This window comes from Oncorhynchus masou, unplaced genomic scaffold (assembly GCF_036934945.1).
Source record: "Oncorhynchus masou masou isolate Uvic2021 unplaced genomic scaffold, UVic_Omas_1.1 unplaced_scaffold_2706, whole genome shotgun sequence".
In the NCBI taxonomy this organism is placed as follows: Eukaryota; Metazoa; Chordata; class Actinopteri; order Salmoniformes; family Salmonidae; genus Oncorhynchus; species Oncorhynchus masou.
Genome location: NW_027009140.1, coordinates 1 through 53,557, shown reverse-complemented (window position 1 = coordinate 53,557; position 53,557 = coordinate 1). Strand labels below are relative to the sequence as shown.

Here is a 53,557-nt window from a genome sequence, read left to right as displayed (position 1 = left end):
GGGTATGAGAGGTAGATATGTACATAAAGGCAGGGCAAAGTGACTCGGCATCCGGATAGATAATAATTAGGTATTCGAGGTAGATATGTACATAAAGACAGGGTAAAGTGACTAGACGTCAGGATAGATAATAATGAGGTAGATATATACATAAAGACAGGGTAAAGTGACTAGACATCGGCAGGATAGATAATGAGGTAGATATGTACTTAGGGTAAAGTGACTAGGCATCCGGATAGATAATGAGGTAGATATGTACATAAAGACAGGGTAAAGTGACTAGATGTCGTCAGGATAGATAATAATGAGGTAGATATGTACATAAAGACAGGGTAAAGTGACTAGACGTCAGGATAGAGGATAGATAATGAGGTAGATATGTACATAAAGACAGGGTAAAAGTGACTAGATGTCGTAGGATAGATAATAATGAGGTAGATATGTAAATAAAGACAGGTAAGGACTAGACGTCGCAGGATAGATAATGAGGTAGATATGTACATAAAGACAGGGTAAAGTGACTAGATGTCGTCAGGATAGATAATAATGAGGTAGATATGTAAATAAAGACAGGGTAAAGTGACTAGACATCGGCAGGATAGATAATGAGGTAGATATGTACTTAGGGTAAAGTGACTAGGCATCCGGATAGATAATGAGGTAGATATGTACATAAAGACAGGGTAAAGTGACTAGATGTCGTCAGGATAGATAATAATGAGGTAGATATGTAAATAAAGACAGGGTAAAGTGACTAGGCATCAGGATAGATAATAATAAGAGTAAGGACAAAGAGTAGCAACATTTGCCTGTGCTCCGGTACCGTTGCCGGACGGATTTTGCAGAGTGAACAGTCTATGTCTTGGGTGACTGAAGTCTTTGGACATGGTTGGACAGCTTGATATAAAGGTCCTGGATATGATTCACTACTCTTCATTTCATTGGAACATTAGTCAGCCAATCATATGTGGGTGTGTTTCCAGGGCCAGAATGATTTCCAGAAGGGTCTGGCTGTGGTTCGTTGCCCCCAGAGTGAGGCAGAGCAGCATGAGATAGAGAATGAGTGCCTGGGCATGGCTGTACTGGCCATCACTCACTATGCTATGACCAGAGAGATTCCCTGTCTACTGCCTCCAATGAGATCAGGTAGAGATGTACACAGATATACACACACAAACACACAACATAGACACACACAACCAGATTACTCTGTAATCTATACACACATATTTCTCAAATGGAAAGGAATGACAATGTTCCTAATTCCTCCACTGCCTCCATCTCTGCTCCCTCGCTCTCCATCTCTGCTCTCTCTCCATCTCTGCTCCTCGCTCTCCATCTCTGCTCTCTCTCTCTCCATCTCTGCTCCTCGCTCTCCATCTCTGCTCTCTCTCTCCATCCCTGCTCCATCTCTGCCCCCCCTCTCTTCTCCATCTCTGCCCCTCTTTCTCTCTCCATCTCTCCTTCTCTCTCTCTCCTTCTCTGCCCCCTCTCTTCTCCTTCTCTGCCCCCTCTCTGCTCCTTCTCTGCCCCCTCTCTGCTCCTTCTCTGCCCCCTCTCTGCTCCTTCTCCATCTCTGCCCCCTCTCTGCTCCATCTCTGCCCCCTCTCTTCTCCATCTCTGCCCCCTCTCTTCTCCATCTCTGCCCCCTCTCTTCTCCATCTCTGCCCCCCTCTCTTCTCCATCTCTGCCCCCTCTCTTCTCCTTCTCTGCCCCCTCTCTTCTCCTTCTCTGCCCCCTCTCTGCCCCCTCTCTCTTCTCCCTCTCTGCCCCCTCTCTCTCTCCCTCTCTGCCCCCTGCCCCCTCTTTTCTCAATCTCTGCCCCCTCTCTTCCCTTCTCTTCTCCATCTCTGCCCCCTCTCTTCTCCATCTCTGCCCCCTCTCTCTTCTCCATCTCTGCCCCCTCTCTTCTCCATCTCTGCCCCCTCTCTTCTCCATCTCTGCCCCCTCTCTACTCCCTCTCTGCCTCTCTTCGCCATCACTCCTCCCTCTCTCTCCAGCTACAAGCGTTTCATCCCGGAGAAACTGAACAGGCAAATCAAACAGCGGAACATTCTCACCCGGCTCCGCATCAACAACGTCTTCAAGAACTTCCTGAATGAGTTCAACAGTCGCACTGTTCAGGACAGTAACATCACACTGTACGACCTGAAGATCAAGTACCTGTCCACCCTGGAAGGCCTGACCCGGGGCCTGGGGAGGGAGATGCTGGAGCCCAGGGCCCTGGTAGTTACCCAAGAGGTAGAGACCAATGGGGAGCTGAGCCACGGGCCTGAGTCCTCCCTGGCCATGGAGGTCCAGGTTACTGGCACCACAGGGATATCATACAGGAGGAAGCCCCCTAATGTGAGTGGTCACTGGGTCCTTTTTTTATGTTAAGGAGGATGTGTGGGATTTGAGTTGGTGTGAGATGTTTGGAGATTTTCAAATGTTTTTTTGTGGATTTGAATGTGTAGAACGTGGTATTTGTGTGGGTGTGATTTTGAGTTGGCTTGAGAAACTGTATATTATCTCTGAAGTTGGAGTGAATTTGGAAGGTATTGATGAAGTATCTGAATGTATTTTGAAACTCATCTAAGAGAAATCTCTTGACAATGTATTTTTCCTTTCATTGGCAATAGAATACCTTGATCCTGAAAGAGAAGAACAAGTCCAAAAAGAACAAGTTTGAGGGCAAACAGACCAAGAAGAAAGACGCCAGCGAAGGCTGGGTGACATTCTGTGACTTCCACGAGATCACACACATTGTCATCAAAGAGTCCACTGTCACCATCTTCAGACAGGATAACAAGAAGATGGTGAGACACACGCATCTCTCCAAACACTACCTGAGCTTGGATTACTAGATTAAGCAGTGACCGTAGCATATTAATGAGTGATTAATGAACGTTGTCTCTACTGTATCGTCTTCGCTCCAGCCAGCCAGAGTTCAAATGTCACCAGGCCTAACAGCCAGCCAACATAGCTAAGGGACAAATAATGTGATTAGTAGTCTGTGTTTAGATTATCGACCAGTTTCTACTGTGAAATGCTTTGTCGATACAGGTCCAGGACACTAAGGAATGGACACAAGAAAGGAAACTAGTGCATTGTTTTGGAACAGACTAAAGGCAACAGCTAATGGGGATCTAAATAAAGAAAAAATAATCAAATGTTTTGATTTCTAAAGTATTTCTTACTATTGTTTAATGCTCCTATTGTCCCACAGGAGGTGCAGCTGGAGTTTAAAGGAGAGGCGCTGGCGTTCGCTGCCCTGGTGGATGGGTATTTCCGTCTGACGGTCGATGCCCATCACTACCTGTGTACAGAGGTGGCCCCTTCCTCTGTGGTGCAGAACCTACAGAACTGCTGTCATGGACCTATCTGGTCAGTACTCACTCTCTCTCGGTGTGTCCATTTCTTTTTCTCTAGCTCGCTCTCTCTCTGACTATTTCTCTCTCTCTTTTCTGTCTTTTGTTCTCTCTCTTCATACCCATTTTTATCTTCCATCACTTCTATCTGTTTAACTTCTTAATCTAGCGTTGAGTTTTGTGTTGTTGACCGTTGGTTCTGTTTGTTCATCCTGCAGTACGGAGTATGCCAACCAGAAGCTTCGTCAGGAGGGCAACGAGGAGGGAACCTACGTCCTGCGCTGGTCCTGTACTGACTACCATCACATCATCATGACCGTGGTCTGCAGCGAGGTAACACACACACATACACACTGAGAACTAGGTCTGGGACGATACCATTATCGCGATACTCGTTAGTATTGTGGCAAGGAAATAAAAACTAAGCTTATTTAACTTCTTTAGGAAAATGGCTCTAATGTTGGAAACAAACATCATTATGTTGTCTTCCAGAGTCAAATGTATTTATTTCTAACCTATAACACACAATATTTAACATACAGCAAGTTATTAAAGGACCAAAGAGTTTGGTCTGCTTTGTGTTTTCATTTTTTGCCATGGAAAAATATTGCGATACTGATATCGTCACAGCCCTACTGAGAACACAAACAATGTATTTCTGCAGGCAGGGAGAGTGGGGTGGAAATGACTGAAGTGGGCGAGGTGGAACAAGTGGAGAAGTCAGATAAAAGGCCAAAGTTCAGAGATCATTACACAAGGAAGTGACTAAGAACAGATATAACACAGATGATGTCTGACACACATGACACACACACACACACACTGCTCATTGTCTGACTGTTTCGTTATTGTCTGATAAAGAGTACTGAAAACCATGATGATGATAGAAGAGCAATTAAAGTCCTTTTCAGACAATGTGTGGTTACTGTCAAAACAAGCACATACCAGGTGACACACCAGAGTAGATTTTGAGCAGAGCCTGGTGGTCTGGTGTCTGTATCACATCATCATGGTAAGATGTCCTACATTAGTAAACACTGTTGTTCAGTGTCAACACTCTGACTGAGCAGCCTCACATGCATGCACAACACATGGTCAAACAGGCTCCAAGTGTGCGTGCGCGCGAGAGAGAGTATGTGTGTGTGTTGTTTGAGGCATCCATTCTCAATTAAATGAATTCTGTTCCAGTCAATAGCATGTGACTTAATGTACAGGCTGATTGGGATGTGGTGTTCCAGTGGACAGTTGGTTTTATCCAGCTAACTCGGGTCTAATCTAAACAGTAGTGAAAACGGACTTAAAAGACCTGCTAGCTTTGTTCAAAGTATTGATTAGCCTTTTATTGACAGTAGTTGTAACATCTTTCACTACCAGCTAAACTCTGTGGTTGTTGTAACATCTTTCACTACCAGCTGAACTCTGTGGTTGTTGTAACATCTTTCACTACCAGCTGAACTCTGTGTGGTTGTTGTAACATCTTTCACTTCCTCTCTCCCTCTTCTTTTCTTCTCCTCTCTTTTGATTCCCCCAAACTGACCACTCACCTCTCCCTATGTCTCTCCCTCTATCTCCACCTCCCTTTCTTCAGTTGGATCTGTGTGAGTCGAGACAGGTGCGTCAGTATAAGAACTTCCAGATCGAGGTGGGTTCAGAGGGTTTTCGTCTGTACGGGACAGAGACCTACAGGTCATCTCTCAGAGAGCTGCTAGACCACCTGTCTGGACAGAACCTCCGTACCGACAACCTCCGCTTCCAGCTCAGCCGCTGCTGCCCCCCACAGCCCAGAGGTAGGGGGAGAGAGAGACACACACACAGACACACATACGTACACACACCTTGGTCAGTATGAAACTCTCACTTCAGTTGTTAGTATTTTTGTTGCAGTCCCTCAATGTGTTTTGTATACGTGTCAAACACACACATTGCCCTGAACCCTTAGTGTGATTTGGCTCTGGTCTGCTGAAAGGATGTTCCTTTGAAAGCCTGTTTACACCACGAGTTCTAGTTTCTCTTAGCGACACTGCCTCACCATGGTTACCACTCGCTTAACCATCTCAATACCTCAGCTCTGTTTTGTAGCTGTGTGCAACCGTGTGTGGATTTGGCTATGTGTTGTTGTATGTGTACACTGTAAAACCAAGTGTTTAGGATCTGAACACAACTAAACACTTTTCTGGAACACTTTCTAAACGCATCGAGGCGTTTCGAATTTCAGTGAAAATGTGTCAGTGTTTAGATTGTAAATATTTTTATTCACTGAAACACTTTTTAAACACGAGCACAATTATTCAGTACAAGGCGTTTAGGTTTTAAACAGTGTAGGGTGTAAAGCTCTATTTGCATACTTCCCAGCGTGCCTTTTGAGTGAATGTGAGAGAGACCCACCCATGACTGTATTTGTTAGTGATATACATGGTTGTTGCGTTCAATAAGGGAATGTGTTTCAAGTAATATTTTACTTTAGATAAATAACTTGCATTGTTCAAAATTATCTTTGTATAGTATAACATTGGTTGATTTCAATGTGCATGAGGAAACATAGATATTAAAACAAACTATTGTAAAAATCTACCTGCAGCAAAACATGCTGGGAAATATGATAACAGAAATGAACTCACACAGTTGATTAACAAACATTTTAAAAGATGTATTGACTCAAATGTCCTGTTTAGTTGACACATTCCTAACACTGATCTAAATAAAAGGCATGGAATGTCACATCAATATCGAATGACTAAATGCACTCTAAACAAGTTGATAGGAAAGTCAAATCTGAACACTTAGGAGAAGTAGTTGTTCTCCTGGTTGGAAACTGACTGGAAATAGATGACTAACGTGTTTAATCCTGCATTCTAAATGCCCGTTTTTCAGGTTTTGTTTAGGTTATGAACTTGTCAAATGTTTTCATTATTTTGCTGTGTGTGTACAAGGCGTTTAGGTTTTAAACAGTGTAGGGTGTGTTCATAACCTAAAGTGTTCCAGAAAAGTGTGTGTGTGTGTGCTTTTCAGTGAGAGGGAGGGACAGTATCTACATGTGGGTGTTTTTGCAATCGTGTGTGTGTGCATGTACTGTGTGTCTGTAAGCACCCCGTCTTGTTTATCCCCTCTCTCTCTCTCTCGCTCTGTGTGTGTGTCTGTAAGCACCCTGTCTTGTTTATCCTCTCTCTCTCTCTCTCTCTCTCTCTCTCTCTCTCTCGCTCTCTCTCGCTCTGTGTGTGTGTGTCTGTAAGCACCCTGTCTTGTTTATCCCCTCTCTCTCTCTCTCGCTCTGTGTGTGTGTGTCTGTAAGCACCCTGTCTTGTTTATCCTCTCTCTGTGTGTGTCTGTAAGCACCCTGTCTTGTTTATCCTCTCTCTGTGTGTGTGTGTCTGTAAGCACTCTGTCTTGTTTATCCCCTCTCTCTCTCTCTCTCTCTCTCTCGCTCTGTGTGTGTGTCTGTAAGCACTCTGTCTTGTTTATCCTCTCTCTTTCTGTGTGTGTGTCTGTAAGCACTCTGTCTTGTTTATCCCCTCTCTCTCTCTCGCTCTGTGTGTGTGTGTGTGTGTCTGTAAGCACCCTGTCTTGTTTATCCTCTCTCTTTCTGTGTGTGTGTGTGTGTCTGTAAGCACTCTGTCTTGTTTATCCCCTCTCTCTCTCGCTCTGTGTGTGTGTCTGTAAGCACCCTGTCTTGTTTATCCTCTCTCTCTCTCTCTCTCTCTCTGTCTCTCTCTGTGTGTGTGTGTGTGTCTGTAAGCACCCTGTATTGTTTATCCTTTCTCTCTCTGTGTGTCTGTAAGCACTCTGTCTTGTTTATCCCCTCTCTCTGTGTGTGTGTCTGTAAGCACCCTGTCTTGTTTATCCTCTCTCTCTCTCTCTCTGTGTGTGTGTCTGTAAGCACCCTGTCTTGTTTATCCTCTCTCTCTCTCTCTCTCTCTCTCTCTCTCTCTCTCTCTCTCTCTCTCTCTCTCTCTCTCTCTGTGTGTCTGTAAGCACCATGTCTTGCTTATCCCTCTCTCTCTCTCTGTGTGTGTGTGTGTCTTGTTTATCACCCTGTCTTCTCTCTCTCTCTCTCTCTCTCTCTCTCTCTCTCTCTCTCTCTCTCTCTCTCTCTCTCTCTCTCTCTCTCTCTCTCTCTCTCTCTCTCTCTCTCTCTCTCTCTCTCTGTGTGTGTGTCTGTAAGCATCCTGTCTTGTTTATCCCCTCTCTCTCTCTCTCTCTCTCTCTCTCTGTGTGTGTGTCTGTAAGCATCCTGTCTTGTTTATCCCCTCTCTCTCTCTCTCTCTCTCTGTGTGTGTGTGTCTGTAAGCACCATGTCTTGCTTATCCCCTCTCTCTCTCTCTGTGTGTGTCTGTAAGCACCCTGTCTTGCTTATCCCCTCTCTCTCTCTCTGTGCGTGTGTCTGTAAGCATCCTGTCTTGCTTATCCCCTCTCTCTCTCTCTGTGCGTGTGTCTGTAAGCACCCTGTCTTGTTTATCCTTTCTCTCTCTGTGTGCGTGTGTCTGTAAGCACTCTGTCTTGTTTATCCCCTCTCTCTGTGTGTGCGTGTGTCTGTAAGCACCCTGTCTTGTTTATCCTCTCTCTCTCTGTGTGCGTGTGTCTGTAAGCACTCTGTCTTGTTTATCCTCTCTCTCTCTGTGTGCGTGTGTCTGTAAGCACCCTGTCTTGTTTATCCTCTCTCTCTCTGTGTGCGTGTGTCTGTAAGCACCCTGTCTTGTTTATCCTCTCTCTCTCTCTCTCTCTCTGTGTGTGTCTGTAAGCACCCTGTCTTGTTTATCCCCTCTCTCTCTCTGTGTGTGTGTGTGTCTGTAAGCACCCTGTCTTGTTTATCCCCTCTCTCTCTCTGTGTGTCTGTAAGCACCCTGTCTTGTTTATCCTCTCTCTCTGTGTGTGTGCGCATGCATCAGGAGAAGGAAGACTGTGTAGTACTGTGGTTTCCACACTCACAGCTCTCTTCTGTTTACAGTGTGAGTGGGTTACCTGCTATGAGGGGCCCATCACAAGGGTGGAACATCATTTGTGTTTTTATGGTAGGGGTGTTCGGTACGGGGACCTCGTTTCGGTCTGCACTGTGAATGAAAACATAATAGTATATTTACTAAATAAAAACACTGGCCCTATATGCTATGCCTATGCTGCTTTATAGGCCTACGCCTCTTGAGTAAATCTGAGCTCAAAAACAACTAGAGCTTATGCTCTTTGGTTTTTACTAGAGCTTATTTATTTTTTTACTAGAGCTTATGCTTTTTTTTAACAAGTAGAGCTTATGTTTTTTTTTTAAACAAGTAAAGCTTATGCTTTTTTTTAAACAAGTAGAGCTTATGCTTTTTTTAAACAAGTAGAGCTTATGCTTTTTTTAAAACAAGTAGAGCTTATGTTTTTTTTAAACAAGTAAAGCTTATGCTTTTTTTTAAAACAAGTAGAGCTTATGCTTTTTTTAAAAACAAGTAGAGCTTATGCTTTTTTTTAAAAAAAAGTAGAGCTTATGCTTTTTTTAAAAAAACAAGTAGAGCTTATGCTTTTTTTTAAAAACAAGTAGAGCTTATGCTTTTTTTTAAACAAGTAGAGCTTATGCTTGTTTTTAAACAAGTAGAGCTTATGCTTGTTTTTAAACAAGTAGAGCTTATGCTTTTTTTAAACAAGTAAAGCTTATGCTTTTTTTAAAAACAAGTAAAGCTTATGCTTTTTTTAAAAACAAGTAGAGCTTATGCTTTTTTTAAAAACAAGTAGAGCTTATGCTTTTTTACAAAAACAAGTAGAGCTTATGCTTTTTTTAAAAAAACAAGTAGAGCTTATGCTTTTTTTTAAAAACAAGTAGAGCTTATGCTTTTTTTTTAAAACAAGTAGAGCTTATGCTTTTTTTTAAACAAGTAGAGCTTATGCTTGTTTTTAAACAAGTAGAGCTTATGCTTGTTTTTAAACAAGTAGAGCTTATGCTTTTTTTAAACAAGTAAAGCTTATGCTTTTTTTAAAAACAAGTAAAGCTTATGCTTTTTTTAAAAACAAGTAGAGCTTATGCTTTTTTTAAAAACAAGTAGAGCTTATGCTTTTTTACAAAAACAAGTAGAGCTTATGCTTTTTTACAAAAACAAGTAGAGCTTATGCTTTTTTACAAAAACAAGTCGAGCTTATGCTTTTTTACAAAAACAAGTCGAGTTTATGCGCATGTTGCAATCAAAATTTGAATCTTAATTTGGGGCATTTCAAGCTGTTCTTTTGTGAGAGGCAGCTGGGCAATAGTTATGTACGACGGTGAGTGGTGGGGTCGATAAACCAGGAGGATTCTCCATCATTGTTTAATGATGGAGAAACCCTGTCGGTTGATGGATGGAGAATCCCAGTTTCCCAGTAGATTACGATGGACAGAGAGTTGCCTGCCCCGGTCTGCTAGCCCCTGCTAACTGCTTGCTTGCTAACCCGGTCTGCTAACTGCTAGCTTGCCAGCCCCGGTCTGCTAACTGCTAGCTTGTTTAGCCCAGCCTACTAACTGTTAGCGTGTTAGCATCGGCCTGCTAACTGTCTGAATCGCCGTGTCCCCAGTCAGCCCAACCACTCACTAGACCCATATGTTCACTTGGCTACGCATGCCTCTCTCTAATATCAATATGCCTTGTCCATTACTGTCCTGGTTAGTGATTACTGTCTTATTTCACTGTAGAGCCTCTAGCCCTGCTCAATATGCCTTAACCAACCATGATGTTCCACCTCTAACATATTTTTTTTATTTTTATTTCACCTTTATTTAACCAGGTAGGAAAGTTGAGAACAAGTTCTCATTTACAATTGCAACCTGGCCAAGATAAAGCAAAGCAGTTCGACACATACAACGACACAGAGTTACACATGGAGTAAAACAAACATACAGTATCAAGAAGTCTATATACGATGTGAGCAAATGAGGTGAGATAAGGGAGCTAAAGGCAATAAAAGGCCATGGTGGCAAAGTAAATACAATATAGCAAGTAAAACACTGGAATGGTAGATTTGCAATGGAAGAATGTGCAAAGTAGAAATAAAAATAATGGGGTGCAAAGGAGCAAAATAAATAAATAAAATTAAATACAGTAGGGAAAGAGGTAGTTGTTTGGGCTAAAATATAGGTGGGCTATGTACAGGTGCAGTAATCTGTGAGCTGCTCTGACAGTTGGTGCTTAAAGCTAGTGAGTGAGGGAGATAAGTGTTTCCAGTTTCAGAGATTTTTGTAGTTCGTTCCAGTCATTGGCAGCAGAGAACTGGAAGGAGAGGCGGCCAAAGAAATAATTGGTTTTGGGGGTGACTAGAGATATACCCGCTGGAGCGTGTGCTACAGGTGGGTGATGCTATGGTGACCAGCGAGCTGAGATAAGGGGGGACTTTACCTAGCAGGGTCTTGTAGATGACATGGAGCCAGTGGGTTTGGCGACGAGTATGAAGCGAGGGCCAGCCAACGAGAGCGTACAGGTCGCAATGGTGGGTAGTATATGGGGCTTTGGTGACAAAACGGATTGCATCCATTTTGTTGAGTAGGGTATTGGAGGCTATTTTGTAAATGACATCGCCAAAGTCGAGGATTGGTAGGATGGTCAGTTTTACAAGGGTATGTTTGGCAGCATGAGTGAAGGATGCTTTGTTGCGAAATAGGAAGCCAATTCTAGATTTAAGTTTGGATTGGAGATGTTTGATGTGGGTCTGGAAGGAGAGTTTACAGTCGAACCAGACACCGAAGTATTTGTAGTTGTCCACGTATTCTAAGTCAGAGCCGTCCAGAGTAGTGATGTTGGACAGGCGGGCAGGTGCAGGTAGCGATCGGTTGAAGAGCATGCATTTAGTTTTACTTGTATTTAAGAGCAATTGGAGGCCACGGAAGGAGTGTTGTATGGCATTGAAGCTTGCCTGGAGGGTTGTTAACACAGTGTCCAAAGAAGGGCCAGAAGTATACAGAATGGTGTTGTCTGCATAGAGGTGGATCAGAGACACACCAGCAGCAAGAGCGACCTCATTGATGTATACAGAGAAGAGAGTCGGTCCAAGAATTGAACCCTGTGGCACCCCCATAGAGACTGCCAGAGGTCCGGACAGCAGACCCTCCGATTTGACACACTGAACTCTATCAGAGAAGTAGTTGGTGAACCAGGCGAGGCAATCATTTGAGAAACCAAGGCTGTCGAGTCTGCCGATGAGGATGTGGTGATTGACAGAGTCAAAAGCCTTGGCCAGATCAATGAACACGGCTGCACAGTAATGTTTCTTATCGATGGCGGTTAAGATATCGTTAAGGACCTTGAGCGTGGCTGAGGTGCACCCATGACCAGCTCTGAAACCAGATTGCATAGCAGAGAAGGTATGGTGAGATTCGAAATGGTCGGTAATCTGTTTGTTGACTTGGCTTTCGAAGACCTTAGAAAGGCATGGTAGGATAGATATAGGTCTGTAGCAGTTTGGGTCAAGAGTGTCCCCCCCTTTGAAGAGGGGGATGACCGCAGCTGCTTTCCAATCTTTGGGAATCTCAGACGACATGAAAGAGAGGTTGAACAGGCTAGTAATAGGGGTGGCAACAATTTCGGCAGATAATTTTAGAAAGAAAGGGTCCAGATCGTCAAGCACGGCTGATTTGTAGGGGTCCAGATTTTGCAGCTCTTTCAGAACATCAGCTGAACGGATTTGGGAGAAGGAGAAATGGGGAAGGCTTGGGCGAGTTGCTGTGGGGGGTGCAGTGCTGTTGACCGGGGTAGGAGTAGCCAGGTGGAAAGCATGGCCAGCCGTAGAAAAATGCTTATTGAAATTCTCAATTATAGTGGATTTATTGGTGGTGACAGTGTTTCCTAGCAGTGGGCAGTTGGGAGGAGGTGCTCTTATTCTCCATGGACTTTACAGGTGTCCCAGAATATTGACCTCATCCCGTCAGTAGATGATGCCTGGCTATTCTTTAAAAGTGCCTTCCTCACCATCTTAAATAAGCGTCTCCAATCCAAAATTAAATCTAGAATCGCAACAAAGCATCCTTCACTCATGCTGACAAACATACCCTCGTAAGACTGACCATCATACCGATCCTCGACTTCGGTGATGTCATCTATTGAATAGCCTCCTACACTCTACTCAACAAACTGGATGCAGTCTATCACAGTGCCATCCGTTTTGTCACCAAAGCCCCATACACTACCCACCATTGCGACCTGTATGCTCTCGTTGCTTTGACCTCGCTTCATACTCGTCGCCAAAACCACTGGCTTCAGGTTATCTCCAAGTCTCTGCTAGGTAAAGCCCCGCCTTATCTCAGCTCCCTGGTCACCATAGCAGCACCCACCCGTTGCACAAGCTCCAGCAGGTATATCTCACTGGTCAACCCCAAAGCCAATTCCTCCTTTGGTCATCTTTCCTTCCAGTTCTCTGCTGCCAATGACTGGAACGAACTGCAAAAATCTCTGAAGCTGGAGACTCACATCTCCCTCACTAGCTTTAAGCACCAGCTGTCAGAGCAGCTTACAGATCACCACACCTGTACATAGCCCATCTATCTACCTACCTCATCCCAATACTGTATTTATTTATCTTGCTCCTTTGCACCCCAGTATCTCTACTTGCACATTCTTCTGCACATCTACCATTCCAGTGTTTAATTGCTATATTGTAATTACTTCGCCACTATGGCCTATTTATTGCCTTAATTTACCTCATTTGCTCTCACTGTATATAGACTTTTTGTTTTCTTTTGTTCTACTGTATTATTGACTATGTTTTGTTTATTCCATGTGTAACTCTGTTGTTGTATGTGCTTTATCTTGGCCAGGTCGCAGTTGCAAATGAGAACTTGCTATGCTTTATCTTGGTTAAATAAAGGTGTTCTCAGGACCTGGTTAAATAAAGGTGTTCTCAACTAGCAGATTAAATAAAGCAAATGAGAACTTGTTCTCAACTAGCCAACCTGGTTAAATAAAGGTGTTCTCAACTAGCCGAGCTGGTTAAATAAAGGTGTTCTCAACTAGCCGACCTGGTTAAATAAAGGTGTTCTCAACTAGCCTACCTGATTAAATAAAGGTGTTCTCAACTAGCCTACCTGATTAAAGGAAGGTTAAATAAAACAATAAAATTGTAAAACAAGGAATAATCACACAAATGTGGATATTTTTCCAGTCCCCACAAGGAAAAAGTATATTTTAGGGGTAGAATTCAGGTTAGGATTTTGAATGGGAATCAATTGTTTGGTCCCCACAAGGTTAGTAAAACAAGTGTGTGTGTGTGTGTGTTGTCAACCACAGAGTTCGTATTGTCAGAACATCACTTCCTCCTCTTCACCCAGCCACATACTGCGGGGGCGTTCAAACTCCACACACACACCAACGTGCATATACTCATGTGTACTACTCGCATATACACACCCATTTTGCTTATGCAAGCAGACATACTTGTTGTTTTCAAGCCGAACCCCCCCCCCCTTGCCCCATCCCCACCAAATAATAAAGACGTCAGACCAAACTCAACAGCACGTGTCACAGTCAACAAATTGCGTACCTTGACCTGCATTTTGTTTGTTAACATAGGCTACATTGTCTCTTGGGTTGATATGTAAACAATGTTGCTTCATCTCCACATGGTATAAGCCATTCATAGTCTTTGTTCATTCTTTACCAGCTGATAGGGAGACTGGTGTTTTGTTGCAGAAGCGTGGGTGGTGTTCATTAGGTACCAGAACTGAAAAGTTTAAAGGTCCCATGCAGCTGTTTTTATCTCCAACAATTAAGTACCTTATTATGATTGTTTTCAATTAAAATGGTCAAAAAGAAACAAAAAATAGCTTCTTTGCAAATAGCAATTTCTCAGGCAATAATTTAGCTAGGACTGTCTTGGAGTGATCTGAATGGGGAGGGGACAATGGACAACTTGCTGAGGTTTAGAACTCTCTTTGTTATTAACTAAAGGGACATTTCTATTTTTTTCTACATATTCATCAACTCTAGCATCACCCCAACATCAACATACAGTAGCATTCAAAATTGTGGACACACCGACTCATTCAAGAGTTTTTCTTTATTTGTACTGTTTTCTACATTGTAGAATAGTAGTGAAGACACAAACTATGAAATAACACACATGGAATCATGTAGTAACCAAAAAAGTGTTAAAGAAATTAAAATATATTTTAGATTTTAGAATCTTCAAAGTAGCCACTCTTTGCCTTGATGACAGCTTTGTACACTCTTGGCATTCACTCAACTAGCTTCACGAGGTAGTCACCTGGAATGCATTTCAATTAACAGGTGTGCCTTGTTAAAAGTTCATTTGAGGAAGTTCTTTCCTCCTTAATGTGTTTGAGCCAAGCAGTTGTGTTGTGACAAGGTAGGGGTAGTAAACAGAAGGTAGCCCTATTTGGTAAAAGACCAAGTCCATATTATGGCAAGAACAGCTCAAATAAGCAAAGAGAAACGACAGTCCATCATTACTTTAAGACATGAAGGTCAGTCAATCCAGAAAATGTCAAGAACTTTCTAAGTATCTTCAAGTGCAGTCGCAACCATCAAGAGCTATGATGAAACTGGCTCTCATGAAGACCGCCACAAGAAAGGAAGACCCAGAGTTAACTCTGCTGCAGAGGATAAGTTCATTAGAGTTACCAGCCTCAGTAACAGACACATCTCAACATCAACTGTTCAGAGGAGACTGCGTGAATCAGGCCTTCATGGTCGAATTGCTGCAAAGAAACCATTACTAAAGGACACCAATAATAAGAAGAGACTTGCTTGGGCCAAGAAACACCAGCAAGAGACGTTAGACCGGTGGAAATCTGTCTTTGGTCTGATTAGTCCAAATTTGAGATTTTTGGTTCCAACCTCCTTCTCTTTGTGAGACGCAGAGTAGGTGAATGGATGATATCTGCATGTGTGGTTCCCGCTGTGAAGCATGGAGGAGAAGGTGAGGGGTGCTTTTCTGGTGACACTGTCAGTGATTTATTTAAAATTCAAGGCACACTTAACCAGCATGGCAACCACAGCATTCTGCAGTGATAAGCCATCCCATCTGGTTTGCGCTTAGTGAGACAAACATTTGTTTTTCAACAGGACAATGACCCAACACACCTCCAGGCTGAGTAAGAGCTATTTGACCAAGAATGAGAGTGATGGAGTGCTACATCAGATGATCTGGCCTCCACAATCATCCGACCTCAACCCAATTGAGATGGTTTGGGATGAGTTGGACCGCAGAGTGAAGGAAATGAAGCCAACAAACCATTCCAGGTGAAGCTGGTTGCTAGAATGCCAAGCTGCCATCAAGGCAAAGGGTGGCTACTTTGAAGAATCTCATATATATTTAGCTTTGTTTTAACACATTTTTTGGTTACTACATGATTCCATATGTGTTATTTCATAGATTTTATGTCTTCACTATTATTCTACAATGTAGAGAATAGTAAAATAAAGAAAAACCCTTGAATGAATAGGTGTGTCCAAACATTTGACTGGTTCTGTATGTGTCATGGAGTTGTTTTGTATTAAAAAAAGACAGGAAGTTAAGTGTTTCCAATGACATCATTAACCAATTAGTAGGCAATGCCTCATCATTTGTTAAAAGCCACTTTGCGGGCTCTACTGTTGTTGCTACGAGACGTTTCCACTTCACAATAACAACACTTGATCAGGGCAGCTCTAGCAGGGCAGAAATTTGACGAACTGACTTGTTGGAAAGATGGCATCCTATGACTGTGTCATGTTGAAAGTCACTGAGCACTTCAGTAAAGCCATTCTACTACCAATGTTTGTCTATGGAGATTGCATGGCTGTGCGCTCAATTTTATATACCTGTCAGCAACGGGCGTGGCCACACTATATAGTTGAAATCAGAAGTTTACATACACCTTAGCCAAATACATTTAAATTAAGTTTTTCACAATTCTGGACATTTTAATCCTAGTATAAATTCCCTGTCTTAGGTCAGTTAGGATCACCACTTTATTTTAAGAATGTGAAATGTCAGAATAATAGTAAAGAGAATTTATTTAAGCTTTTATTTCTTTCATCACATTCCCAGTGGGTCAGAAGTTTACATATGCTCAATTAGTATTTGGTAGCATTTCCTTTAAATTGTTTAACTTGGGTCAAACATTTCAGGTAGCCTTCCACAAGCTTCCCACAATAAGTTTGGCCCATTCCTTCTGACAGAGCTTGTGTAACTGAGTCAGGTTTGAAAGCCTCCTTGCTCGCACACAATTTTTCAGTTATACCCACATATTTTCTAAGATTTAGGTCATGGCTTAGTGATGGCCTCTCCAATACCTTGTCTTTGTTGTCCTTAAGGCATTTTGCCACAACTTTGAAAGTATGCTTGAGGTCATTGTCCATTTGGAAGACCCATTTGCGACCAAGCTTTAACTTCCTGACTGATGTCTTGAGATGTTGCTTCAACATATCCACATAATTTTCCCACCCCATGATGCCATCTATTTTGTGAAGTGCACCAGTCCCTCCTGCAGCAAAGCACCCCCACAACATGATGCTGCCACCCACATGCTTCAAGGTTGGGATGGTGTTCTTCGGCATGCAAGCCTCCACATATTTCCTCCAAACATAATGATGGTCATTAATGTTTCATCAGACCAGAGGACATTTCTCCAAAAAAGTACGATCTTTGTCCCCATGTGCAGTTGCAAACCGTAGTTTGGCTTTTTTAATGGCGGATTTGGAGCAGTGGCTTCTTCCTTGCTGAGCAGCCTTTCAGGTTATGTAGATATAGGACTCATTTTACTGTGCATATAGATACTTTTGTACCTGTTTCCTAAAGCATCTTCACAAGGTCCTTTGCTGCTGTTCTGGGATTGATTTGCACTTTTCTCACCAAAGTACGGTCATCTCTAGGAGACAGAATGTGTCTCCTTTCTAAGAGGTATGATGGCTGTGTGGTCCCATGGTGTTTATACTTGCGTACTATTGTTTGTACAGATGAGTGTGGTACCTTCAGGTACCTTTGGAAATTGCTCTCAAGGATGAACCAGACTTGTGGAGGTCTACAATTTCTTTTTCTGAGGTCTTGGCTGATTTTCTTTTGATTTTCCCATGATGTCAATCAAAGAGGTACTGAGTTTGAAGGGAGGCCTTGAAATACAGGTACACCTCCAATTGACTCAAATGACATCAATTAGCCTATCAAAAGTCATGACATCATTTTCTTGAATTTCCCAAGCTGTTTAAAGCCACAGTTAAAGTAGTGTATGTACACTTCTGACCCAACTGGAATTGTGATACAGTGAATAAGTGAAATAATCTGTCTGTAAACAATTGTTGGAAAAATTACTTGCGTCATGAACCAAGTAGATGTCCTAACCGACTTGCCAAACCTATAGTTTGTTAACAAGACATTTTTGGAGTGGTTGAAAAACGAGTTTTAATGACTCCTACCTAGGTGGTTATACACTTCCAACTTCAACTGTATATATACAAACGTAAGTTGATGTTGGGGTGGTTCTGGAGATGATGAATATGAAGTTGAAAATGTTTTCCCTTTAACTAATTTACCACATGGCGATGTCACCATGGAAGGCCAAATCTCCATCCCACCACAACCGGCTGAAATATCAGGCGGTCTTTTCAAACAGCTCTTATACTAAAGGGGCATTATCATCATTTTCACAATATTATTCCAACCAAATATTGTGGACGTACATATAAAACCGGAAAATCACGTTTTGACTGCACTGGGCCTGTTGTGTGCTGCACTGGGCCTGGTGTGTGCTGCACTGGGCCTGGTGTGTGCTGCACTGGGCCTGGTGTGTGCTGCACTGGGCCTGGTGTATGCTGCACTGGGCCTGGTGTGTGCTGCACTGGGCCTGGTGTGTGCTGCACTGGGCCTGGTGTGTGCTGCACTGGGCCTGGTGTGTGCCCTGGTGTGTGCTGCACTGGGCCTGTTGTGTGCCCTGGTGTGTGCTGCACTGGGCCTTGAAAAGCTTTTTGTTGTTGTTGTGTGCCCTGGTGTGTGCTGCACTGGCTAATGTGTGTGCGTGTGTGTTTCAGAGGTGTCCAACCTGCTGGTGGTAACTAAGGACAGAGTGCTGGTTCCCCAGACAACCCTGCAGGAGAGTCAACTCAGCTTCCACAGGATTCTCAAGGAGGAGATCATGCAGGTGCTGTATCACAAACACACACACTGCGACACACACACCTCTACACACACTGCGACACACACACACTCTTCGCACACTGCTACGCACACACACTCTATACACACACACACCTCTACATACACTGCGACACACTGCTACACACACACACTGCTGGAACCACGTAGGTTTTTTTTAATTTTTCTCAAGAATGCGTAGCAGTGCAGACGTGGTTTGTCGTCCTCTTGTTTACTTTTTGTATTTTTTTGTATATATTCCAATTTATTTTTCAATCTCTTTTTCCCTTTTTAAATTAAATATACCTTCCAGTAACCCGCCTCACTCAATGTGACACGGATCCGCTATTTTTTAGACCTAATACCGTGTGGCGGACTGCAATAGCATCAAATAGTCCCCGCTATATGCAACTGTTCAGGGAAGTCAGGAACCAATTCACACAGTCAAGAAAGCAAAGGCTAGCTTTTTCAAACAGAAATTTGCATCCTGTAGCTCTAACTCCCAAAAGTTTTGGGACACTGTAAAGTCAATGGAGAACAAGAGCACCTCCTCCCAGCTGCCCACTGTACTGAGGGTAGGCAACACGGTCACCAGCGTTAAAACCATGATAATTGAACATTTCAATAAGCATTTCTCTACGGCTGGCCATGCTTTCCTCCTGGCTACTCCAACCCCGGCCAACAGCTCCGCACCCCCCGCAGCTACTTGCTCGAGCTTCTCCTTCACCCAAATACAGATCGTAGATGTTCTGAAAGAGCTGCAAAACCTGGACCCGTACAAATCAGCTGGGCTAGACAATCTGGACCCTCTCTTTCTAAAATTATCCGCCGTCATTGTTGCAACCCCTATTACCAGTCTGTTCAACCTCTTTCGTATCCTCCGAGATCCCTAAAGATTGGAAAGTTGCCGCGGTCATCCCCCTCTTCAAAGGGAGTTACACTCTAGACCCAAACTGTTAGACAGTTTGGCCCTGCCTTTCTAAAGTCTTTGAAAGCCAAGTAAATAAACAGATCCCTGACCATTTCAAATCTCACCGTACCTTCTCCGCTGTGCAATCCGATTTCAGAGCTGGTCATGGGTGCACCTCAGACACACTCAAGGTACTAAACAATATCATAACCGCCATTGATAAAAGACAGTACTGTGCAGCCGCTTCATCAACCTGGCCAAGGCTTTCGACTGTCACTCATATTCTTATCGGCAGACTCAATAGCCTTGGTTTCTCAAATGACTGCCTCGCCTAGTTCACCAACTACTTCACAGACAAAGTTCAGTGTGTCAAATCGGAGGGCCTATTGTCCGGACCTCTGGCAGTCTCTATGGGGATTCCACAGGGTACAATTCTCTGGCCGACTCTTTTCTCTGTATACATCAATGATGTTGCTCTTGCTGCTGGTGATTCTCTGATCCACCTCTACGCAGACGAAACCATTCTGTATACATCTGACCATTCTTTGGACACTGTGTTAACAAACCTCCAAACGAGCTTCAATGCCACACAACACTCCTTCCGTGGCCTCCAACTGCTCTTAAACGCTAGCAAAACTAAATGCATGCTTTTCAAACTTTCACTGCCCGCACCTGCCCGCCCGACTAGCATCACTACTCTGGACGGTTCTGACCTTGAATACGTGGACAACTACAAATACCTAGGTGTCTGGCTCGACTGTAAACTCTCCTTCCAGACTCATATTAAACATCTCCAATCCAAAATGAAATCTAGAATCGTCTTTCTATTTAGCAAAAAAAGCCTCCTTCACTCACGCCGACAAACTTACCCTAGTAAAACTGACTATCCTACCGATCCTCGACTTCGGCGATGTCATCTACAAAATAGCCTCCAATACTCTACTCAGCAAATTGGATGTAGTTTATTACAGTGCCACCCATTTTGTTACCAAGCGCCTTGTACCACCCACCAATGCGACCTGTATGCTCTAGTCGGCTGGCCCTCGCTACATACTCGTCGCCAGACCCACTGGCTCCAGGTCATCTATAAGTCTATGCTAGGTAAAGCGCTGCCTTATCTCAGCTCACTGGTCACCATAGCAGCACTCACCCGTAGCACGCACTCCAGCAGGTACATCTCACAGGTCATCCCCAAATCCAACACCTCTTTGGCCATCTTTCCTTCCAATTCTCTGCTGCCAGTGACTGGAATGAATTGCAAAAATCGCTGAAGCTGGAGGTTTATATTTCCCTCACTAACTTTAAACATCAGCTATCTGAGCAGGTAACCGATCGCTGCAGCTGTACATAGTCCATCTGTAAATAGCCCACCCAATCTACCTACCTCATCCCCATATTGTTTCTATTTACTTTGCTGCTCTTCTGCACACCAGTATCACTACTTATACACCATCATCTGCTCATCTATCACTCCAGTGTTAATCTGCTAAATTGTAATTGCCTTTCCACCTCATGCCAATTGCACACACTGTATATAGACTTTCTTTTTTTCCCCTATTGTGACTGTACGCTTGTTTACTCCATGTGTAACTCTGTGTTGTTGTTTGTGTCACACTGCTTTGCTTTATCTTGGCCAGGTCGCAGTTGTAAATGAGAACTTGTTCTCAACTAGCTTACCTGGTTAAATAAAGGTGAAATAAAAAATAATAAAACACATGCACTCTACACACACTGCTAGACACACTCTACACACACTGCTAGACACACTCTACACACACTGCTAGACACACTCTACACACACTGCTGGACACACTCTACACACACTGCTGGACACACTACACACACTGCTAGACACACTCTACACACACTGCTAGACACACTCTACACACACTGCTGGACACACTCTACACACACTGCTGGACACACTCTACACACACTGCTAGACACACTCTACACACACTGCTAGACACACTCTACACACACTGCTAGAACACTCTACACACACTGCTAGACACACTCTACACACACTGCTAGACACACTCTACACACACTGCTAGACACACTCTACACACACTGCTAGACACACTCTACACACACTGCTGGACACACTCTACACACACTGCTGGACACACTCTACACACACTGCTAGACACACTCTACACACACTGCTAGACACACTCTACACACACTGCTGGACACACTCTACACACACTGCTGGACACACTCTACACACACTGCTGGACACACTCTACACACACTGCTAGACACACTCTACACACACTGCTAGACACACTCTACACACACTGCTAGACACACTCTACACACACTGCTAGAACACTCTACACACACTGCTAGACACACTCTACACACACTGCTAGACACACTCTACACACACTGCTAGACACACTCTACACACACTGCTAGACACACTCTACACACACTGCTAGACACACTCTACACACACTGCTAGACACACTCTACACACACTGCTGGACACTCTCTACACATACTGCTGGACACACTCTACACACACTGCTGGACACACTCTACACACACTGCTGGACACACTCTACACACACTGCTAGACACACTCTACACACACTGCTGGACACACTCTACACACACTGCTGGACACACTCTACACACACTGCTGGACACACTCTACACACACTGCTAGACACACTCTACACACACTGCTAGACACACTCTACACACACTGCTGGACACACTACACACACTGCTGGACACACTCTACACACACTGCTAGACACACTCTACACACACTGCTAGACACACTCTACACACACTGCTAGACACACTCTACACACACTCTACACACACTGCTGGACACACTCTACACACACTGCTAGAACACTCTACACACACTGCTAGACACACACTGCTGGACACACTACACACACTGCTAGACACACTCTACACACACTGCTAGACACACACTACACAATCTGCTACATTACACTTTGCTACACACACAAACCGTACCTCAGTCACATCCATCCATCCATCGGCTGAAAGAGACTTTGTCAAATCTTTACTCTTCTAGGCATTTCAGCCCTTCAGTGTTTTCTTACTGGTGTTTGTCACCAGTGTGTATTTACGATGTGTGTATGAATGTGTATTGACTAACTCTCTGTCCTCTTCCTCCTGTATCTATCAGGGAGAGCACCTGGGGCTGGGTACCCGGACCAACATCTATGCTGGAGTACTGAAGGTGAAGAGCGAGGAGGATGCAGGATACTATCCCTCTCAGGAGCTCAAAGTAGTGCTGAAGGTGTTGGGGTCTGGACACAGAGACATCTCCCTGGTAAGACACACCTACACCATCTACATCATGGGATTACTTTAGGGACTCCCTCAAGAAGAGTGAAGAAGGCACAGTGATGCCGAAAAGTTGGTGTTTTTTACCCAATACGTGTGTGTGTGTGTTGTTAGGTTCTTCTTTTTCAGAGTAAATATATATATTTCAGAGTAAATATCCCACGGACACTAGAGAAGCTTTAACCAAGTTTAATTCTTCCCAAAGGTTCTTTACAGCTGGAATCAGACAGCAAAACATTTATCACATCAGTTATATACATCCTACTTAAAACACTCCTCCTTCTCTCCAATTCTTGTTTTATGGCTCCACAGGAAGCTAATAAAGAGGGTAACAGGATAACAGGATAACAAACCTTTATTACTCCCTTAAGAGAATCTGTCCTCACCTCCTGACCTCAATCCCTCCATCTAATCTAGATGTCCATCTGTCTCCCTTGTTTCACACGTTGCTCTCCTCTCATCCCCCCAACACATTCCGAAGCCATCTGTCTTTCTTCAGAGACATAAAACTAATTATCTTTCATTTCCTATCTCAATGATCAAAGTTCATCCGTATGTGTGTATGTAATGTATGTATGTATGTATGTATGTATGTATGTATGTATGTGTACATTTAAAGTCGTACGTTTACATACACCTTAGCCAAATACATTTAAACTCAGTTTTTCACAATTCCTGACATTTAAACCTAGTAAACATTCCCTGTTTTAGGTCAGTTAGGATCACCACTTTGTCAGAATAATAGCAGAGAGAATTATTTAATTCAGCTTTTATTTCTCTCATCACAATCCCAGTGGGTTAGAAGTTTACATATGCTCAATTAGTATTTGGTAGCATTGTCTTTAAATTGTTTAACTTGGGTCAAATGTTTTGGGAAGCCTTCCACAAGCTTCCCACAATAAGTTAGGTGAATTTTGTCCCATTCCTCATGACAGAGCTGGTGTAACTGAGTCATGTCTGTAGGTCTCCTTGCTCACACACACTTTTTCAGCTCTGCCCACCAATAATATTCAATAAAATTCCAACCGGACAATTCCGTTGTCATTAGAAAGGAAAGGGAACGGAGCTCACGCTCACAGCCACGCGTGATAAACAACTTAGGCTTTAAGCTGAGCCACTTACCGTGAGTGGTCTTATTCTCTCCCCTTTCACAATAGAAGCCTGAAACAACTTTATAAAGACTGTTGACATCTAGTGGAAGCCTTAGGAAGTGCAATCTGACCCAATTTACACTGGATATTGGATAGGCAATCACTTAAACTACAAACCTCAGATTTCCCACTTCCTGGTTGGATTTTTATTAGGTTTTCGCCTGCCATATGAGTTCTGTTATACTCACAGACATGATTCAAACAGTTTTAGAAACTTCTGCGTGTTTTCTATCCAAATCTACTAATAGTATGCATATCCTAGCTTCTGGGCCTGAGTTGCAGGCAGTTTACTCTGGGCACGCTTTTCATCCGGACGGGAAAATACTGCCCCCTAGCCCAAAGAGGTTTTAACAAGAAATTTGTGTAGTGGTTGAAAAACGAGTTTCAATGACTCCAACCTAAGTGTATGTAAACTCCCGACTCAATTGTGTATGTGTGTGCGGCTCTCTTTATTGAAATAGCTTCCAGTGTATTCTCTGTTAGTCAGCACCTCAGCACTAAATAATGTTCTCTGGGGGTGCACCAGCTCATGCTTTTTATTAGACTGTGTCACGTTCCATATTAGCTAACTCTGACTCTCTGTCTCCCCTCTGTCGTTCCTTCTCCTGTCCCACATCTCTGTCTCTCCCTCTGCCTCCCTCTCTCTGTCCTTCCCCCCTCTCTCTCCCTCTCTCTCTCCTGTCCTCCATCTATCTCCCCGCTGTCTCTCCCTCCGTCTCCCCTGTCCTCCATCTGTCTCTCACTCTCTCTCCTGTCCTCCATCTATCTCCCCCGCTGTCTCCCCTGTCCTCCATCTGTATCTGTCTCTCCCGCTGTCTCTCCCTCCTGTCCCCCATCTCTCCTGTCCTCCATCTATCTCCCTCTCTCTTGCCCCCCCACCCCTGTCTCTCCGTCTCTCCCTCTCTCCTGTCCTCCATCTTGGTCTCTCTCCTGTCCTCCATCTGTCTCTCTCACTCCCTCTGCCTATCTCTCTCACTCCCTCTGCCTATCTCTGTCTCTCTGTCTCTGTCTCTCTCTCTTCCTATCCCTCTCTCTCCCCCTCTCTTCCTATCCCTCTCTCCTGTTCTCTCTTTCTCTCTTCTGTTCTCTCTCTCTCTCCTGTTCTCTCTCTCTCTCTCCTGTTCTCTCTCTCTCCTGTTCTCTCTCTCTCCCTCCTGTTATCCCTCTCTCTCCCCAGGCCTTTTTTGAGACAGCTAGTATGATGCGGCAGGTCTCCCATAAGCACATCGCCCTGCTCTATGGAGTCTGTGTACGCCACCTTGAGAGTGAGTGTACACACAAACACACACACACACACACACACACACACACACACACACACACACACAGTAACCTACATGACCCTATAAACCTCTCTTCCTGTGCAGTGTTCATACAGAACCTATACTACAGTATTGCAATAGTAGATCAGCAGATATTATTTATAATTAATGAACTCCACATGAGCTGTTGACTCAGTACTGAATAGTAAGTTGACATAGATTAAATCTCAAACCGATCACTTTGAGCAGTCAATCACTCGATAAAGGACTTAGTGTTCAGTTTGAGATTCATCTATACTGTGCTGTACCCTCTGAACACGATTTACCTGTCTAAACCAGTTAGTGGGAGATGTTTGGTATGAGTACAGTAATGTAGCTATTCTGTTTTCCCCAACAAAAGATAAACCAGTCTTACTGTTGTGGTAGCCAGGCAGAATATTGTATGTGTGTGTGTGTATTGTTTGAGGCATCCATTCTCAGTGAAATGAATTCAGTTCCAGTCAATAGCATGTGACATAATGTATCAATCAATCAAATGTATTTCTAAAGCCCTTTTTGCATCAGCAGATGTCAGAAAGTGCTGTACAGAATCCCAGCCTAAAATCCTAAACAGCAAGCAGGTGTAGAAGCACGATGGCCAGGAAAATGTCACTAGAAAGGCAGGAACCTAGGAATGTACAGGCTGACTGGGATGTCACTTTGTGTTATCTTGCCTAACTCTCTCCCTTTCCCTCCCTGATTTCCTATTTCCTTCATCTACCCCGTTGTGTGTGTGTGTGCGTGTGTGTGTGTGTGTGTGTGTGTGTGTCCAAATTAAATGTTATGCTTCATAAACAACAGGTGTAGATCAACAGTGAAATGCTTACTTATGGGCCCTTTCCAACAATGCAGAGTTAAAGATAAAAAATAAATACACAGTAAAATAACGAGTAATATAGGTAGGGGTAAAGTGACTTGGCGACAGGATAGAATATAGACAGTAGTAGCAACTTATGTGATGGGTGCGAAAGTGTGTGGTGTCAGTAGGCATGTGTGCATGCACATGATGTGTGTGTTGGGGTGTCAGTGTATGGGTGTGTGGGTAGAGTCCAGTGTGTGTGTGTACATAGTCAGTGCAAGATAGAGAGTGCAAAAATGGGGGTCAATGCAGGTAGTCCTGGTAGCCATTTGATAAGCTATTTAGCAGTCTTGTTTAGTAGTCTTATGGCTTGGTGATAGAAGCGGTTTAGGGTCTTGTTGGTTCCAGACTGGTGAATGAGTACCGCTTGCCATGCGGTAGCAGAGAGAACAGTATGGCTTGAGTCTGACCATTTCTTGGGCCTTCCTCTGACACCGACTGGTATAGAGGTCCTTGATGGCAGGGAGCTTGGCCCCAGTGATGTACTTAGCTGTAATCACCACCTTGGTAGAACCTTGCGTTCGGTTGCCTTGCCGTTGCCGTACCAAGCGGTGATGCAAGCAGTCAAGATGCTCTCTGGTGCAGTGGTAGAACTTTAGGCCGGCCTCCCGAGTGGCGCAGGGGTCTAAGGCTGTGCCACTAAAGATTCTGGGTTCGAGTCCAGGCTCTATCGCAGCTGGCCGCGAATGGGAGACCCATGGGGCGGCGCACAATTGGCCCAGCTTCGTCCTGGTTAGGGGAGGGTTTGTCCGGCAGGGGTGCTCTTGTCCCATCGTGCACTAGCGACTCCTGTGGCGGGCCGGGCTCAGTACACGCTGACACGGTCGCCAGGTGTACGGTGTTTCCTCCGACACATTGCGGCTGACTTCCAGGTTAAGTGGGCATTGTGTGAAAAAGCAGTGCGGCCTGTTTGGGTTGTGTTTTGGAGGACACACGGCTCTCGACCTTCGCCTCTCCCGAGTCTGTACAGGAGTTGCAGCGATGAGACAAGACTGTAACTGCCAATTGGAAACCACGAAATTGGGGATAAAGAGGGGTAAAATTAAAATGAAGACCTTAAGGCTGCCTAATCATTGTCGGTGACCAGTCCTACCATAGCTGGGTCATCAGCAAACTTCATAAAGGTGTTGGAGGCATGCGCGGCCTTGAAGTTGTGCGTGAACAGGGAGTACGGGAAGGGACTAAGCACACACCCCTGAGGGGCACCTTTGTTGATGGTCAACGTGGCGGATGTGTTGTTTCCTACCCTCACTGCCTGGGGGAGGCCCATCAGGAAGTCCAGGATCCAGTTGCAGAGGGAGGTGTTCAGTCCCAGGGTCCTGAGAGCACTATGGTGTTGAATGCTGAGATGTAGTCAATGAACAGCATTTTTACATACTGTAGGTAGAGTGCATTTGGAAAGTATTCAAACCCCTTCACTTTTTCCACAATTTGCATCCAGGTTTTCTGTCTGGCCCTGCGACCTTGAGAATGTTTAAAGGTCTAACTCACATCGGGTATGGAGAGCAAGATCACACGTACTTCTCCCTTTCTGATATTCTGCATATTACCAGACGTAAAAGACAAGCCTGACCTTTCCCCTCTCTGGGCCCCAAGTGACTTTTCCCTTGAGAAGAAAGGAAAATTCAACTGTATAGTCCAAAAAAATACATTCTAATGACAAGTATCTCACATAAGCATATTATGAAAGTAAATAAAACATCTTATTTATCAATGTTACCTAACTAATTCTGTATCTGCTAAGACAAAGCATTGTCCAAACATTTCAAACGACTTTTGTAATACAACTTTAGGTATTTTTTACGTAAATAATCAATATAATTTAAGACGGGATGATCTGTGGAATGATCGGAGGAAAACAAAGTGGAGCGTGCTTTCAGGTCACACGCCTCTAACAAAGAGTACACTTCCCTCGAGCCTCATTACTTCTTCATTTCTCAAAGGAAAAACCTCAACCAATTTCTAAAGACTGACATCCAGTGGAAGCGATAGGAACTGCAGGAAAGTTGTTTAGAAATGTGGAATCCCAATGAAATCTCATTGAATAGTGACCTAAAAAAAAGAAAAGAAATCTGAAAGGTTGGTCCTCGGGGTTTCGTCTGCCAAATAAGTTCTGTTATACTCACAGACATGATTCAAACAGTTTTTTTTAGAAACTTCAGAGTGTTTTCTATCCACACCGTCTAATAATAATATGCATATCCTAGCTTCTGGGTCTTAGTAGCAGGCTTTACTTTGGACACGCTTTTCAACCGGACGTGAAAATACTGCCCCCTGTCCCAAAGAAGATAATTGGGGAGGACAGGCTCATGGTAATGGCGTGAGCGGAATAGGTGGAATGGTATCATTCGCTCGATTCCAGCCAGTGTTATGAGCCATCCTTCCCTCAGCAGTTTCCACTGCTGTCCATGTCTAGGGTTGCACATTTCAGAGGTGGAAACTTTTCCATGGGAATTAACAGAAATATATGCAAATTAATATTAATACCATTTAAATGTAGATGTTTTTTGCCTTGGATATATTTACCATCATATGGAGACAGAAACATAAACCTTTTACCTTATCAGAAGTAGACGTGATTAAATCCTTCTAATAGAAATAAACGATTTAGTGAACTTTAATTATAGTGAGTTGACTCTTCACATGGGATGATTACACTGGAACAACAAAAGAAAGGGAATATTGAATGATCCATCACATCTCCCAAAAACGTACATCTGTAAAATGATAGTCTAGAAACTAAAGCTTTGGTGGTCTTCCTCTCAGGACCTCTTCAATGTCCACCTCTTGAACATCAGACTCTCAGGCTTCCATGTCTTCTCCTGGACCTCTTCAATGTCCACCTCTTGAACATCAGACTCTCAGGCTTCCATGTCTTCTCCTGGACCTCTTCAATGTCCACCTCTTGAACATCAGACTCTCAGGCTTCCATGTCTTCTCCTGGACCTCTTCAATGTCCACCTCTTGAACATCAGACTCTCAGGCTTCCATGTCTTCTCCTGGACCTCTTCAATGTCCACCTCTTGAACATCAGACTCTCAGGCTTCCATGTCTTCTCCTGGACCTCCTCAATGTCCACCTCTTGAACATCAGACTCTCAGGCTTCCATGTCTTCTCCTGGACCTCTTCAATGTCCACCTCTTGAACATCAGACTAAGGCCTCATTTTCACTGTCACTTTCCAACCTTGTTGAGGCTGTGTTACGCATGCCTCTATGAAGAGGGAACGCGACATCCTGCTACAACTAAACTCTCCGTGAAGTGAAAAAGGTATGGACTGTAGGTGCGAGTAAGGATGACGACAGACAGAATGTGGTACCGTTTACAAGGACTTTATTCCTTTACACGGTAATATGGGGAAAAGGGGCTGGACGGAACCAAAGCAAAGAAAGTAAATCTCAAAGCCCCCCCTCTCCTATCTTACCTGCCTACCCACTACTTACCTAATTTAGCACCACCTGGTGCCCTAACCAAAATACAGGGGTGGTCCGCCCAGGTCTTACCTAGTGTGCCTAGACAGCGAATATGCTACGGGTATATGTATGCCCGCGGGCCTCTTGCCTAAGCACTCCCTAGGTGCCTTCCCCTTCCCCCCTGGGAACAAATGAAACAGAATATTAAACAATTTCACAAACAAACTAAGAAACAAAGGACATCAAATAAGCTGAGCAACAAACTCACAAAACATACCAACTCTCAGCCTAGCAAAATCTCTGCAATGACCTCCCAGCAATGACCTCCCAGCAAAATCTCTCTAGCAAATTTACCTCTAACAAAATTCTCTCCTCCTGCACAGAACACTGGCTTTTATATAGCTTCTGGTATAGGTAATTGGAGACAGCTGCGTCTTGACGAGGGGGCGGGGTCAACTCTCCAATTAGCCCTGGAGTCGACCAATCAGCTGCTTGATGGGTTTCAGGAAGCCATTTCCTGAAATAAACACATGCAAACATACAAACTACAACACATAAACTGGGGAACGTAACAGGCTGGCACGTTGTCAGGCTCAAAAAGCCTCAAATTTGCCCGGATGGCCACCAATTTTTCAACCTTTGTATTGGTCAGCCTGTTGCGTGCTTTGGTGTGTGTTCCCAAACAAGGATCAGTTGCGCTCTGAGGCGGCTGATGTTGGTGGGATTTGGAGAATGATGGAGGCAACAGGGGAAAGAGCCTCAGATCCACAAAGTCCCTTCCACCTGGTGGCTGATAAGATATGTTGGCACGACTGCCGTATTTCATCTCCATCCCAAGGCCCTTGCTTGGAAGTGTACTTCGCCAGACTGCCAAGAACCTTGCCCTCATCCAGGCCAAGGTGGCGAGACACGGTAGTTTTGACACCAAAAGCCTTTTTGATCTCTGCACCAGACAGGATGCTCTTGCCAGCATACCTGGGGTCCAACATGTACACTGCGGTGTGTATGGGCTTCAGGCAGAAGTCTTCAAGTTTTTTGATGTATTTCAGAACTGCAGTTTCCTCTGCTTGGAGCAACAGTGAAGTGGGCAGGGCAGTACGGTTTCTTCTCTTACATCTGCAAGCAGAGTCTGAACATCAGACAGGATGGCATTGTCTCCCTCAAGCCATGCAATGACTACTGTTATAGGTTTCAGGAGTTTCAGGCTGCTTACCACTTTCTCCCAAAATACATACATACATACTCTTGATGGGGCTGTCCATATCGGCAGACTGTGATATGGTCATTTCTTGGAGAGACTCCTTCCCCTCCAGGAGACTGTTAACCTGTTGCGTCGCGCAATCCCGGATCCGGGATTCTATTTATAGCCTCAAGCTCATTAGCATAACGCAACGTTAACTATTCATGAAAATCGCAAATGAAATGAAATAAATATATTTGCTCTCAAGCTTAGACTTTTGTTAACAACACTGTCATCTCAGATTTTCAAAATATGCTTTTCAACCATAGCTAAACAAGCATTTGTGTAAGAGTATTGATTGCTAACATAGCTATAAGCCTAGAATTCAGCCAGCAACATTTTCACAAAAACAAGAAAATCATTCAAATAAAATCATTTACCTTTGAAGAACTTCAGATGTTTTCAATGAGGAGACTCTCAGTTAGATAGCAAATGTTCAGTTTTTCAAAAAAATATTATTTGTGTAGGACAAATCGCTCTGTTTTGTTCACGTTTGGCTATGAAAAAAACCTGTATACAGTTATAGCCTCAAGCTCATTAGCATGATGTAACGTTAACGATTTCTGAAAACCGCAAATAAAATGAAAATGCGCCTGCTCTCAAGCTTAGCCTTTTCTTAACAACACTGTCATCTCAAATATGCTTTTGAACCATAGCAATTCACTAATTTGTGTAAGAGTATGCTAAGCTAGCTTAGCATTTTGAGTAGCATTTAGCACGCAACATTTTCACAAAAACCAGATAACCAAATAAATAAAATCATTTACCTTTGAAGAGCTTCGGATGTTTTCAATGAGGAGACTCTCAGTTACATAGCAAATGTTCAGTTTTTCCTGAAAGAATCTTTGTGTAGGAGAAATCGCTCCGTTTTGTACATCACATTTGGCTTCAGAAACGAACCGAAAATTCAGTCAAACTTGTACGTCAAACTTTTTCCGAATTAACTCCATAATATCGACCGAAACATGGCAAACGTTGTTTGGAATCAATCCTCAAGGTGTTTTTTCACATATCTCTTCATTGATATATCGTTCGTGGAAGCCTGCTTTCTTCTCTGAATTCCATGGAAAAATACTTGCAGCTGAGGTTTGCGCACCAATTTCGGCGCAGGACACCGGGCGGACACCTGGTAAATGTGGTCTCTTATGGTCAATCTTCCAATGATATGCCTACAAAAACGTCACAATGCTGCAGACACCTTGGGGAAACGACAGAAAGGGCAGGCTCATTCCTCTCGCATTCACAGCCATATAAGGAGACAATGGAAAACGTATCCTCAAAAATCCTGCTGATTTCCTGGATGCCGTTTCATCTTGGTTTTGCCTGTAGCTCTCGTTCTAGGGCACGCACAGAGAATATCTTTGCAGTTCTGGAAACATCAAGAGTGTTTTCTTTCCAAAGCTATCAATTATATGCATAGTCGAGCATCTTTTTGTGACAAAATATTGCGCTTAAAACGGGCACGTCTTTTTATCCAAAAATGATATAGCGCCCCTAGAGTTTCAAGAGGTTAAACATGATGACAACACCACCCCAACAGGTGTTGCTAGGCAGCTTCAAAGTGGCGCTCTTATTCTTCTCACTTTGCTTGGTAAGGTAGATTGCTGCTATAACTTGATGACCCTTCACATACCTAACCACTTCCTTGAATCTTGTAGAGTGTATCCATTGTTTTCAGTGCCATAATGTCCTAGAGAAGCAGATTCAATGGGTGTGATGTGAGGGTAGGACTCCTCCACTTAAACCAAGCAGCCTTCATGTTCGCAGCATTGTCTGTCACCAGTGCAAATACCTTCTGTGGTCCAATGTCATTGATGACTGCCTTCAGCTCATCTGCAATGTAGAGACCGGTGTGTCTGTTGTCCCTTGTGTCTGTGTATTGTTAAGCACATTTCTACTCCTGAATACTGGTTGAAGGGTGGAGATGATGTAGTTATTTATTCCTTGCCCAAGAACATTCAACCACCCATCAGAAATGATTGCAATACAGTCTGCTTTCTCTATGATTTGCTTGACCTTCACTTGAACTCTGTTGAACTCTGCATCCAGGAAATGAGTAGATAAAGCATGTCTGGTTGAGGAGTGTATGCTGGGTGAAGAACATTCAGAAATCTCTTCCAATACACATTGCCCGTGAGCATCAGAGGTGAACCAGTTGCATACACAGCTCGAGCAAGACATTCATCAGCATTTCTCTGACTACGTTCCTCCATTGAGTCAAAAAAAACATCTGATTCCAGGAGGACATGAGCTGTTGTTATGGATAAGGTGTCTGATTCCAGGAGGACATGAGCTGTTGTTATGGATAAGGTGTCTGATTCCAGGAGGACCATGAGCTGTTGTTATGGATAAGGTGTCTGATTCCAGGAGGACCATGAGCTGTTGTTATCGATAAGGTGTCTGATTCCAGGAGGACATGAGCTGTCGTTATCGATAAGGTGTCTGATTCCAGGAGGACCATGAGCTGTTGTTATCGATAAGGTGTCTGATTCCAGGAGGACATGAGCTGTTGTTATGGATAAGGTGTCTGATTCCAGGAGGACATGAGCTGTTGTTATCGATAAGGTGTCTGATTCCAGGAGGACATGAGCTGTTGTTATCGATAAGGTGTCTGATTCCAGGAGGACATGAGCTGTTGTTATCGATAAGGTGTCTGATTCCAGGAGGACCATGAGCTGTTGTTATCGATAAGGTGTCTGAGTCCAGGAGGACCATGAGCTGTTGTTATCGATAAGGTGTCTGATTCCAGGAGGACCATGAGCTGTTGCTATCGATAAGGTGTCTGATTCCAGGAGGACCATGAGCTGTTGTTATCGATAAGGTGTCTGATTCCAGGAGGACCATGAGCTGTTGTTATCGATAAGGTGTCTGATTCCAGGAGGACCATGAGCTGTTGTTATCGATAAGGTGTCTGATTCCAGGAGGACCATGAGCTGTTGCTATCGATAAGGTGTCTGATTCCAGGAGGACCATGAGCTGTTGTTATCGATAAGGTGTCTGATTCATTATTTTCACCTCGAATAGAAGTAGAGGGACTTTTGTCAGAGGTTGCTTGTTGTGAGCGCTGAGGGATCATTATGCACGTCCAGATGATTCTGCATCTTCGTTGCATTCTTCACTTATGATTTGGCATAGTATTTGCAAATGTACACAGATTGTCCTTCTACATTATCTGCAGTGAAATGTCTCCACACATCAGATAATGCCCGTGGAATTTTCCTGTAAATATCAGAACATTTTTTGTAAAAAAAAACAAATACAATTCCATGTACAGATAAATAGTTAAGCAATTTGATTTAACTCATTTGTAAGATACATTTTTTTAAATGAAACATGTATGGAAACAGGTGAATTAACAGTCTCAAACAAGCTAAAAACCCACATTGTAGCAAAAACTAACTAGCAGAAATTGTTAACAAGTTAGAAATGATTTAAACACACTTTGCTGTAGGCTCTATTTACTAGTTAACAAAAAAATCATGTATGCCATAAAATATATTCACCCCACCCAGTATTATAATCAAAACTTACCAGAAAGCATGTAGTCCTTGGCTCAGACAGTGTAGTAGTGTGGGCTCAATAGCATCTCATTAGTGTGCAAGATCTTGAGAATCAGCTGTGATGGAAGAGTGCACTGCAAGAATGCACAGCGCATGCAGAGGGTTGTAGTTCCATTGCATTGGGGATAGTTTAACCAAAATATGCTACAAGACCTAGAATTGCCTTATGAGTATCCCACAAAAAGGTTCACGGTTATTAGCTAACTTTTTTGATGTATTTATGCTAAATTCCCCAAATTCCTGGGTTTGAAGGTTTTTTGACCCTTTGCAACCCTGTCCATGTCTCTCTCTCTCCCAGATATCATGGTGGAGGAGTTTGTCCAGTTCGGTCCGTTGGATGTGTTCATGCGGAGACAACACAGTCCTCTCAGTACACCATGGAAGTTCCAGGTGGCCAAACAACTGGCCAGCGCTCTCAGCTACCTGGTGAGAAAAACACATTGAAATGTCTTCAACCTCTTTGTTACGGCAAGCCTAAATAAGTTCAGGAGTAAAAATGTGCTTAACAAGTCACATAATAATTGCATGGACTCTCTTTAACATGAGTTTTTATGACTACATCTCTGTACCCCACACATACACTCATCTGTAAGGTCCCTCAGTTCGAGTTGTGGATTTCAAACACAGACTCAACCATAAAGACCAGGGAGGTTTCCCAATGCCTCCCAAATAAGGGCACCTATTGGTAGACTTTGGGAAAAAAGCAGACATTGAATGTCCCTTTGCACATGGTGAACTTATTCATTTACAGTTCGGATGGTGTATCAAAACACCTAGTCACCAGAAAGATACAGGCATCCTTCCTAACTCAGTTGCCAGAGAGGAAGAAAAACACTCAGTGATTTCACCATGAAGCCAACAGTGGCTTTAAAAAAGTTAGAGTTGAATGGCTGTGATAGGAGGAAACTGAGGATGGAGCCACATCATTGTAGTTACTTCACAACACTAACTTACATGAGAAAGTGAAAAGAAGGAAGCCTGAACAGACTAAAAATATTCCAAAACATGCATCCTGTTTGCAATAAGGCACTAAAGTAAAACTGTAAAGAAATTGTGAAAGAAATGTCCTGAATACAAAGCGTTATGTTTGGGGTAAATCCAACACAACACATCACTGAGTACCACTCTTCATATTTTCAAGCATGATGGTGGCTGCATTAGGTTAGGGATATGCTTGTCATTGGCATTGTACAATCCAGGTGTGCAAAGCTCTTAGAGACTCTCTCTCTCTGTCTGTGTAGGAGGATAAGAAGCTAGTGCATGGCTTTGTGTGTACCAAGAACATCCTGCTGGCCAGAGACGGAGTGGACAGTGAGGGAGGACCCTTCATCAAGCTCAGCGACCCCGGCATACCCATCACTGTGTTGACCAGAGAGGGTAAGACTTCACTGAATCATGCACATTGAGTGCAAGACGACCATCATGTTCCATTTCGATTTGTGTTGTTATCCAGAGCAACGTATCTTATAGGACAAGGGCCCAATTTGAGATTGTAGAATTTATTGTACAGTATGTTGAGTTCTGAAAGGTTTGTGGCCCAGGATAATGTTTTTGGGAACAAGACTATACAAATGCACAGCTCACATTCCATTTTCCCCCCAATGGCATATTTATGTTTGGTAAACATTTACTGTGTCTGTGGCTGAGTGAAGACAGTTAAACAGACCAAACAGTGTTAATGTCCACTGGGACCACTGGATCTGACAGATGGGAACACTCTCCCTCCCTCTCTCTATGTTACTGGCATGGCAGGGCTGTGGATTCCTGTCAGCTGGAAGTGACGTGAGGGCTCGTGGGAAGAACTTGGAGACAGTCAGAGAGAGAGGGGGTTGGAGATGGACACAGTCAGAGAGAAGGGGGGGTTGGAGATGGACACAGTCAGAGAGAGGGGGGGTTGGAGATGGACACAGTCAGAGAGAGAGGGGGGTTGGAGATGGACACAGTCAGAGAGAGGGGGGTTGGAGATGGACACAGTCAGAGAGAGGGGGGTTGGAGATGGACACAGTCAGAGAGAGGGGGGTTGGAGATGGACACAGTCAGAGAGAGGGGGGTTGGAGATGGAGACAGTCAGAGAGCCTCATGGAGAGGCTCTGCCTCATAATGCAGTAAAGGTGTCAGTGTGGAAAGACAGGACTACCGACATATTAAAAATGACAAATTCCTTCCCCAAACAGATGAGGGTTTATTATCGTGTGTTCACTATAATGGTGTTTTGCTTTCTGCACCACATGTGACTGTTTGTTTGTGTTATGGCTAAATGTTTGTACTGTGTTTACATACGTGTGTGTATGTGTGTCAACCTGCAGAGTGTGTGGACCGGATCCCCTGGATTGCTCCAGAGTGTGTGAAGGACTCTGCCAACCTGAGTGTAGCAGCTGATAAATGGGGATTCGGCACAACACTGTGGGAGATCTGCTATGACGGAGAAGTGCCCCTTAAAGACAAGAAACTCACAGAGGTACATACTGTATACACACACACACACCTTAATCCACTTTATCCTACACCCTCACACATCTCTATGCCATGTATTGCCAGTTTGGACACAAAGTATCAGATACCCTTAAGCTACTCTCTCTCTCTTTCCCCACTCTCTTTCCCCACTCCCTCCCTCTCGCCCCCACTGTCCCTACCCCTCCCTCTCTCCCTCACCTCCCGCTCTCTCTCCCTGAGCAGAAAGAAAGGTTCTATGCAGCAGAGTGTCAGCTAGCTACTCCAGACTGCAAAGAGCTGGCTGAACTGATGACCCATTGTATGACCTTCGACCCCCGTAAACGCCCGTTCTTCAGGGCCATCGTCAGAGACATAGACACCCTTGAGGAACAGAGTACGTGTGTGTGTGTGTGTGTGTGTGTGTGTGTCAGTGAGCAGTAGCAGTACATGAGTAAAATCACTGGGGAAGTGAAAAAAAAACATGCTGACTCACCCTACTTGTAGAGAAACACCAATGACAACCTCCTTTCATGTTGCCGAAACATTTATCTTTTGTTGTCCTATGATACCTGGCTAAAATGCTTGCTAGCTATCCTAACTTCCTTTCATTACCTGGCAACGATTCGCTAGGCCAGCTAGTTAACGTTAGTCTAAATAACTAGCTAGCTACATTGAACTTCCGTACTCTCAGGCCAGGGGCACAATTATGGTTGGATCATTGGCCAGAATGAAGTAAAACCAAATCCCTATCTCCATCCATGGCTAATTGAAGAAAGGGACAATTGTCATTAGCTAGCTAGCCACCGGAGTACCACAACACAAGGAGATGCAACAATTATATATTATTTTGGAAATTACGTTCTGCTTTTGGTGTGAAGTCAATCCAAACTGGCTTCCCTTGACACTTGTTTTTGGTGCGCCAGGACCATTCACAGTTAACCTCACTCAGTTTAGCTCAACGCTGATTGGCTAATATTATTTGAAAAATGTAATCAAGGGAGGCCAAATGCTCGCTGGCTTCTCTTGCATTCAATGCTACGGGTTGCAACGATGTCATTCTCTTTTTGCCCAGACAGCATCAGTTAGATGGCCTACATATACTGAGAGAGGGCCGCTGTTAGATGGCCTACATATACTGAGAGAGGGCCGCTGTTAGATGGCCTACATATACTGAGAGAGGGCCGCTGTTGTGTTCGCTCGGATGCTTTCTCCAGTGAGATACATTCAGCCTCTTTCGAATTGAAGGAAAATGATGAAACACAGAGAGACAGCAGTTGTTTCTCAGCGCTAGCTAGAGAGAGAGATTGTAAGAGTGTGTGTATGAGTGTTGTGGAGTTCACTGGGTTCACGCTCCACAGCTCCCCCTTAACTGGGCCCCATGGATATAAATCTGCCCTCAATACTCCCACACGGTGGCTAGAATGAGGTACTGCCGTCATGTCGCAGTTAGACATCCATCATACTGGTGGTGTTGCTTTGCTGAATAAACCCACTGGGTATGTTGTCAGTGTGTAACAGTGTGTATGTTGTCAGTGTGCAACAATGTGTGTGTATGTTGTCAGTGTGTAACTGAGTGTGTGTATGTTGTCAGCGTGTGGGTTGTCAGTGTGTATGTTGTCAGTGTGCAACAATGTGTGTGTATGTTGTCAGTGTGTGGGTTGTCAGTGTGTAACAGTGTGTATGTTGTCAGTGTGCAACAATGTGTGTGTATTTTGTCAGCGTGTGGGTTGTCAGTGTGTAACAGTGTGTATGTTGTCAGTGTGTAACTGAGTGTGTGTATGTTATCAGCGTGTGGGTTGTCAGTGTGTAACAGTGTGTATCCCTCCATCAGACCCCTCTATCAAGCCTGTCCCCACTCTGGAGGTCGACCCCACTGTGTTCGAGAAGAGGTTCCTCAAGAAGATTCGAGATTTAGGAGAGGTAACACACGTGTGTGTTTGACCATGCCAGAGACCATGTGCATATGCAAGTCATGTTAATGTTTGTCAGTATTATGTGATATGAATGTTCTGTGTGTGTGTGTGTGTGTGTATAGGGTCACTTTGGCAAGGTGGAGCTGTGTCGGTATGACCCCAGAGGGGACCGGACAGGGAGCTGGTAGCAGTGAAGAGTTTAAAGCCAGAGAACAGAGAGGAACAGAGCAGCAACCTCTGGTGTGAGATAGGAATCCTTAAAGAACTTTACCACCACAACATTGTCAAGTACAAAGGCATCTGTCAGGAGGAGGGTGAGCAGAGTATACGCAAGCATGCACACACATGTATACACCTACACACACACACACAACACCCACACACACACCTACCTACTGAACACACACCTTCTGCTTTGCCTCACTCCATCCTCTCTATCTGTCTGTGTGCAGGAGGCAGAGCCATCAAGTTGATCATGGAGTACCTGCCTGCTGGTAGTCTGAAGGAGTACCTCCCTCGCAACAAAAGCCAGACCAGCCTGAAGACTCTGCTCAGTTATGCTGTCCAGATCTGTCAGGTACTTTACCACTCACACCGCTACCTAACATACCCCTAGCACTAGCACCGCTACCTAACACTAGCACCGCTACCTAACATACCCCTAGCACTAGCACCGCTACCTAACATACCCCTAGCACTAGCACCGCTACCTAACATACCCCTAACACTAGCACCGCTACCTAACATACCCCTAGCACTAGCACCGCTGCCTAACATACCCCTAACACTAGCACCGCTGCCTAACATACCCCTAACACTAGCACCGCTACCTAACATACCCCTAACACTAGCTCCGCTGCCTAACACTAGCACCGCTACCTAACATACCCCTAGCACTAGCTCCGCTGCCTGACACTAGCACCGCTACCTAACATACCCCTAGCACTAGCTCCGCTGCCTAACACACCCCTAACACTAGCACCGCTGCCTAACACTAGCACCGCTACCTAACACACCCCTAACACTAGCTCCGCTGCCTAACATACCCCTAACACTAGCACCGCTACCTAACATACCCCTAACACTAGCACCGCTACCTAACATACCCCTAGCACTAGCACCGCTACCTAACATACCCCTAACACAAGCTCCGCTGCCTAACACTCGCACCGCTACCTAACATACCCCTAGCACTAGCTCCGCTGCCTAACATACCCCTAGCACTAGCTCCGCTGCCTAACACTCGCACCGCTACCTAACATACCCCTAACGCTAGCTCCGCTGCCTAGCACTAGCACCGCTACCTAACATACCCCTAGCACTAGCTCCGCTGCCTAACACTCGCACCGCTACCTAACATACCCCTAGCACTAGCTCCGCTGCCTAACACTAGCACCGCTACCTAACATACCCCTAGCACTAGCTCCGCTGCCTAACACTAGCACCGCTACCTAACATACCCCTAGCACTAGCTCCGCTGCCTAACACTAGCACCGCTACCTAACATACCCCTAGCACTAGCTCCGCTGCCTAACACTAGCACCGCTACCTAACATACCCCTAGCACTAGCTCCGCTGCCTAACACTAGCACCGCTACCTAACATACCCCTAGCACTAGCACCGCTACCTAACATACCCCTAGCACTCGCACCGCTAACTAACATACCCCTAGCACTAGCTCCGCTGCCTAACACTAGCACCGCTACCTAACATACCCCTAGCACTAGCACCGCTGCCTAACACTAGCACCGCTAACTAACATAGCACTGGCTCCGCTGCCTAACATACCCCTAACACTAGCACCGCTACCTAACACACCCCTAACACTGGCACCGCTACCCAACACACCCCTAACACTAGCACCGCTGCCCAACACACCCCTAACACTAGCACCGCTGCCTAACATACCCCTAACACGAGCACCGCTACCCAACATACCCCTAACACGAGCACCGCTACCCAACATACCCCTAACACGAGCACCGCTACCTAACATACCCCTAACACGAGCACCGCTACCTAACATACCCCTAACACGAGCACCGCTACCTAACATACCCCTAACACGAGCACCGCTACCTAACATACCCCTAACACGAGCACCGCTACCTAACATACCCCTAACACGAGCACCGCTACCTAACATACCCCTAACACTAGCACCGCTGCCTAACATACCCCTAACACTAGCACCGCTACCTAACATACCCCTAACACACCCCTAACACTAGCACCGCTGCCTAACATACCCCTAACACTAGTACCGCTGCCTAACATACCCCTAACACTAGCACCGCTACCTAACATACCCCTAACACACCCCTAACACTAGCACCGCTGCCTAACATACCCCTAACACTAGCACCGCTGCCTAACATACCCCTAACACTAGTACCGCTGCCTAACATACCCCTAACACTAGCACCGCTACCTAACATACCCCTAACACTAGTACCGCTGCCTAACATACCCCTAACACTAGTACCGCTGCCTAACATACCCCTAACACTAGCACCGCTGCCTAACATACCCCTAACACTAGCACCGCTGCCTAACATACCCCTAACACTAGCACCGCTGCCTAACATACCCCTAACACTAGCACCGCTGCCTAACATACCCCTAACACGAGCACCGCTACCTAACATACCCCTAACACTAGCACCGCTGCCTAACATACCCCTAACACGAGCACCGCTGCCTAACATACCCCTAACACTAGCACCGCTGCCTAACATACCCCTAACACTAGCACCGCTACCTAACATACCCCTAACACTAGCACCGCTACCTAACATACCCCTAACACTAGCACCGCTGCCTAACACTAGCACCGCTACCTAACATACCCCTAACATACCCCTAACACTAGCACCGCTGCCTAACATACCCCTAACACTAGTACCGCTACCTAACATACCCCTAACACTAGCACCGCTGCCTAACATACCCCTAACACGAGCACCGCTGCCTAACATACCCCTAACACACCCCTAACACTAGCACCGCTGCCTAACACACCCCTAACACTAGCACCGCTGCCTAACACACCCCTAACACTAGCACCGCTGCCTAACACACCCCTAACACTAGCACCGCTGCCTAACACACCCCTAACACTAGCACCGCTGCCTAACACACCCCTAACACTAGCACCGCTGCCTAACACACCCCTAACACTAGCACCGCTGCCTAACACACCCCTAACACTAGCACCGCTACCTAACACACCCTAACACTAGCACCGCTGCCTAACCATACCCCTAACACTAGCACCGCTGCCTAACCATACCCCTAACACTAGCACCGCTGCCTAACACACCCCTAACACTAGCACCGCTGCCTAACACACCCCTAACACTAGCACCGCTGCCTAACACACCCCTAACACTAGCACCGCTGCCTAACACACCCCTAACACTAGCACCGCTGCCTAACCATACCCCTAACACTAGCACCGCTGCCTAACACACCCCTAACACTAGCACCGCTGCCTAACACACCCCTAACACTAGCACCGCTGCCTAACCATACCCCTAACACTAGCACCGCTGCCTAACACACCGCTACCTAACACACCCCTAACACTAGCACCGCTGCCTAACCATACCCCTAACACTAGCACCGCTGCCTAACCATACCCCTAACACTAGCACCGCTGCCTAACACACCCTAACACTAGCACCGCTGCCTAACACACCCCTAACACTAGCACCGCTGCCTAACACACCCCTAACACTAGCACCGCTGCCTAACACACCCTAACACTAGCACCGCTGCCTAACCATACCCCTAACACTAGCACCGCTGCCTAACCATACCCCTAACACTAGCACCGCTGCCTAACACACCCCTAACACTAGCACCGCTGCCTAACACACCCCTAACACTAGCACCGCTGCCTAACACACCCCTAACACTAGCACCGCTGCCTAACACACCCCTAACACTAGCACCGCTGCCTAACACACCGCTACCTAACACACCCCTAACACTAGCACCGCTGCCTAACCATACCCCTAACACTAGCACCGCTGCCTAACCATACCCCTAACACTAGCACCGCTGCCTAACACACCCTAACACTAGCACCGCTGCCTAACACACCCTAACACTAGCACCGCTGCCTAACACACCCCTAACACTAGCACCGCTGCCTAACACACCCCTAACACTAGCACCGCTGCCTAACCATACCCCTAACACTAGCACCGCTGCCTAACATACCCCTAACACTAGCACCGCTACCTAACATACCCCTAACACTAGCACCGCTGCCTAACACACCCCTAACACGAGCACCGCTGCCTAACATACCCCTAACACGAGCACCGCTGCCTAACATACCCCTAACACGAGCACCGCTGCCTAACATACCCCTAACACTAGCACCGCTACCTAACATACCCCTAACGAGCACCGCTGCCTAACATACCCCTAACACTAGCACCGCTACCTAACATACCCCTAACACTAGCACCGCTACCTAACATACCCCTAACACACCCCTAACACGAGCACCGCTGCCTAACATACCCCTAACACTAGCACCGCGCTACCTAACACACCCTAACACTAGCACCGCTACCTAACATACCCTAACACGAGCACCGCTGCCTAACACACCCCTAACACTAGCACCGCTACCTAACATACCCCTAACACTAGCACCGCTACCTAACACACCCCTAACACTAGCACCGCTACCTAACATACCCCTAACACTAGCACCGCTGCCTAACATACCCCTAACACTAGCACCGCTGCCTAACATACCCCTAACACGAGCACTGCTGCCTAACATACCCCTAACACTAGCACCGCTGCCTAACACACCCCTAACACTAGCACCGCTACCTAACACACCCCTAACACTAGCACCGCTGCCTAACCATACCCCTAACACTAGCACCGCTGCCTAACCATACCCCTAACACTAGCACCGCTGCCTAACACACCCCTAACACTAGCACCGCTGCCTAACACACCCCTAACACTAGCACCGCTGCCTAACACACCCCTAACACTAGCACCGCTGCCTAACACACCCTAACACTAGCACCGCTGCCTAACCATACCCCTAACACTAGCACCGCTGCCTAACACACCCCTAACACTAGCACCGCTGCCTAACACACCCCTAACACTAGCACCGCTGCCTAACCATACCCCTAACACTAGCACCGCTGCCTAACACACCGCTACCTAACACACCCCTAACACTAGCACCGCTGCCTAACCATACCCCTAACACTAGCACCGCTGCCTAACCATACCCCTAACACTAGCACCGCTGCCTAACACACCCTAACACTAGCACCGCTGCCTAACACACCCCTAACACTAGCACCGCTGCCTAACACACCCCTAACACTAGCACCGCTGCCTAACACACCCCTAACACTAGCACCGCTGCCTAACCATACCCCTAACACTAGCACCGCTGCCTAACCATACCCCTAACACTAGCACCGCTGCCTAACACACCCCTAACACTAGCACCGCTGCCTAACACACCCCTAACACTAGCACCGCTGCCTAACACACCCCTAACACTAGCACCGCTGCCTAACACACCCCTAACACTAGCACCGCTGCCTAACACACCGCTACCTAACACACCCCTAACACTAGCACCGCTGCCTAACCATACCCCTAACACTAGCACCGCTGCCTAACCATACCCCTAACACTAGCACCGCTGCCTAACACACCCTAACACTAGCACCGCTGCCTAACACACCCCTAACACTAGCACCGCTGCCTAACACACCCCTAACACTAGCACCGCTGCCTAACACACCCCTAACACTAGCACCGCTGCCTAACCATACCCCTAACACTAGCACCGCTGCCTAACATACCCCTAACACTAGCACCGCTACCTAACATACCCCTAACACTAGCACCGCTGCCTAACACACCCCTAACACGAGCACCGCTGCCTAACATACCCTAACACGAGCACCGCTGCCTAACATACCCCTAACACGAGCACCGCTGCCTAACATACCCCTAACACTAGCACCGCTACCTAACATACCCCTAACGAGCACCGCTGCCTAACATACCCCAAACACTAGCACCGCTACCTAACATACCCCTAACACTAGCACCGCTACCTAACATACCCCTAACACACCCCTAACACGAGCACCGCTGCCTAACATACCCCTAACACGAGCACCGCGCTACCTAACACACCCCTAACACTAGCACCGCTACCTAACATACCCCTAACACGAGCACCGCTGCCTAACACACCCCTAACACTAGCACCGCTACCTAACATACCCCTAACACACCCCTAACACTAGCACCGCTACCTAACACACCCCTAACACTAGCACCGCTACCTAACATACCCCTAACACTAGCACCGCTACCTAACATACCCCTAACACTAGCACCGCTGCCTAACATACCCCTAACACGAGCACTGCTGCCTAACATACCCCTAACACTAGCACCGCTACCTAACACACCCCTAACACCGCTGACTAACATACCCCTAACACTAGTACCGCTGCCTAACATACCCTAACACTAGCACCGCTGCCTAACATACCCCTAACACTAGCACCGCTGCCTAACATACCCCTAACACTAGCACCGCTGCCTAACATACCCCTAACACGAGCACCGCTACCTAACATACCCCTAACACTAGCACCGCTGCCTAACATACCCCTAACACGAGCACCGCTGCCTAACATACCCCTAACACTAGCACCGCTGCCTAACCATACCCCTAACACTAGCACCGCTGCCTAACACACCCTAACACTAGCACCGCTGCCTAACACACCCCTAACACTAGCACCGCTGCCTAACACACCCCTAACACTAGCACCGCTGCCTAACACACCCCTAACACTAGCACCGCTGCCTAACCATACCCCTAACACTAGCACCGCTGCCTAACATACCCCTAACACTAGCACCGCTACCTAACATACCCCTAACACTAGCACCGCTGCCTAACACACCCCTAACACGAGCACCGCTGCCTAACATACCCCTAACACGAGCACCGCTGCCTAACATACCCCTAACACGAGCACCGCTGCCTAACATACCCCTAACACTAGCACCGCTACCTAACATACCCCTAACGAGCACCGCTGCCTAACATACCCCTAACACTAGCACCGCTACCTAACATACCCCTAACACTAGCACCGCTACCTAACATACCCCTAACACACCCCTAACACGAGCACCGCTGCCTAACATACCCCTAACACGAGCACCGCGCTACCTAACACACCCCTAACACTAGCACCGCTACCTAACATACCCCTAACACGAGCACCGCTGCCTAACACACCCCTAACACTAGCACCGCTACCTAACATACCCCTAACACACCCCTAACACTAGCACCGCTACCTAACACACCCCTAACACTAGCACCGCTACCTAACATACCCCTAACACTAGCACCGCTACCTAACATACCCCTAACACTAGCACCGCTGCCTAACATACCCCTAACACGAGCACTGCTGCCTAACATACCCCTAACACTAGCACCGCTACCTAACACACCCCTAACACCGCTGACTAACATACCCCTAACACTAGTACCGCTGCCTAACATACCCCTAACACTAGCACCGCTGCCTAACATACCCCTAACACTAGCACCGCTGCCTAACATACCCCTAACACTAGCACCGCTGCCTAACATACCCCTAACACGAGCACCGCTGCCTAACATACCCCTAACACTAGCACCGCTACCTAACATACCCCTAACATACCCCTAACGAGCACCGCTGCCTAACATACCCCTAACACTAGCACCGCTACCTAACATACCCCTAACGAGCACCGCTGCCTAACATACCCCTAACACTAGCACCGCTGCCTAACATACCCCTAACACTAGCACCGCTGCCTAACATACCCCTAACACTAGCACCGCTACCTAACATACCCCTAACATACCCCTAACGAGCACCGCTGCCTAACATACCCCTAACACGAGCACCGCTACCTAACATACCCCTAACACTAGCACCGCTACCTAACACACCCCTAACACTAGCACCGCTGCCTAACATACCCCTAACACTAGCACCGCTACCTAACACACCCCTAACACTAGCACCGCTACCTAACACACCCCTAACTCTGACCATTAACCCTGGTTGAACAGATCCCTAGACCTGAGTGTTATAGATATGTTGTGGGAACGTTATGGAAAAATGTTGGGACCATTATGGCGGTGTTATGGGAATATTATTGGGATATATATATATTTTTTTGGATAGGATAAATTCCAACCATCTCTGTGTCTCCCCTCTGTCCAGGGAATGGACTATCTGGGATCTCGGAATTACATCCACCGGGATCTGGCGGCCCGGAACGTTCTGGTGGAGAACGAGAGCACGGTGAAGATCGGAGATTTTGGACTGACCAAGAGCATCAAGGACAACGAGGGATATTACACGGTCAAAGATGACCTGGACAGCCCTGTGTTCTGGTGAGGGAGGGAGGGAGGTAAAATAAGACAGTGTTGTTCAGAGAGGGGAAGAGATATGAGAGGGAAAGGAAAAAAGCTGCTCTTTGAAAATTTGAATTTGAATTTGTATTGACATGCGTGTCCTTTCTCCTCTCTGCCTGTGCCAGGTATGCCCCAGAGTGTCTGGTCCACTGCAAGTTCTACCTGGCCTCTGATGTCTGGTCCTTCGGTGTCACAATGTATGAACTACTCACCTACTGTGACTCTGCCATCAGTCCCATGACGGTCAGTACACACACAGGCCTGACAGCACAGCACAGCACGGCCTCCTGATTGAGGCAAATGGCGCCAGTCAATGCCCAGGGTGACTCGGCCCACTCCCGCCAGCCCGTGCCACACACACGTGCAACTCCCTGATTGCTCAGACGAACTGTCAGAATATGTCCTCCCTCATCCACATCAAGTAGCCATGATTAGTACATATCCATTGGGTCTTATTAACACACTTTACCATTTTGTTCAATTTACAGTAAAGTAACAAGTAGTCTCTCATCTGATCTGACTTAATATCAATTAGCTATTACTGTCTTATACAATGCCTTCAGAAAGTATTCACACCCCTTGTCTTTTTCTATATTTTGTTGCATTACAACCTGAATTTGACACACAATACCACATAATGTCAAGTTGGAATTATATTTTTTTAGAAATGTTTACAAATTAATAAAAAATTGAGTCCGTAAGTATTCAACCCCTTTGTTATGGCAAGCCTAAAGTTCAGGAGTAAAAATGTGCTTAACAAGTAACATAAGTTGCATGGACTCACTCTGTGTGCAATAATAGTGTTTAACATAATTTTGGAATGAGTACCTCATCTCTGTACCCCACACATACAATTATTTGTAAGGTCCCTTAGTCGAGCAGTGAATTTCAAACACAGATTCCATCACAAAGACCAAGGAGGTTTTCCAATGGCTCGCAAAGAAGGATATTGAATATCCCTTTGACCATGATGAAGTTGTTAATTACACTTTGGATGGTGTATTAATAGACCCAGTCACTACAAAGATACAGGTGTCCTCAGTTGCCGGAGAGGAAGGAAACCACTCAGTCATTTCACCATGAGGCCAATGGTGACTTTAAAACTGAGGATGGATCAACAGCATTGTAGTTACTCCACAATACTAACCTAAATGACAGAGTGAAAAGAAGGAAGCCTGTACAGAATAAATATATTCCAAAGCATGCATCCTGTTTGCAACAAGGCTGGGATCGGAGGGAAGTAAAACTGTAAAAAATGTGGCAAAGAAATAAAAAATATGTCCTGAATTCAAAGTGTTATGTTTGGGACAAATCCAACAACACATCACTGAGTACCACTCTTTATATTTGACTGGTGACTGCATTAGGTTATGGATAGGCTGTCTAGCAATAATCAGCAACAAACTTGACAGAGCTTGAAGAATTTAAAAATAATAATGTGCAAATATTTTACAATCCAGATGTGCAAACCTCTTATACATACCCAGAAAAACTCACAGCACAAGGTGATTCTAACATGTATTGACTCAGGGGGTTGAATACTTATCTAAAGAAGATATATTACGGTTTTATTTTTCATAAATGTTTTACAAATGTTAGACATTTTCTTCCACTTTGACATGAGTTTTTTGTATAGATCATTGTCAAAACAACGACAATTAAATCCATTGTAATCACACCTTGTAACACAACAAAAGTGTGTGAAGTGTGAACACTTTCTGAAGGCATTGTATGTTTTTTTCCAGAGACTGTTGTGAAATAGATTATAGAATGTTAAATGTAGTGTAGAGGTAAGGTTCGATGACTAATGTCTTCTGAATGTTGGTGACAACAATACAACTAAGTCACTCCAGTCCTCACTGGCTAGATTTCAGGGGTCATTTAATTTCGTCTCCATGGTGACTTATCTCTGCTCTCCCCTCCCCCCGAACTGTCCCCACAGGTGTTCTTGAAGATGATTGGTCCCACTCAGGGTCAGATGACTGTGACGCGATTGGTCAAGGCTCTGGAAGAGGGAAAGAGGCTGCCCCGCCCTGAGAGCTGTCCTGGAACGGTAGGATCTACATACCTACCTGCCTACCTACATGCCTGCCTGTTCAGTCACCCCATCACGCATAACATGCTCTCTCTCTTTAAACTCTTTCTCCACCATAAAGAGGAATCCTCAATAGGTCACTCAAATCACCATCCTATGAGATCATTTATGGAGCTAGAAAAGTGCCTTTTGATATTTTTTTATTCGTCTACAGGGTTTTTTACATTGACTAGAATAATTTAATAATCCTAGAAATGTCATGTCAAGAACTCATTTGCATCAGCCTGTGGGCCTTGTTCGTCTGGCAGGTGTATGAAATATTTTCTTTAACTAACGTCAGTTATGATAACAGTTAATATTTACATTTACATTACATTTAAGTCATTTAGCAGACGCTCTTATCCAGAGCGACTTACAAATTGGTGAATTCACCTTCTGACATCCAGTGGAACAGCCACTTTACAATAGTGCATCTAAATCATTAAGGGGGGGTGAGAAGGATTACTTATCCTATCCTAGGTATTCCTTGAAGAGGTGGGGTTTCAGGTGTCTCCGGAAGGTGGTGATTGACTCCGCTGTCCTGGCGTCGTGAGGGAGTTTGTTCCACCATTGGGGGCCAGAGCAGCGAACAGTTTTGACTGGGCTGAGCGGGAACTGTACTTCCTCAATGGTAGGGAGGCGAGCAGGCCAGAGGTGGATGAACGCAGTGCCCTTGCTTGGGTGTAGGGCCTGATCAGAGCCTGGAGGTACTGCGGTGCCATTCCCCTCACAGCTCCGTAGGCAAGCACCATGGTCTTGTAGCGGATGCGAGCTTCAACTGGAAGCCAGTGGAGAGAACGGAGGAGCGGGGTGACGTGAGAGAACTTGGGAAGGTTGAACACCAGACGGGCTGCGGCGTTCTGGATGAGTTGTAGGGGTTTAATGGCACAGGCAGGGAGCCCAGCCAACAGCGAGTTGCAGTAATCCAGACGGGAGATGACAAGTGCCTGGATTAGGACCTGCGCCGCTTCCTGTGTGAGGCAGGGTCGTACTCTGCGGATGTTGTAGAGCATGAACCTACAGGAACGGGCCACCGCCATGATGTTGGTTGAGAACGACAGGGTGTTGTCCAGGATCACGCCAAGGTTCTTAGCGCTCTGGGAGGAGGACACAATGGAGTTGTCAACCGTGATGGCGAGATCATGGAACGGGCAGTCCTTCCCCGGGAGGAAGAGCAGCTCTGTCTTGCCGAGGTTCAGCTTGAGGTGGTGATCCGTCATCCACACTGATATGTCTGCCAGACATGCAGAGATGCGATTCGCCACCTGGTCATCAGAAGGGGAAAGGAGAAGATTAATTGTGTGTCGTCTGCATAGCAATGATAGGAGAGACCATGTGAGGTTATGACAGAGCCAAGTGACTTGGTGTATAGCGAGAATAGGAGAGGGCCTAGAACAGAGCCCTGGGGGACACCAGTGGTGAGAGCGCGTGGCGAGGAGACAGATTCTCGCCACGCCACCTGGTAGGAGCGACCTGTCAGGTAGGACGCAATCCAAGCGTGGGCCGCGCCGGAGATGCCCAACTCGGAGAGGGTGGAGAGGAGGATCTGATGGTTCACAGTATCGAAGGCAGCCGATAGGTCTAGAAGGATGAGAGCAGAGGAGAGAGAGTTAGCTTTAGCAGTGCGGAGCGCCTCCGTGATACAGAGAAGAGCAGTCTCAGTTGAATGACTAGTCTTGAAACCTGACTGATTTGGATCAAGAAGGTCATTCTGAGAGAGATAGCGGGAGAGCTGGCCAAGGACGGCACGTTCAAGAGTTTTGGAGAGAAAAGAAAGAAGGGATACTGGTCTGTAGTTGTTGACATCGGAGGGATCGAGTGTAGGTTTTTTCAGAAGGGGTGCAACTCTCGCTCTCTTGAAGACGGAAGGGACGTAGCCAGCGGTCAGGGATGAGTTGATGAGCGAGGTGAGGTAAGGGAGAAGGTCTCCGGAAATGGTCTGGAGAAGAGAGGAGGAGATAGGGTCAAGCGGGCAGGTTGTTGGGCGGCCGGCCGTCACAAGAAGCGAGATTTCATCTGGAGAGAGAGGGGAGAAAGAGGTCAGAGCACAGGGTAGGGCAGTGTGAGCAGAACCAGCGGTGTCGTTTGACTTAGCAAACGAGGATCGGATGTCGTCGACCTTCTTTTCAAAATGGTTGACGAAGTCATCTGCAGAGAGGGAGGAGGGAGGGGGTGGAGGATTCAGGAGGGAGGAGAAGGTGGCAAAGAGCTTCCTAGGGTTAGAGGCAGATGCTTGGAATTTAGAGTGGTAGAAAGTGGCTTTAGCAGCAGAGACAGAGGAGGAAAATGTAGAGAGGAGGGAGTGAAAGGATGCCAGGTCCGCAGGGAGGCGAGTTTTCCTCCATTTCCGCTCGGCTGCCCGGAGCTCTGTTCTGTGAGCTCGCAATGAGTCATCGAGCCACGGAGCGGGAGGGGAGGACCGAGCCGGCCTGGAGGATAGGGGACATAGAGAGTCAAAGGATGCAGAAAGGGAAGAGAGGAGGGTTGAGGAGGCAGAATCAGGAGAAAGGTTGGAGAAGGTATGAGCAGAGGGAAGAGATGATAGGATGGAAGAGGAGAGAGTAGCGGGGGAGAGAGAGCGAAGGTTGGGACGGCGCGATACCATCCGAGTAGGGGCAGTGTGGGAAGTGTTGGATGAGAGCGAGAGGGAAAAGGATACAAGGTAGTGGTCGGAGACTTGGAGGGAGTTGCAATGAGGTTAGTGGAAGAACAGCATCTAGTAAAGATGAGGTCGAGCGTATTGCCTGCCTTGTGAGTAGGGGGGAAGGTGAGAGGGTGAGGTCAAAAGAGGAGAGGAGTGGAAAGAAGGAGGCAGAGAGGAATGAGTCAAAGGTAGACGTGGGGAGGTTAAAGTCGCCCAGGACTGTGAGAGGTGAGCCGTCCTCAGGAAAGGAGCTTATCAAGGCATCAAGCTCATTGATGAACTCTCCGAGGAACCTGGAGGGCGATAAATGATAAGGATGTTAAGCTTGAAAGGGCTGGTAACTGTGACAGCATGGAATTCAAAGGAGGCGATAGATAGATGGGTAAGGGGAGAGAGAGAGAATGACCACTTGGGAGAGATGAGGATCCCGGTGCCACCACCCCGCTGACCAGAAGCTCTCGGGGTGTGCGAGAACACGTGGGCGGACGAAGAGAGAGCAGTAGGAGTAGCAGTGTTATCTGTGGTGATCCATGTTTCCGTCAGTGCCAGGAAGTCGAGGACTGGAGGGAGGCATAGGCTGAGATGAACTCTGCCTTGTTGGCCGCAGATCGGCAGTTCCAGAGGCTACCGGAGACCAGGAACTCCACGTGGGTCGTGCGCGCTGGGACCACCAGATTAGGGTGGCCGCGGCCACGCGGTGTGGAGCGTTTGTATGGTCTGTGCAGAGAGGAGAGAACAGGGATAGATAGACACATAGTTGACAGGCTACAGAAGAGGCTACGCTAATGCAAAGGAGATTGGAATGACAAGTGGACTACACGTCTCGAATGTTCAGAAAGTTAAGCTTACGTAGCAAGAATCTTATTGACTAAAATGATTGAAATGATACAGTACTGCTGGAGTAGGCTAGCTGGTAGTGGCTGCGATGTTGACACTACACTAATCAAGTCGTTCCGTCGAGTGTAATAGTTTCTACAGTGCTGCTATTCGGGGGCTAGCTGGCTAGCTAGCAGGTTGATTGCGTTACGTTACCTTAAGAGAACGACAATAGCTGGCTAGCTAACCTAGAAAATCGCTCTAGGCTACACAATTGTCTTAGATACAAAGACGGCTATGTAGCTAGCTAGCTACGATCAAACAAAACAAACCGTTGTACTGTAATAGTTACTACAGTGCTGCTATTCGGGGCTAGCTGGCTAGCTACGTTAAAAGAACGACAATAGCTGGCCAGCTAACCTAGAAAATCGCTCTAGACTACACAATTGTCTTAGATACAAAGACGGCTATGTAGCTGGCTAGCTACGATCAAACAAATCAAACCGTTGTACTGTAATGAAGTGAAATGAAAATGTGATACTACCTGTGGAGCGACGCGGAATGTTGACCGGGTAGTTGAAGTTCAATTCGGTAGAGGTTGGCTAGCTGTTGGCTAGCTAGCTAGCAGCATCTCCTACGTTAAGGACGACAAATAGCTGGCTAGCTAACCTCGGTAAATTAAGATAATCACTCTAAGTCTACACACTCTAAACTGCACAATTATCTTGGATACGAAGACAGCGAAGACAACTATGTAGCTAGCTGACACTACGCTAATCGAGTCGTTCAGTTGAGTGTAATAGTTTCTACAGTGCTGGTGGACAGTGGATGTTAGCTAGCTGCTGGGCAGATACGTTAGGACGACGAAATACGATAATTATGCAATTATCTTTGATACAAAGACGGCTATGTAGCTAGCTAAGAAGAAATTGCTAAGATTAGACAAATCAAACCGTTGTACTATAACGAAATGTAATGAAAAGTT

The 53,557-nt window shown here is 45.8% G+C and overlaps 1 pseudogene; it reads left to right on the top strand.

Moving 5' to 3' along the window:
- The first annotated feature begins 950 nt into the window (after window positions 1–950).
- LOC135533839 (tyrosine-protein kinase JAK1-like) lies at window positions 951–49,331 on the top strand (annotated as a pseudogene).
- The last annotated feature ends 4,226 nt before the right edge of the window (window positions 49,332–53,557 follow it).